This window comes from Cydia splendana, chromosome 9 (genome assembly GCF_910591565.1).
Source record: "Cydia splendana chromosome 9, ilCydSple1.2, whole genome shotgun sequence".
In the NCBI taxonomy this organism is placed as follows: domain Eukaryota; kingdom Metazoa; phylum Arthropoda; class Insecta; order Lepidoptera; family Tortricidae; genus Cydia; species Cydia splendana.
In genome coordinates, this window is record NC_085968.1 from 22,750,231 (window position 1) to 22,817,957 (window position 67,727).

The window sequence follows — 67,727 nt, forward strand, 5'->3', positions numbered from 1 at the left end:
ATTACTTTTACTTTGTAACTCTGTTCTCGTGTAAGTGACTTGTATGTCTTTTATGAGAATAAATATCTTTAAACCTAACCTAGCGCCATCTGTTTCGCTAGCTCGGTCGGAATCACCTGAGTTGATTCGGCTAGAAGGTCGAACCCTACTGTTCTGCCTTTGGGATAGCCAGGGGGGGTCACAAGCCTTCAGTAACAAATACATTATACCTACTTGGAAAAAATCGACCGATGCCGCCGTGACCCGGGTGGCCGAATAATGGCTCAGGCACCTGCCGGCCGGCGCGACGGCAGAGGACGAGGACGCTGGTTCGATTCCAGCCTTGGGCACTGGAGGCCTTGGTCACTTTTTCTTAGTATATATACTATATACACCGTGTTTTTATTGAATTCCGTTAACTTCGGGGTATAGTTTAGTACGTTTATAAGAACTAAATGGCATAGTTAATTTTCAAAAAAAAAAAATTTTTTTTGTTTTCTTTTTTGTTTTTTTTTTGTTTAAAAAGTAATTAAATGTAGCATATAGCGTTGTTGTAACACGGGCATTACATTTAACTCAACCAAACAATTGAAATCTGTGACATATCAATGTCATTTCGTACATCAATCGACCGAGATTGTACTTAAGTTTAGTAGCAAATGTATGAACTCATTCTAAACACTAATCAATAAGTAAGCCGGCCCTAAGGCAAGTGTACACGCTTGTAGAGGCCTTATAGGAAAAAAATAAATTATGGATTATCTCCGAAATGGACTTAATTAGAACATCGGTGTCTTTGAGAAAGTTACTTGATTTATGCTCAGGAATGCACCCTTGAAATTAACGGAAATCAAAAAAAACACGGTGTATATATATATATATATATATATATATATATGACATTTTATTTCAGTTTATAAAAATAATGCAAGTTTTAAATTAAGGAAAATGGAAAAATTAACCGCTCGGGCAAGACTCGAACTTGCGACCTTTTGGAACACCCACCGGTCCAATCACTCTTAACCAACTGAGCTACCGAAGCTTACCAGAAGTGTGCAATTTTTTCCATTCCTTCCTTTTGATTACATGCTTTAGGCAGGCGCATAGCGACATCTAGTGTAACAATGAAAATGAAGCAACAACGCAACGACATAACAAACCATTAGGTAGATGAGTTGGCGAGTTTTCTCGAACAGTAGGTAAATCTTATAGAGTCTGTGCGGAAAGAGAAGAGTCGTGGAATGTATAGAGCCCAATACATTCGACGACTCTTCTCTTTCCGAACAGACTTTACATGCATGTATTATGAGCTCAGCATATCTATATGTAACAAATAAGTATAATTTGACAAAATACTGAGGATCGGGCCAATGAACTTTTTGAAATAATTTCATAACTTTCTTTTCCTCTAAACTAGGTGTTTCTACGAAACTTTTTGTTTGTGGATCAAATAATGTGGGTTTAATGTTTACGTATAAATATATTTATATTAAGCACAGTAAGTATACGTTTGCTACTAGCCAACTAATAGGTACATCTGGTTGAACATGTCACTGACATGGTGCTGGTATATATACGTAAGGTATTGTAATATTATTGCACGCCTATGTACAGCCTGTATATACGTATATAGGTGAGCGCGAGCCGCCACCACTTACCTACATAGAGCCCGTCTGGCGTCTAAGATAACTTAATTTGCACCGTAGGTACCTAACTATACAGCTTTGCATAGTAATACCATATACAGGGTGTAATCGTTAAGTGTAGCCTGCGATAATTCTGTAAATATAACAGATATCAGAACACTTCAAATTGATATCGAAAGTGCGTTACCCAATGAGTAAAATTACATTAATAACTTTTTTTAATAATAGCAGAAATATCCCAAACATTAACTTCAAACCCTCCCATACATTTAGTACGACGACTCACCCCTCAAAGAACGTCGGTGTCGTAAGAGATAAAACTCCTTGAGATTTATTATTTGCGATAATAAACTGTAATAAAATAATAAAACTACCGTTTACGGAATAATAAATCTAACATTTATTTTTTAATCACACCGCAAATTTTAAGAAAAGGAATTTACAAACATTTAATACGGCCCGTCAATGTATCGCACAAGAAGGGCGTCACTTCGAGCAACTACTGTAAACAAAAAATATACTTCTTAAAAAAATGTATAATGTTAGATTTATTATTTCATAAATGATAGTTTTATTATTTTATTTCAGTTTATTATCGCAAATAATGAATCTCAAGCAGTTTTATCTCTTACGACACCGATGTTCAAGTTAATGTTTGGGATATTTCTGCTATTATTAAAAAAAAGTTATTAATGTAATTTTACTCATTGGGTAACGCACTTTTGATATCAATTTGAAGTTTTCTGATATCTGTTATATTTACAGAATTGTCGCCTGGCTACACTTAACGATTACACCTTGTATACAGAACAAAATGAGGAAGTGTCATCATAAACATAAACGTCATAAAAAAATTACATTAATGATGACATTGCCACACTCTGTCTTTGCAAATGCCACGCAGAGTCAGCTTGGTCCGACTCTATTATACAATTGCATTTAATCACACGATCATTTAGTTTAGGCATAGGTACACATACACAACCTCAACAAGTAACAAACGCATTATTGTCTACCATCATGCGATAAACGCGAGCGTTTAGGTAATAGTTAGGCTATAGGTTCAGAGTTTACAGCGAGGCTAGTAAAACAATTTTCGCGCAAAATATTTGCAATGTGTCCATATGAGCAACGCCTTTACTAATAACTGTCCATATATATAGGTACAATTTTGAAAAATGGACGTTACTACTCAGTAAGTTTTTTACTTGAGAGTAATTAAATGACATGTAACAATGCTGCCGATATGTTTGCTCCGTGTCCCACGGGCGGGGCTCCCGGGGCGGCGCGGGCGCCCCGCGGTCCCACGCGGCCCGACATCACTCATCCTCCGCATTATCCGACCACTGATAGCGATAGCATCTACACGCGATCTGATACCGCCGTGACTCGCCCGAACTAATGATACCCGAGCGAGCCGTGAGACGACGCCTATCTTGCTTCAATCACTCCAAATAACTGCTCAATTTACTGTTACCTTATTGTTTCCTCGGTTTACAACTGGGTTGAGTACCTAACTAGGTATTTATTTATATCGCGCGCTCCGGCGACCCGCGCCTCGCGTTTTCCGTACGCGTTTCACCTATCACATATCATCTATTCTAACCTATTATCTTAGTACATCTATTCTCTATACTATGTACAAATCATTATTCTAGCTATCGCTAAATATGTAGGTACTATCTAACTAAACGATATATTTACATAGGGTCGTGGAACTGCGCCTGCCTGCCGATACAATTAATTTAAATTCAGTTTGAATGTGATCGGCGGAGTGACGCCGCCAGTGAACGACCGCCTCAAGGTGAAATCAGCAAACCATCACATCGCTGAAACTGACACGTTCGGTAAACTTGCAACGATTTATTGCACCCCGCATTAGAACAGATAATCATCACGCGAGGAAACATCCGTTAAGACGGATGGGATATAAACATCGCATGCGCTGTCATAATGCGCTCATAACTCTCGTGCATCTAATTCAAAGGTAAATGACGCCTCACAGTTAAATGAATTCATAAAAACAGATATTTTCCACATCGCGGGTGACAGAAACGTATAATATGATCGTAGCGCGTTCCGATACGTTTAATATTTATAAGTGAGGGTAGCAACACAAAAACCCTCATTATCTGGCAATTTACGGGCGCAGTGCGCGCCGCCACCTGCGCCTGCGCCGCCGCGCCGCCGTGACATCCATACTCGTCGGCCGCGCCCGCGCCCGCGCCCGCCTATGATGGTCGACCTTATTGCGGGATCAAGATACGATTAATCATCCGGTCCTACTGACTGATGTAAAGATGGAACGAATGCTCTATCTTGCCTATTCAATCAGCAAGCCTCATCAGAAATCTTCAAGATTTCGCTATATATTATTTTAGGTTAAGCCCAGTTTATTTCTCTAAGATTCCCACGTTACAGACTGAGCCTATGGGGATCACTGTACTGCCTCTCTTGGAATGCTAATTTCTTGAAATAAATATATGTACTTATTTTGAATTTGAATTTTTTATTATGCAAATAACTATCATCAAGAGCTTGATCTATCTGCTCAAGATTTCTGGACACAAGTAGGTACCTACTTGATGTAATCCTAAACTACTATGCAAGAGGTGCTTTACTGACGGGCTGATTTCGCAAAAGTCGTTTCTTTTTAATTCAAAGTGATACCTGATATCTTTACATCAGGTATCTTTGTATCTTTATACAACCCGAGCCAGGCGGACGCAGTTTACGCGACACTTGATAAGACTGCGTCAAATTCTCTTAACAGACGCGGCGAGGCGTGACACAAACACAAAATATTATCTTGCCACGTGACTTGGAAACCTGCATCCAGCATCCTATTGTCCATTATACACTACACTAGAAACACACAGTCAATGTTCAGAGTTGTGTCTGTTGTGCGAAGCAATTCAGGTTTAGGAGAGATTTCCCCAAAACTATCCGCCGTTGCAGCGTTCAGGTGTGCCATCCACTGGTGCCGTGGAGTTAGGTGGGCGTCGGGCGGTGGGCTCGCTGTCAGGCGAGGAGCACACTTGCACAGGTCCCGTGAAGACTGCTAGGTGGGCTCACCAGGCGAGGGCGCTAGTGCGCGGCGGGCCCGGCGGACTCTCAGAACCAGTACAGGTCCTTAGATGTGTCCTGCACCTGCGCTTCCAGACCTGCAACAACAATAATCGTTAGGACGATGTTACAACATTAGAAAAAAACATGTATTAGGGTGACAAAAGTTGCAGACGTGAAAGAGGTAACCTGTAGGTTATAAAATGTACCTATAGGTTAGGCTATTGCCTTTTTAAGTTCCTATAGACCGCACGTCGCGAGGCAATAAGGACCGAACCAAAACTGCAAAAGATACGTAATAGGTATACCTACCTGGTTAAATGCATTTTTATAAGGAGGGTTGCATTCATTTATAAATAAGCGAACGCCGATATATTACTTAATAAGAGCTACCGCCAGGGCATTAGGTATAAATTATAACAGTCCTTTAAAATCAAGGTATAGGTATAAAGGCTGGAACTTATTTACCTATACTTAGTGAAATTTAAGGTAGAAATAGTTATTTGTTTTACAAGGGGGCAAAGTTGTTGTTTAACCGCTGGTGTTAATATTGATACCCGAGCAAGCGAACGATTCCAAAATTGAACCACGAGCGTAGCGACTGGTTCGAAAAATGGAATCTTGAGCGTTGCGAGGGTTTCAGAGCACGAGGGTTAAACAAAATTTGCCCCCGAGTGAAACACAAATTTTTTCACCACACCAACCCGAAGCAAATATTAAATGAAAAATATCAAACAAAATCAAACCAAATCAAATCCAAATGAATGTTATTAAATATTTATCATCCAAAATCATCATTTAAAAGTCAATTCTACCACCAAACATAAGAAAACAACTCAAAATTTGCATTTGATTACTTTGCCTCACATGTGAATAAAATGCAACTTTGCTATCAGTTTTTGAAGTGCAAAGTAAGTCTTTCCGAGCTGGTGTGGTGAAAAACTAATTAATACGTCCTTACGTATTATGTCTACCTACACACCTAATAAATTAGTGTAGCAATTTGAATTATTTTTTTACCCACATACCTACCTACCTAATGGAAAAAAAAATATTAAGCGTTTTTACTAATAGGTTATACCCTGTATAGGTAAGTACTTATTAATAGTGCCTATTCGTTGTATTACCTACCCGCGTAACACTATAACTTTATGTGCGAGGTAAATAAAATAAAGTAGTACCTAAAGTATTAGGTATTCATAATTTATATGTTTTTGATGCTTGGGATATGAAGTGCGAAGCAATCATTCTCAGCAATTCGCAGCGACGGGAGTGACGTCTGATGGTATCTCCGCATGATTTATATCGCCATCTCGGACATAGAACAATCACTCTACTTAGCTGATGCTCGTCGAGATTTATTAGAGCGCGCGGAGGCGACGGGAGGGGGGAGGGGCTGATTGTTATAAATGATGTCGTGGTGATGGCGATGGCGATAGCATCTCCGCCGTCCTGTCGTGCCGCGCCGTGCCGTGCCGGCAGCACGAAACAACTATCAGCCTTATTTATTTGCGTAAGTTTGACCAAGCATTTTGAAGTCAGCTTTAATCTCTTTAAAAAAAATTATTCCGTTTATAAAATCAGCTTGTCTAAAAATCATGTCCATAATGAATACTATAATAATACATAATTAAAAGCCTAGATGTGCTACATACGTACAATATGTAATTCTATAAAGCATGTAGACTAATGTAGAGCCGGCAGCGACGGGAGAAGCCGCTTGATGATAGTTAATTGCGGCGCGCGGGCACGCGGCGGCGATAATTGACAGGAGCTCGTGATTTAGTGGCGGGGGAGGGAGGGGGCGGATCGAAGTCCGAGCGGTCAGCGCGCGCCGATTGGTCGGCGGCCCCGCCCCCGCCCGCGCGCCATCGCGGCACCGCCACCACCGCCGACCTCTGCGCGCCTGGTAACCGCGAGTCGCTCACATGCTGGACAATCATACTGTACTTCAAATACCGCATGGGATAAAAGCATGGTCCTTCCATAAATGGGCGGTTTTATTTGTAAGAAAAAAAATACAATTTCCCCAAAAATTCACAGTAAGCTGGCAGTGGTGCGATAAATCAAAACCAAACCAAATTATCATCAGAACATCGTTTACAATTTTCAGATAAAAGAGAACGATAATTATTGTTTCTGTAAACATTATATCAGCGCTGTCGCGATCAAAGATGGCGGGTGACGGCCGTAAATCGCGCGATATTCAAATTAAACAATTTGCTGCGTTTGACGCGCCGCGGCCGCGGGGTGGGGGGCGCGGTGCACCGGCAGGGAGGGGAGACGCAAGATTTACGGGGCACGCCGTGATGGAAACACCTCTTTCAGTCGCGAGAAGCGGTCGAAAGGTTTCAGCCCAAATATTTAAAAGAATTACAACAAACAACAATCGACATCAAACGACCCTGAACAGATGTATAACCAATTAAGATAATTTACTTAGGTATCGGCCTATAAAACACGCTCGAAATAATGCTTCTATTCTTTCTTTGACTTCACAGCACAAACGAACAGCTACCTACCTAAAGTTCAAGTTATCATTATTTTAATAACAAAAATTGCGGTGAGACACAGACATATTAAATATATTAAGAACGGGTCACTCACGTATTTTAAGTCGAAAAACGTTTTCTAAGTATTTAGGACACAATTTTGTCAAACGTTGTTTGTAACCTGTATGATTGTCAATTGTTTGTAAAACACAACAAACATGGCAATAATTACTTAAATTTATTAAGGTATTAAGGTATTTAAATTTATTAAAGTGAAACTTGTATTCCATCGATCAGCCCAAATTTTTTGACTGTCCATCAGCATATCGTAGGTATTACCTACATAATTACAGCATTAGTAATATTCTACTTTATTTCTAGTACTTATTAGAGTTCACAGTCTTTCAAATGAGCATACGAATTCCCCACAACAGTTGGCTGTTCGCAACTCGCAAGCGTGTATATAATAATACATATATAGATATCTCAAAAACCCCAGTGTAACATGACATGAAACATGACCGTGAGATCCGTAACAACCTATGCGTATTATTATTTAAATTGTACAACGGGACATAATTCCGTATTTTTTAAGTTTTAAGATTTAGGGGAGCGAGGGGCTTGATTGTAACAGTTTTTAGAAAAAGGCCTGTATTGTCTAAAATATGTATAATTGTATAATTTTGAGTAAAAGGGTTTGTAAAGTATTTATCTAAGCACATGTTTACGCATCTTTTACACCAGACACTTTTCGAAAAAATGGGAGTTGTTACAACTTACCCTATATTTGGGGCTAGTTGTAACAGGCTCGGGGCAAGTAGTGACAATTAAAAGAATGGCAACATCTATAAGAAAAAAAAGTTTTTATTGTTTCACAGTCTTGTATTATTCATTGTGATTCCATCTTATGATGATTATAATCTTTGACTATAAATAATCAACAGGATACAACAGGATAGTAATAATCAACAGGAAAGAGAAATATGGCACAAGTCGAAATTTTTGGCTGCTTTTCTGCTGACTCTTTTTTCCAAAACTTCATTTGCTGGCGACTCATATACATCCTGAATTTTTAATCATCTCTCAGATTTCTTGTAGTTTCTCATTCTAAAAAAATACAGTACAATACAATACAATAACTTAATTAACTTAGCATATATTTCTGGGCAATGCTAGAGTAAAGTAGTATTTAAAAAATGCATAAAAAACCGCAAGTAATTTGTAATTCACTATACGACGAGTCATAATAATATTATGTGTACATACAAATACATGCACATTTAGAATTAGATATTAGAGAGCAAAAAAAATACACGCACACTAATATGTTACAACGTGCCCCTGCTTTGTGTTACTACTTGCCCCGTGGGCCCATTATGTCTACTTAATTAAATATGTCAAAAACTATAAGCTATAGAAGTATTAAAAAAAGCAATAGAAATCCAATTAAATGTACATTGTAGCAATGAAAACACAATGAACAATTAATTTAAGTTCAATTTTCAAAATCAACATTTTCGTAAGTATTTTTTTTACAATACCTGGTCGAAACAGAGCTCATGTGCACGTCCAGTCGTCCACTCGCTTCGATGTCTGGCAGGGCAATGGCGGTGTTTACGTTATTACTACTTATTACTCGAGTTATAAGAAAGTCATTCAGCAAAAAAAACAACGGGTTGCACTCCGGGAGTGCCGACAGAAGTGAAAACTCAATGACTAATAGTCCAAAATGTCTGCAGCACTATGTATAATTGACCCATCCTCCTTTCTATTGAAAAACTTTAGTTCCGAAATTGCTGGCCAGTGAGCTTAAATTTGTAGCGTTAATTGTTTAAAATTCGAATAGAAATTGTAAAGTTACCTTGCAGACCTCGCATCTAAATATATTTGGTCATGATATTTTGAGTTTTATTCACCAGTACTAGAGTTCACTTTTATTAGGGATTTCACCAAGATGTAGCTTTATTGAATTATATTTGAGAGATATAAAGTTAGAATGTAACTGTGAGATCCTCGTATTTCAGCCCGTACAAGATTAGAACATTGAGCTTTATTGCTTAATATAAAAGTCCAGTTTTAAATAATTGACCTGATTATGATACGTTATGACTAAAGTTCTTTGGTGAATAACATTGTCCGTGACACATGACGTCAGCGTTACGTTACGCGTTACGCTGTATCGAGTTTATCATTTTTTCCCCACCTCAAAAAGTGCTCAGCGCCGCTAAAGAAGTTTTCACTTCAAAAAATTAAAATGTTTGTAATTTCCCGTCAAAATTGAGCGTTACTACTTTCCCCTGTTACATTAAGCCCCACGCTCCCTACCTGCGACGTTTGAGGACGGTGTTGTCGCCGTGGTCTCGGAGAAGACTGCCTAAAGTTGACATCAACATCTTCTAGCCGCGCGAGTTTTTCGTGGTCTTGTTTATCAGTTTGAACGTTTTTCGCACTAGGGATGTTACTCTGTTGACACACAACACTAACGATATTCGATTTATCGACTATCGATATTCGTTTCCGCTTACATTTTCTCCTAATGTGATAATTATTGCAAAGAAAATGGATATAGAGCCAGAAGCTGCAAGTGATGGATTCAATTAACCTACTTGGTACTTATTAGATATTACTTACACCTGCTCTTATTAGCTACTATCTTTGTATACCAAATTAAAAGCAATAAAAATACTTACTTTACGAGGTATTATGTTTTTGTTATTTTCATTCTACTCTATAAAACCTTTTCTACATAATATAAGGGGCCCGATTCGGATTTTGAAATAGACATCTTTTAGACATCACCAAGATACGATAACGATATGTTTAAGATCTAACCTGTCAAATTTGACATTTGCGCGATTCTGGAGATACTGTTGAACGATTTCCACAGGATATGACTTAGAGATCCAATTCACATCTAATAGATATTGTAACGTAGACATTTTCTTAAATTTTAAATTAATATTTTTGGGTTGAATTCCTTTTCTTATTTCGATGATTTTAACAATATCCCAAACTAACTCGATTGGTTGCACTTATTTGCATAATCTGTTGCATTCAGATGCACCTCTTTATGCTTATCTGTTGTCGGGGTTGTCATACGAGTAAAAATAATTAAAACTTGAGATATTTAGGTTGTCACTCCAGGAAAACTTTGTATGATTTAGATATGTTTTTTTAGGTAAGTGATAATTTAGATGTTAAATAAAACATAGGAATTACAGACTCCAAAAAGGGGGCTCTGAAATGAAACTTTATTAGATTTATTGGTAAAATATATTTCTTAGGCTCAGGAGTGAATTGTTAAATAAATCAGTCAGAATTTTCGTAGGATTTGTGTCTTCAAGGGATTGGCACCCTACTTTTGTTTTGGCCTTTTGTATTCAACATATGAGGAGGTCATTTTGAGATGACATGCACTTTTGATGTGTGGACCCCTCCGGGGACGCACGCTCGCATGAGTACTATTTGTGGTGAGACCACACATTCGCCATGTTGGTCGAAATGCTGGAAGCAGCTCGAGTCCTTCGGTGTGCTCCACTGAGTAAGTACAAATGGAATTTAGGTGTGATCAACTCCACAATGGCGCGAAACGTTGTGGGTTCGTCCTTAACCAGGTTTTTGGTTCTTTACAGAGTTGACTCCTGCTCGAGGGTTGGGAGTGCTCCGCCAGAAGTCCTAACAGCTTCCAGTGGGGTGAGCTAAATTTCCAATTGTTTCATATTTTCTTTAGCGGCCATTAAGGCGTCGGCTAATGTATCCATTTCTCGGTTTACAGGAGCCGGGAGCTTGTGAACTTTCCTTTGAAGAGCTTGTGAAGTTTTTTGGAAGAGCTTTCGATTTCTTTTGGAATTCATTTGAACATGTTTAGAAGTGGTAATATGAGGCTGTGGGATCTGTACCACGCCATCTGCAGCGGCCGGCTCCAACCAGGTTAGCGGCTAGCTTCCCGGGGAAAGGCGAGTTCGCTCCCCGCTGCTGCAGTTCCAGCAGCAGTTTTTTGAGGTCGGTCTGTTGCATAACTTTTGAGTGGCATTCGCCACCAACTACAAATTTAAAATGGTTAATTATGATTTAATTTTATTCAGTTTGAAGTTTTGAAAGTTCTGGTGCATAAAACTTAGGTATTTCGAAATTTAGTTTTTAGTTTTTAATTAAAGGGGTGTAATCCCTTATAACTAGAACCTGTGAAGCGACCCAGCTTACCACTGAGCATTTAACAGTAAATGATTAGATTAATAAAGTTTGTCAGATATAAATTTGTTTAATTGTCTCTCCTCCTGGCTTTCCTACAGCAAGGTTTCCGTTTAGTCTATTTAATTTAATTTTGATTAAATTTTATTTTGTTAACATGGCTGTTTCCATTTTCCACAAGCCGGAGCTTTTCATTTATTATTTAACCCCCTTACCAAACAGCCGTGTTACAATATCTTACTCTATCTAACGTAAAAGTGACATTGGTTGCCCGAATTGCGCTGCAAAAGAGAACTAGTTGATATCTAAACTATAACGTATCTAGAATGGATCTAGTACGTGTCGTCTCTTGTGAATATCTTGAAGTTCGAATACGGCAGTAGGTCTAGCAAGCTATACCTAATCGAATAATTTTTCGCAACTTTTCAGTTAAATGCCTACAATCCGAAAAAAAGTTTCACTTGCATCCTATAACCACACCATTAATTTTGTTATTTAACTAAGTTATACTGCACAAAATATTTTTTTCACGTTACAGTCGATTTAATGCTAAGTAGGTACTTATATAAAGTGTTGGTCTGATTACAAAGAATTAAAGTACAAACGTAGCATATTAACATTATTTGATATCGACCGAACAAAACGCTGATATCTACCGAATACAACTAGTCTACGGAAGGACGGAGGTAGGTAAATATATTTCAAAACCTCATTAAATATTTCATATTTATATCTTCTTTTGCGTAGGCTTAGGAATATCGAATTAAAAGTGATTAAGTTTCGGTAAGGCGGCAGGTAATTGACCGAAGCGAAGCGAAGGTCTACGTTTTGACTCGGGCGTTTTGCTTTTGCATGTCCGGATGTTCTCCTTTACGGGTCGCAATTCTTAACCGATTCTCGTGAAATTTTGTAACCGAATTCTATGATTCGATAAAAAAATTTTGTCGAGCCGGTTTCTGGAATTTTTTTAAAATGGAAAGGTTGTGATAGCTTGCGCTTAAACAAATAGTCGTATCGGTATCATAAGAGTGTATTCTTTTTGAGACATGTTTACAGATTAAATGGCCAAAAATTCAGAAATTTTATTTTGCTGGTTTTGGAGGTATTGAGATATTTAGTTTTTACTTGAGAATGAGTAGCTAAATTTCGTCACCTTAAGTCACCGTAAGAACCATCATGGCGTATTTTGCAAAAGTTCGCTTTTTTTGTTTGCACAGAAGGTCTGGGTTCGATCCCCAGTAATTATATGCTGGGATATAACTTTTTGTATTTTTTTTACACTTTTCGTATTGTTTTTTTTTTTTACTATATTTTCATCGTGCCCAATAAGATATGCTCGCGAGGTCTATAGCTCACAGAGCCACTAGTTAATAGGTAATTATTACCGTTTACAACATAGGAACTTGGCATATCTATACTCCAGTCATTTCACGGTCCACTAATGTAGTGGAATGGAAATAATTCATAATAGCTAAATTATCTTGTGTATTGGATACATAATGACTCGAAAATACGTACGGAATCCTACAAAATACATATCCTTGTGTTCAGAAGCTTAAATATGATGTTACTGTATAATTGCCTAAATCATAGAGTAGTTAGGTAACTGCTATATATCATAAGCGGAGCCTCGTAGAAATTTTGACCTTATAAATTACTACGCAACGGCGGGCCACCGTTTACGAGTTATTTACGAAAAACAAAAAAAAAGTGACCTGTGAACTGATTGTAATTAACATTCTTCCTTTAATATCGCTTTAAATATTGATCCTAGAGAAAAGTGTTCAAGATGTTTTTTCGAGGAAATTTTATGTAGATATTTTATTCTTATAAACCTATTTCGCTATGGGACACCGTTTACGAGCTATTTACAAAAAACTAAAAATGGATTTTAAAATTGATTGTAATTAACTTATCCGCTGCTTTGTCTTTTTAAATACCTATTGATCCGCGAAAAGTGTTCTACATGTTTCTTGTACAAAATTTTATGTTTATTATTTATGTAAATACATACTTTTCAAATTATTAACGAATAAATAAAAACAAGGAAACTTAGAATTTATTATAATTAACTTTCCCTCTTTATTATCTTTTTAAATATTGATCCCTGCAAAAACTGTAGTGAATCTTTTTTGTACAAACTTTTGTGTAGATTATTATCGTTTAACAACATTTTTTGATATTGGCCACCGTTTATGAGTTATTTACGAAAAACTAAAAAAGGGACCTTAGAAGTGATTATAATTAAATTTCCCGCGTTAATATCTCTTTGAATATTGATCCTAGCGAAAAATTGTACTGAATCTTTGTTGTAGGCAATTTTATGCAGATTACTTATGTAATACCTAGAACATTTTTTGCTATGCGCCACCGTTTAAGAGTTATTTACGAAAAACTAAAAAAGGGACCTTTAATGTCAAATATCTCACTTCCGGTCAAGATTTCGATCAAGCAACTGGCAAATTCGGATTCAGCGGGGTTTAATTAGGTTAAAAAACCCGGTTGCCAAAAAGTAATATGCTTTGCCAGCAGAAATCGATTTTATGAAAAATATGAGAAAATATTATGGCGTGGCGGTCGGCCCGTTATTATGCCCCAATAATAATGCGGTACTACTTAATGCGGTATTATTGATATGCAACGTAAGCGCGGCCTCTATAAGGTCCCTTTTGATATAATTATATGACTGTGTGTATACTGTCACATTTTTATTATTTGTTTTTAGCAACTTTAAAAATCACATTCATAACCACAATAAATTTGAAAATATTTTGTTTGGGATATCAGGGGTAACACTTACAATTGCACATTATGGCTTAAATCTAGCACGAGGTTCAAAACAAGTGTAGAGTCAGACCGTGAAAAGTCTGCAGCATTTTGATAGCCCACGCCGTGCAAGTGTCATTTTAAACGTCAAACTGCTATGAAATTATGACGTATAAATAACACTTACACTGCGTGGGCTATCAAATCCGCTGCAGATTTTTCTTGGTGCGACTCTACACAGCATGTTTCACAATTAAGCGGAAATATTACAAACTAATTAACACCATATATTATAGCTACAGTGAAAAATATCAGAGAAGAAATAACTATCTAAACATTACAATATAACGAGTAACGAAACTTTACTTTATAAAGATTATTAAACGAAGATTATTGAAGAGGACGCCAGCCAAACACTTCTTAAACCTAGTAATGTGAGGGTCAAAAATATCAATGCCCCTTAGCGCAATGATCCGTCTTATGAATGATACTGGTATGTATGTTATGTATAGCTATTACCAACTCCGTATAAGATGAATAAAGTCCAGGAAAAAAATGTGCCTCGGAAATCAAGAAAAAGTCATTCTCGGATAGATGGCGCACATACCTTTGGCCTATGGTCGGCTAGATGGCGTTGACGACACCGTTTTATAATTAACAATTTTAACACATAGGAATCAGTGAATGAACATGGGTCAAAATGATATAAAAATAATAAAATCATTTATCCATATATATAAATTTTTTCGATAGTTTTATACGTTTTCATTTTGAGTTTTAGTCTTGTGTCGATAGATGGCAGTAAATTTACTGTGACTACAAAATTTACTATGACAGGACCCCTCTATACTATCTATTCTCTTTGCTATTACGTATGTTTTTCGGTTCACATCGAGCCAACTCATGTCTCCGTCCCCGCGGGTCGGTATGTGGCGTCGCACAATAGGGCCGCGCGGTATTTGTCAATAAAGCACCCCCCCCTCTCCCTACACGCCGCCACCCCGCGCCAGAATGCGGCCGCCCTTTGATGCCCCCTCCCCTCTCCGGCAACCCTTCTGTTGTCCAGCGCGAGAAACATTCCATTAACCGGGCCGCTAATACATTCGCAACTTGCATCAAATACCACCCTATTCCGTCTAGATACGCTTTATTTCTCTATGAAGGCTTGATGATTTGAGAAGTCCCCTTTGAAGTCACGTCTGACGCGAAGGGACGCTGCGACAATAATTGCGAGAGGATCCTGACCAGACGAACAGAGAGTGAAGTGGTCGAGATATCGATTAAAAAGCATAAGTTATAGCCAAGACAAATGCTTCCGAGGGAGAGGGAGGCACGTAGTGGCGGAAGCACGTTATCAATCAAGCGGATGGCGCAGACCCTCGGAGGGGCGAGGGAGGAATTTAATTTAGCAGGCGGGGCGGGGCGGGGCGGGGGCGCAAATTAATTTTAATCGGCGTCATTAGACCGCCCTTTCAACTCGCCGGCGGTTTTTGCCCCGCAATTACCTACTCGGGGTCTAAAAATGGCGCAGCACTCGAGGTTTTTGCCCCCTCCGTCCTTCAATCATCACAATAAAGCTGCCGCGCGCGGAATCTCTTTGATAATTAAAATAGAAGAGCGTTGTCTGGCGTGGGACGTGACGCGGGACATCACGGCCCGGGAGGTTTTCTGACGAAAGGATTTCTCCCGATATTCAGGAATTTTGATAATGTAGGTTTCATAAACCGAGACGTCAGGATTGTCGATAAGTCCGTGACAATACCTATATCTAAGACAGCCTACCTTCAGCCTCAGCCTCAGCTTAGATTCAGTAAACCTAATCCAGATACTTCATTGATCCTATCAGTTTCTGCACGTCGCTTACCAGCCAATTGATAGAATTTTAGTTTTACAAAAATCAAGAATTTGCCTCGTACTTTTCAAACTTTGCCGTTATTTATATCATTCACGTGAATTAAAAAAAAATGTGCGGACCGCGGGAATAACTACGATAAGTCCTGATGAATAACAACTTACACCTACAGGCTACAAACATACATACAACATAATACACTTTATTCACTAGTAATACGGCGGAAAATTCTATCCACATCGTTAAGTACAATGAGGAGGAAAACTGACAACCGCCAGGCGTCACCTTCATTATTGTCGGCTGTCACTATCAAATCACATACATTTTTTCAAATAAATTGTAAACATTCTCCCTTTTCTCCAAAATACTCCAATATTATGCGACAAATTGTGGAAATATAGGATCTTCCTTTTTTCCCAAGGACCCGATATGCATAAATCGGTAAGAAAAAGCTTTAGGTATCAAAAACTAAGGCAAATGACAAAGACCGTTTTTATACTAGGCTGCAATTTAACGAAGATAAATATTTTGGAAAGAGTAAATACACAGGTAAGCTAAGTTTTACTGAAGTAGTACATAATTTAGACCATTTATGGCTTGGCCACACATGCTGTACTAAATACGCATCACGACTTTGTGTACCTATCTGATGTGTCGTAGGGCGGGCGTATATGAAACGGCTTCTTGTACATCCAGGTGATCCAGGTATACACCAAAGCTTTGTTTTCGATCGAACACTTATTACACTTGTAATATAAGAGAAAAAACTGCACGTGAACCTTCGAAAATTTGAATAAACGGTAAAATGGTACACAAGATAACCTCAAATATATTAAGTGATTATCTTTGTATCAAATCAGCCTTTTTTTGACCAACTGTAGCAATTCCCCTTCGAAGCTCGGTTTGCAGTTCCCGTACAGTCATAAATGAATACATTTTTCTTGATAAATCGCAAGTTTTAGTAAAAAAACAACGGGTTGCACTCCGGGAGTGCCGACAGAAGTGAAAACTCAATGACTGGTCCAAAATGTCTGCAGCACTATTACCTGGTTTGTTAGTGCACGACACCTTGCACTTTGTGACTATGCGCTGAAACTTGGCACAGTTGATTGTTAGCTGGTCTGGGCAGAAACAGACCGGTAGACATCGAGAACCACGTCTCATTTAGTGGGGGGAGGGGGGGAAGTTCGACGCCGCCGCGCTTCACTTGGAGCAACATTTCTCTAAAACTATACCTATTAGAGCATGTGATATATCATTTTCGGATAAATTAAGGATGAGGAATCTTAACGATATTAAAGAGAGAAAATAAATTCTAAGGTCCTCTTTTTAAATATTGACCCTAGCGAAAAAGTTTGAATAACCTTTTTTGTAGGAAATTTTGTGTAAATTATTCATGTAATAAAACATTTTTTGCTATTGGCCATCGTTTACGAGTTATTTACGAATTACTAAAAAAGGGGACCTAAGTATTTATTTTCTCCCTTCAATATTTTTTTTTAATATTGATGGTAGCGAAAAAAAGTAGCACTTATTTTATAAGAAATCTGAAACAGATTATTTACGTAAAAGATATTTTCTTGCTGTGGGCTACCGTTTACGAGTTATTTACGAAAAACAAGAAAAATAAACGATTGTAGAACAAATTATAAGTAACTTTCCCACATTCATAATATTTTGTATTGAGATCACTCTGACCCACGCTTAATATTATTTTTTATCTCCCATTTATCAACAGTTTTGTACAATAAACTATATATTTTATTAAACGTAATAAGTGTAGCTTTACGACTGTATTTTTTGTTTTCAGATTCCTGCTACACTTTTAAAAAAAATTGGTAATTATGAAAAAATCAAAACTACGTTTTTTAGTCTTTTCTACTTTATGCTTTTTTTTTTGTTAGAAAGTGCATTGTTTTTGGTCCAAAACTAGATTCCTCATCCTTAATTTATCCAAAAATGATATATTACATGCCCTAATAGGTATAGTTTTAGAGAAATGTTGCTCCAAGTGAAGCGCGGCGGCGTCGAACTCCCCCCCCCCCCCCCCCCCCCCACTAAATGAGAGGTGGCTCTCGACGGCTCCCGGTCTGTTTCTGCTCAAGACCAGCTAACAATCAACTGTGCCAAGTTTCAGCGCATAGTCTCAAAGTGCAAGGTCCCCATACAACGGTGTGCAGTAACAAACCAGCTATATGTATAATTGACCCATCCTCCTTTCTATTGAAACACTTTAGTTCCAAAATTGCTGGTCAGTGAGCTTGTTTAAGATTCGAAATTCAAATTTGTAGCGTTAATTGTTTAAAATTCGAATAGAAATTGTAAAGTAGTAGTAGTAAAACACTTTATTGTACAAAAATCAAAACAAAACAGGAAAAATAACATTCGTCATTATTACAAAGGCGAACTTATCCCTTCAAGGGATCTCTTCCAGTTAACCTTTGAGCAATTGAGGGAGAATTGGAGACGGTAGACATCCGTACTGTGCCAACAGCGTAAATAAAAGAAAAAGAAAAGAATAATAATAATAAAAACGAAAAGTTTCTTAGTTACTTATAATGTTAGCAGCTTACCTACAACAAATATATACATATATACACAACTAAATGCATACTAATATATATTCTATAATACATATTACCTACATATACAGGGTGAAATTTAAATCACTGGCCATATTCATTCCCGGCACTAGGTTACACTTAAGGAATCTATTTAGCGAAAAAAAAGAGTACATTTTTTTTTAATTTTAATTTTTCAATTTTTAAATATTTTCCACGAGTCGTGGTCACCCTATTACCACAAATGTAAACAAACCTAATAGTAGGTTTTAACAACAACATCAGCAAAACCCTTATCTGACCTTCACTAAACCTTATAATCGTTGCAATAGGGTCCACCCAGTTAGTGTTGGCGATGGTAGGCAAGTTTATCAATTTCGAGGGTAGTCTAAACTAAACCATTCCGCGCTAGCGGTAAACATAACGGTTAGCATAAATGATTAGTCACTCGTCACTCGCCAACCTTAAAATAATAATCGCGCGCGTACTAAGGTTAAAAAAAATGTTTTCGAACCGGGAATATTACGAAGTGGTACGGTGTTATTTATTAAGTGGTGAGTGTTTACGTGGTGCACAAAGATTATACGAAATGGAATCCGTTCCACGCCTTCGCAGACAAGGATTGAATCCAAGAGTACCATCTCGTGGGACTTTCGTTAATTGCGTCGATTTTTAATCAAATGTACGTAAGTTGATTCAATTTTTTAAATACGCCTGAATGCAAAGATTCCTGACCTAGTTTTTACTCATTGTTTTAAAGCCACGGACGTTTTGTTAATAATCATTAGTCAGAAATAACATTTTAGATTAAAAATGGGTTGCCTTTGCATTTTGATGGTTCTAAGCCCGTTAAAGTATGAAAGGAAAAATTAGCAACTTATGTAGGTAATCTCGCTGCAATAGGGTTCATAATTGGTGACGCGATTGCAAACAGCGGGAGGGGCGGGGTGTCAATGACCTTAACTGATAAGAGAGAAGCGGGTGTAGTGGGTAGTTGTCGGTTCACCATAACGTACGAGGTTTTTAGGACAACTTGATGATGAGTTATTTCGAAAAAAATGTACTGAGCGGTATTAAAAGAAAAAACACGTGTTTAATATTTTTTCGAGTTCTTTCGGTTGTTTCAATTTGGCCAGTGAATTAAATTTCACCCTGTATACAAAAACTACAATACCGCACACATCCTTTAAATTACCTTGCAGACCTCGCATCTAAATATATTTGGTCATGATATTTTGAGTTTTATTCACCAGTACCTACTAGAGTTCACTTTTATTAGCGATTTCATCAAGATGTAGCTTTATTGAATTATATTTGAGTGATATAAAGTTAGAATGTAACTGTGAGATCCTCGTATTTCAACCCGTACAAGATTAGAACCTTTTTCATGTAATGTCATTCAGTTTTTCTTTATTGGTTTAAATGCTATCTTAATGAGTGGCCATCTAAACCTTACGGTCACGTGATCGCCTTACGCTGTCTCGAGTTTATAATGTTTTCCCCACCTCAAAAAGTGCCCAGCGCCGCTAAAGAAGTTTTCACTTCAAAAATTCGCAAACATACACTTGTCACAAATCGTAAACAACGACGGGTTGCTGGGGCGACATCTGTCCTAACCTTTCAGTGTCCCTCCTCATTGTACTCTATAATATTGTACGCGTCGCGAATTTAAATAGGTAAATGAATGTGGCGCGCGCGAAGAACGCCGATTGACTGCTCATTCGTACTCTAATTAAATCGCAAACGCTAATAAAACGTCAAATATGTATTTTATAGTTTACCCTTGAATTGCCGACAGACATTTCATCGAATGTTATTTCGAAGACAACGTTTCAAATATTTTCATTTCATCGCAAAGTTATTGCGTCGAAGAATCGATACTAGTAAATTTAAATCGGAGACTTTTAATTGGTACTTGAGTTATTTTGTATATAGTTTATATATATCGTGGTATTTCTTTACGGGTTTTCTTATTTCATTTTGGATTGTATTTAATAAAATTTATTACGCGTAAACTTATTTCAATTTGTAATATTTCGTTATCGAAACTAAACGCAATCACGTCAGTCGGCATTATAGCTATGTGCTCTAATTTTGAAGATATAATTTTACAAGGCCGCCATTTTCATTTTGGGCAAATTATATATAGGTTTGTAACAATAATTTTACTTACTAAGCCGTTCATTTCTATGTAGGGTCGCAGTTCTAACCTAACCTAAACCTACTTTGAAAGCCGTTCATTTCTGTGTGGGATCGCAGTTCTAACTTAACCTAAACCTACTTTGAAAGCCGTTTGTTGCTGTGTGGGGTCGCAGTTCTAACCTAACCTAAACCTACTTTGAAAGCCGTTCGTGTCTGTGTGGGGTCGCAATTCTAACCTAACCTAAACCTACTTTAAAAGCCGTTCGTTTCTGTGTGGGGTCGCAGTTCTAACCTAACCTAAACCTACTTTGAAAGCCGTTCGTTTCTGTGTGGGGTCGCAGTTCTAACCTAACCTAAACCGACTTTGATAGCCGTTTGTTTCTGTGTGGGGTCGCAGTTCTAACCTAATCTAAACCGACTTTGATAGCCGTTCGTTTCTGTGTGGGGTCGTAGTTCTAACCTAACCTAAACCTACTTTCATAGCCGTTCGTTTCTGTGTGGGATCGCAGTTCTAACCTAACCTAAACCTACTTTGAAAGCCGTTTGTTTCTGTGTGGGGTCGCAGTTCTAACCTAACCTAAACCTACTTTGAAAGCCGTTCGTGTCTATGTGGGGTCGCAATTCTAACCTAACCTAAACCTACTTTAAAAGCCGTTCGTTTCTGTGTGCGGTCGCAGTTCTAACCTAACCTAAACCTACTTTGAAAGCCGTTCGTTTCTGTGTGGGGTCGCAGTTCTAACCTAACCTAAACCGACTTTGTTAGCCGTTCGTTTCTGTGTGGGGTCGCAGTTCTAACCTAACCTAAACCGACTTTGATAGCCGTTCGTTTCTGTGTGAGATCGCAGTTCTAACCTAACCTAAATCTAAAATTCTTACAACAGAAAAATTTATAAATGTGTAGTATGACATATAAAAATGTATTAAAGTAAAAAGTCGAACAAATGAATTGCAATGTTTAGTAGTTGTACCAATATGAAACAACATAACGCCAAACAATATTACTAGTACTAACGTTTCCATGAATCGTTGTCGATGAAATAATATTCTATGAAAAGTTTGTCGGAAAAACAAGGGTACACCGTATTTTATACCAGTCTGGCTAATTGCGGAAGATTGATAGGTTCGTCACCAACAATTTATTATTGAAACCGACCGAAGTCCGTCGGGAACGTAAAGATAAGACTTGCGACTAAAACGTTTTGACGGGTCGTTACATAGACTTATTTAGAATAAACTTTCTACTAGAGAACCACTGCAAAAGTACCTCAAGAACTGACTAAAATGAGTGGTACCTAAGCCTTTAAATCGTTGTTATAGTTCAGTGGAGCGAGCTCCCCTCTAGCCCCGCTGCAGTGAGACGACATTTGGAAGATTTTGGGTCACTTCTGAGTTCTGGACAAGATTATTTATTTAAACTTTATTGCACAAACACAGGAAAAATGTACAAATGGCGTCAACCATTGGGTCAAACAGAGACAAATGTTGGGTGCAGGAGATTCATAACTTATAAAGAGAAATGTAACCGAGAAGATTAGCTCAGGACCGAGACAAAAGTGACGAAACGTTACCCGGTCCCGAGGGCCTCGGAACGCAAGCTCGACGTTGACCAATGTATGACAATCGGCTTCAGTGTCAACGCGCGTTATACTCAGCACCAGCAGTGGATGAGTTGGTACTGACCGGGCACCGCGGGGTAGGAGTAGGGCGAGCAGGCGGCATGCGCGGCGTGCGGCGCGTGCGGCGCGTGGTGCTCCAGCGAGTGCTGCCACTCCACGGGCTTGTACTGCGCGTGCAGGGGGGAGCGGCCGAGGAGCAGCGGGGGGTAGCCGGCGGCCGCCATGTTGTGCGCCTGCGCGGCCTGCGCCGCCGCCGCCGCGTGGTACTCCGCCGCGTGCCGGTGCGCCGCGTGACCGTACCTGGGGAAATAGATAAAAGTTGACCATCTTCAAGTGTGGAAGCAAGCTCAGTGTTAAGTTCAGCAGGCGTACGATGGAAGCCATTATCAATGAGTTACAATATAATCGTCACTTATTAACACCGCGCGGTTGAAATAAATAGACACATATTTAAGGTAATAAAGGTGCATGGGATAATAGAAATTACATAAATACTTTATTTTTCCCGGGGCAACACAAATTTTTCTCTTACTCCCCTCCCCTCCTCTGGCCTTATAGTACCTATTAGTCCATCATACTGATCACATAAGTACTGGGAGCGTAACTTAAAGTGATAATCGTTTATAGACAGACGCCAATGGAAAAGTAAAAATGTATCGGAATGGTGACCGAAGCACATTCACATGATTAATTTTAAGTCTCGATCGGCGTCTTCTATCAACGATTATCACTTGGCTAGTTGGTTTATGGTTAGCCCCTGATCTTCGTAAATCGTGTCCATGCAGAGGTCGGTTCTGGTTTAACATTTTGTTATGGTTTGAACTGGTTTCGATACGACCGCAGAGCATAGAATACCTACTAGATACCTACGAGAGAGGCCACGCTGCCGGTCAGGTGGCCGCGTCGTACCTAGTTGTTAGCTGAATAAGCATACACTGCCAAGTTCATGCACCGTCAGGTGTTACCGAGTGTGAATGAAATGAAGAATAAGACAGAGAGAATATTCCATTTTTATACAAAATGCCGAGTAGTGCAATGGTTACCTGCAAACATTGTAGTGATTCGATTCATTTCCACTCCAGTGGAATCACTTTTCGCATGTAAAATACGATAAATACTACATATTTATTTCTAATAAAACAATGAATTCAACGTAATATTCCTACCCATCCCAAGGAAAGGATATAAAAAAATGTATTCTAATTGTCCTAGTCTCTGATTTGATATACCTACTTAGTTTCATGTAATAGGTATGTGGAGCTCGAATGGAATGTTAACGTCAGCTGTGTGGAATGTCATCATCATCAGATGCATATCTCGGTGGAACCAAGCATTTCAAACCGCGGCGCCATCTCGTTTTATATCGACAATGTCAATTAGCTAGGTAGTTACCTACGCCAATCATGAAATTTTTATATTTTGATGCATTGCTCGGTAATAATAAGAATTTATATAGAGCGTGCATATACGTTGATTTATTTGGTATCTATTGTTAAATTACTTTATTTCTTTAGACGATTATAAATCGTTCTAAAATTCCTTTTCACACTTTCACACATTCATATTGATTTTAGTATTCACTCATTATTTAAACTAAAACGGACTTCATAGCGTGCACTTACAATAATTATAAGTAAGTTTCACAACATCATTGGGTATGAATTCACAATTAAACGAACATTCGAACATAATATTTTTGAAAGATTTTCACTTCAAATTTAAGTGTATGGCGATCAGCAAAATATTATCAGTGCGTGCCGATTAGCTCTCCTGTCAGTTAGAGCACGCACTGATCCCGACGAGAGGAGGGTCTTGTCGAGAGGTATCGCCGTAAATTAAGAATATCATATATGTGTGTAGGTACCTATGTATTTATCTTTAAATCAGTCTAAATTTACCCTTCAAAAAACCGGCCAAGTGCGAGTCGGACTCGCGTTTCTAGGGTTCCGTACATAAGTCTGACTCACGCTTGACTGCACATTTCTAATAGGTTTTCCTGTCATCTATATAGGTAAAGAACTATTTTGTGTATTTTTTTCAAAATTTTAGACCCAGTAGTTTTGGAGATAAAGGGGGGGGATGGTAATTTTTTGGCTATTTTCTTAAATAACTTCGAACCTATGTATTTTAAAATTATAAAAAAACATGTCCATCTTTGGGTCACAAATTTACATATGTGTACCAAATTTCAACTTAATTGGTCCAGTAGTTTCCGAGAAAATAGGCTATGACAGACGGACAGACAGACAGACGCACGAGTGATCCTATAAGGGTTCCGTTTTTTTCCTTTTGAGGTACGGAACCCTAAAAAGACTTTAATTCATCTAAATTCCCGTAAAAGTGGTGACGCCGAGTGGGGATGGGGATCGACGTAAGGAACGCGCACCTACTGTCTACACGAACAGCTCCAGTGAAGAAGCCTCGGAAGTGAGTGACTGCGATACTCCATTACGACGGACTAACAAATAATAGATCTCGCCACCCTTCCACCAACATTATTACCAAGAAACATTATGGGAAACTCGTCAAACATCGAGCCTTCCATGAGAACAGTTTTTGTATCAATTTTATTTTTTAGGTGTATATATATATATATATTATATTATATAGATTGGCTGATTTTGATATAGTTACACCAAAGAGCAGACGAAACGCATGATATAAGCAAATACTGTCACCCATGGAAATCTACAGCACCGATGGGTTGCAAAACTGTCGCAAGTGCGTTGCCGCCATTTAAAGTGGGAGTACGCTCTTTTCTTGAGAGTTTGAGGTTGTATCGGTCCGGAAATACCGCGGGCGAGAGCTTAACGCATTCCATAGTTTAACTGTGTGAGGCAGGAAGTTTCTGGAGAGGAGAAACGCGCAGCTGAGTACTGGCATTCCTCTAAGATGAAGATGTAAATGTTGATCTAGACCTAGAGTATTTAAACTAAGAATAAGCATGACGTACCCAGAGTAGTGCTGATGCCACGGGTCGTAGTCGTAAAGGTCGACGCCGCAGGCCGCGCCGGCCGCCGCGTTGAAAAAGGACGCAGGAAGGTTTCGGGACACCATCGGGACAGTCTCTGTAAAACAAACACCATTATTAGCCAATTATTAGTTACTTGCTTATACTTGTTATGTGGCCAGATGGATCAATGGAAATGATGCGTTTCACATTTTCACACCTATTTACTCAGTCTAAAAAATTGCAGAATCGTTGAATTAGCCGGATACGATATAAAATACAATAAGTTTTTGCCAAAAATTTCATTTTTGGTACTTCTAAAAACCCCTAACACAATTAGGTTGCGTTGTTTCATCACAGAGTTCCTATGGCCACCTCCTGTCTCCATCATCAGATCAGTTCGACAGTACCATATTATTGTATTGTCATCAGAACTTCATATAGCTGCCAATTTTCACGCTACGATCCTTGGAAGATGGTTAAATTAGTTACCTTAGATTCCATTACAAGTTAGTTACATACTTACAGGTCGACCTAATAAAAGCTTGTTAAAAACCAACTGTTGTTGGATGATTAAAAGTCACTTCTATTAACTGAAAACTATATTTTCACTAAAAGCTTAAATTAATTACAAAGCGATGTTAACCGTTCCCACGGTTGTAGAGAAAGAAGAGATCGAGTAAGTCGGTGAATGGATACAGGATTTACAGGAATAAAACCATTCGGCCGTGTAAATAAATATGCATGGTTGCGTTCAGAAACACCTATAGGTAACTTTCATCAACATCGATGATAACCAAAGTTGAGAACTTAAAACTGAATGCGACTAAGGATGATTTGTTATATATTTAGGTGCCGGAGGTGGACGGTAATTAATTAATACACATCACTACACTTCCAAACACTGGAATATATTTTATTTCAATTAAACTATCGCTACTACATGTTACTAGCTAAACAGATCTGACGGAAGAGAGTGAGTCAAAGAACGAACATCTTAACGAGTATAGAGCAAGTTTATAGTTCAGGTTCAGCTACTTAAACCTGCAGTTAGAACTAATGTAGAATTAATTTAGATAGTTTATTAGTAACACGCATATCCCTGTTCCCTAATCGAGGAATGCCACCCACCTGGGAGGAAAACGAGGACTACGTTTGTATGGAGGAATGACCACTCCTGTTGGCTCTTAATCGTTCACACCTACCCATGTGTAACATGTAAATATAGATAGGTAGAAGTAGGTAGTCTAGATAGTTTACATCCAATTGGACAGTCATCCTTTCTCAGCACCCATCATGTTGACTACATTTTGAGTTATTTTTTGTTATCATCAGCGAATTTTTTGTCACAATTTGCCGCCCCTAATATCTTGCCGCCCTAGGCCCGGGCCTACTGGGCCTTAGGGTAAATCCGCCACTTCGAAGAAAAGTCTTTTGCGTTAACGATTTATTTAAAATAAAATAAATAACCTACTTGCAACAGTTTTTGTCAGAGTCATTTTACAATTTGTGTTAAAATTAAAAGGGATCTAACATACCATTTATTTTACAAAATAACCTCTTAAAAATCAAGACTAAACTCGGACTAGGCAGTCGCTCCCAAATGGTCCACAACAAAATAGTACTTACATTACAATGCAAGTGTGGAAAGTGTGTGTTATTATTTACGAGTCACGCTCTGTAGCTCTGACACCGTACATAGTTTGCCGAGCAAACTTTGCTCCATATATTCTTTAAATATAAGTATAACACATGAGTAATGAATGTAATGATTCGGGTCCATTCATATTGTAGGTTGTAGGTAGCAGTGGCGGCGCGTCCATAAAAGCCGATTCCCACCGGATTGCCTGTTTTTGGACGTTTGAGCAGAGTTGTAAAAGAAATATGTAAGCCAAATTAGCCCCAGCTTGCCTATGGATATGTTTGACGCGCCGCCACTGGTAGGTAGTTGAATAATTTCAGGCATAGGTCTTTGTAGTCTTGTCTACGCAGGTACCTCCATAGATGCGCTCTAGCTCCTTCCACATATCTTTAGCGGAATCAAATCGCACGATTTTTTGCAGAATGTCATCGAACATGGTTGTTGTGAACAAAATTAAAATTGCCTTAAGCACTACTAAAATTTTAAGCCATAGCCACCGTGTTTTATTATTGAGATGCAAATTTCCCTATTTAAACCATTCTCGTGTTTAATGCTCCATTTTCATTCGGTTACACTTTAAAATTAATAAGGTCTACCTACTGTCCTTAAAATTGTGTATGAAATTACAAGCAAATAATATCAGCCTTAATGAATTAAGTATAGGATCCATAATGTTCAAAACCAAAAAGTCGTATGCTTATTTTAAAGACTTATGAACTCTAAGTATGTACTAGGAATAAAGTAGAATTTTACTAATGCTGTAACGCTGTAACGCGACATGCTAAAGACAGCCCTAAAAATTTGGGGCGATAGAATAAAAGTTTCACTTTAAAAGTCTTTTTTTTTTATTTCCTGAGTACGAGGTCTTGGTTTCTTTTCATTACTCATGTCGTATACTTATTCAGTGTAGTGTAGGTATTATATACATATAGAAGAAAGAGGACAATATTGATTAACTCGAACGATGGCAGGCCCTTTATGAAGTCTGTCGGTCTGCGAGTCACGATTCCGGTAATGTTAATGTACCGTTAATGGAAACGCAATCAGCTGCCGTCGTCACCGTCCATTCTGCCCTTTTTGCTCCATAGTTCCAGTTCGAGATACCATCTTTACAGCGCAGATAGAGGAAACCACGATTTACGTCCGACATCAAAGATTATCTGAACCTTTTTCGCCTTATGGCAACGAAATAAGGCACAGACTTTACCTAATAAGATACGATCGATGGGTTACCTAGTACCTACAGGCATCGCTGATTCCTAATACTCGTAAAAGAGATTCTCGGAAGAGGTGTGGGGCGTGGGACCGGTGACTGGAGCTATTTGTCCTGAATTATTGCTAAACCTAACCATTAACCAGTTTTAAGATTTAGGGCTCATTTAGACGGCGCGCGAACTAGGATGCGATTTTAGTTACATTAAGGAATATAGAGGTTATATTATGTACCTACAACTACATCCAATTCAGCCGACCGATGAAATACAGCAATGGAATGAAACTCGTATCGAGTTCTCGGTTCTCGCACGGTCTAAATAAACCTTTAAAAAGGTAGGCGGTATAAATCGTCAGGTTGGTAATGTATGTTTAATATAACTGCTTGCTGTAATAATCACAAGTGTACAAGATTACAAGTATCAATTATTCCAATACCGCTTTTATCTTTACTGTTTGATAGCGATCACATCGTAAACTCATTGAACCAGTCCACTCGTAATGTAAATTAAGTTCATTTTTAAATCGTAAATCGTTATCAGAAGTTGAATGAGGAGAATTAGATTACTTTTCGCACTAGTTAACCAACAACTGAACAATAAACAATACCTGCTAGATAAGTGCAAACATTTACGGAGCAACTACCTTTTCAATGTGATAATTCTAGTAGGTATAATGACTCTTTAGCAAAATTATTACCCTATTCGTTACTCTTCAGTGCATGGCTAGGGGTTGTATACACTTAGGTACAGCTGCAGCGTCACAAACAGAAAACAACAAAACAAATAGAAATCAAACTGAGCGCCCCCTCACGCTTCCCGAGCTCGCTCAGGCGAGGAAGCTCACAATTATTTAAATGAAAATACCGATCTCTAAATCGAGTCGGGCCGTACTCTCAATTTAGCCATTACGAGGCATTCCTCATTACGAATTAAAACGCAGACGGAGCCGGGCCGTCTGAGCGGCTGCGGGCGCGGGACAAAGGCGAAATTAAACCAACTTTAGTTTAATAACGCTAAACAAAGGGCCGCGAAAAACGGCGGTGAGTCAAAGCGCGTTTGTTTTTGCGCGTCCGCCATCTTTAACGTGATTTGGCGATCTAATCGGTGTCCAGCGATTCGGGGCCGGGCTGTGTCGCGTCGACATCTGTCCTCGAACGAATATCATCATGGTCGCATTTACTGATGTGCCGTCGGAGTTTCGAAAATTGCGAAATTTCCAGTAAAGTGCCAATTGCTTCTGTCTGTAGATTTCAGCATTGAAAGGCACATGATGCAATAAGTACTTTTAATAAATCTCACAATCTATGTCACCAATTTGCTACAGGGTGATTTTAATTATGCCTGACTAACCAATACTCTGACTGAGGGGTGAATATGTAGGTAGTTTATACTGAACAAATATTACTATGGGGTCAACATCGAAATCGCGAAAAGAAATCAGTTGTTCCATAGAAAACATTTACACTGCACATGCTTCGCCGAAATGTGTGAGACAGCAGATTTTTTCGCGTTGTAGGAATTGGCCCTGTAGTAAAAGTTGTTCAGTATGATCTAGGTAGGTACCTATTCACCCCTTCTAAGGGGGCTTAGAGTATGATCACACATAACAAAATCACTCGGTAGATGTAAGTACCTACATAGTTACATACAACCTAACTGAAGCCTGTAGGTAGTTAGGTACACGTTGCCGAGCTTCGGCGCTCATCTCAACAGTGAACCACAATGAATCGTCGCTGCAAAGCGCAATGAAGCGCGACGCGGGCTAGTTGTAATGAAGGGGGTTTAATTAAGGCCCGGCTGATTTACCCACGCCACCCCCTTCTAACCGAGGAGGGGGGCGATCGCGGCCGGACTCCTTTCCACCACAAAACCGAAGCTATACTAAACTTCCTCCGCTATGTATTGAAGAACTAACTTTAATGGTATTTTGATTTAGGTATATCATGGAAATTCTAAGACAACTGTTTCATAAAAAGCAGTTTTCTAGTTCGAGTTCATTCCTATTTAAAAAGGGATCTTGCAATTGCTTGTCAATGACGGCATCCTGATGAGTAGTGCGTGACGCGCGCAGTTGGAGCGACGACAGTGGCTCATCTTTGTCGGCGGCAATGGTCCTGGTGATGTGTTCGTTGACGTCAGACGTCGCCCGAGTAGTGAGTGAACACGACGCAGTCGGCGCTGGCGTACTGCGTAGTTGTGGCTCACCTTTAGGCTTGTCGGCGGCGAGGGCCCTGGCGAAGTGCTCGTCGACGACGGCGGCGACGTCGCCCGAGTAGTGCGTGAACACGACGCAGTTGGCGCTGACGTACTGCGCGCGCGCTCGCCCGTGCGCCGCGCACTCGCCCTCCGACTCTGATGACCCGCCACCTAGAAACATTACTCTTTTCATATCTCATGCTCTGAAAGTGGGTCGTTGTTGTTCTAAAAGGTGCGCAGAAAGTGATACGTTTATGCTCTAGCGCAGAAAAGTGGTGTACTCCTCTGCGTCCCCGTTCCATGAACAACTGGGTGGAAACAAAATGGAAAAATAGTGTCTTTATTTCCTCGTCTGGAACAATTGGTAATTCTTTAATTTTACAAATCCCACGTAGATCCTTTTTTTTTATAAAAAATGATGTAAGTAATTTGTTAAAAACAAATTATTCTTGATTTCTTTCGTTGAATTCTATTTACTCGATTTCATAAAGCGGGAACCAAAAGGAATACACCAAAAATATTTTTTTAAACCTTACGCTTGCGTAAATGAGCAAAGGCAGAATCTTATACAGCCACAGTTAAACGTTTGTACGATATTAAATTGGTTTTTAAAGTTATTTAGAACTATATTCATTAAAATAAAATAAAATACAAGATAAAAATTTCTTATATTATTAATTAAATTGTTATTTAATATTAAAAATACTTTTATTATATTATTACGTGGTGCGGCGCACCATGGTCGCGGTGCGGTCCGGTAGTCCGTTGCGGCTTATAGAACGAAAAAGTATAAAATTAAAAAAGTACGAGGCAATCCCGCTGATTTTCATACTATAATGAACAAATTATTTTAAAATTGTTGTAGTTTGTTAAAAAATGTGTGTTTTCGTAAATATTGCAATCTAAATGATTTTCGCTAGGGGTGATTAATCTTCACGCATGTAAAGTCTCCGATTGCAAGTAAGTCCTAAGGAAAAAAATCATGGCCGTAGGTCTGTTATGTACTTCAATTACTGATTTTGCGAAATTGCCTTGTCTTGTTTGGTTTCCTCGCATTCGATATGAAAAGTAGAGTGTTTAACTCGGGTGAAAGGCACCGTTTCTGTCTCGGACTATTGGCGCTCTCACTGCGTTCGAGCGCCAAACTACCTCGACAGGAATGGGTGCCTTTCAACCCTTGGTTAACAATCTACTATTTTAATTTTGTAGGTTTTGCAAAGAACATCAATCAAATGTAGTTCCGCTTATACTGAAAAAACTAAAACTCACGTTTAAAACTTAAAAGGCTTTATAGATATGGACCTATAAATAGCAGTACATATTTAGCTGCAATAATAGGTCAACGCGTTTGAAGAAGCATAGTTCGTCAATCCTGCACGTGTCCACTGGGTGACGCTAAAGAAGTAACAGCATAAGTAATTGCGGACTAGATACCAGCGGGCAGCGTGGTGACAGGTGGGCGTTCAAGGCCGGTCAAACATTTGATAGAGTTCTCGGAATGCCACTTAAGAGTACCCACCGTCGGCGCTGGCGCGGCAGGGCACTCACAGCTCCTCCTGAGCCCGGGGACTGCGCGCCGGACGACGCCGAGCCGCTGCTGACGGAGTAGGTAGTTAGTTACGCACCGTCGGCGCTGGCGCGGCCGGGCGCGGACAGCTCCTCCTTGGCACGGAGATGTGCCGCGTGCGGCGGTGAGCCCGGGGACTGCGCGCCGGACGACGCCGACCCGCTGCTGACGCCGGCCGCCGCGCCGTAGCCCTCGCCGCCGTTGCCCGTCTGCACGTTAAACTGCAACAATACAATAAATTACTATAATAATTTGAAGCACCCCAATTGAGAAAGCATCTTATAAAGCTTAATAAGAATCATATTTTATTTGGGTCATCAGTATCATCATCATCATCATATCAGCCCTTTATCACCCACTGCTGAGCATAATAGGCCTCTCTTCTAGTTCGCCACTTGTCCCGGTCCTGAGCTAATCTCATCCAGAAGTGACCCGCAATTTTCCGGATGTCGCGTCTTTCATCTGAAAGCGTTACATTATGTTAACATTTTAGTCCACCTGTCATCACACTGCCTAGCAACATGTCCCGCCCAACTCCATTTTAGTTTAGACTGGATGAGGTACAGATAGCAGAGGTGCCCTATTAAAAAAATCCACCCTGTATAGATTGGTAATTATTTATCAAATAAGTCTCCTTGTTTACCAATTTATCGGTAGCAAAAGCAGGTCTCTCTTTCACCCTTTGGTGCCAACTAGTTATCGTAAAAGTATCCCAAATGAAATAGGCAATACATAATGTATAATAATACTACTTTAATTGTGATGGAAAAGTTTCGTCGCTCGCGCAGACTACGCTGCGCGGGCGCATTCCACGCGCGCCGCAAGCCGCAACAACCATCCAGCTGGTTATATAATACTTACGGGGATCACTGGCATTAAGTATCGCTAGACCGCTACTAATATACGTAATGCATCTTACAACGTCGTTAACATGGTACACATGTACTTACATACCATTGTACATTGTGCAGTTAGTTGTAGCCCTACAAGTATATATATTACTTATTTCATTTAGAGTTACAACTTTTCCGCGTTTTTCTTGTGCAAACCTCGCAAGGCCCATCAAACAAAAAAATGGCAGTTAAATTTGAGATCAATTGTGAAGAAGATACGGTTGAATTTCTTTTGTTTTGAAATATAATAAAACAAAAGAAATTCAACTCAGTTCCAATCCAGTAGGTACTTTTATTACTTAAATGACATTGAAGTAATAAAAGTACCTACTACGGGTAGGACCATGACCAGGCTCCAATTTCACCACGGTGACAGGTGCGACAATTGTAAAACATCACTGTTGCTGACGTCACAGGCATCCATGGGCTACGGTTACGGCTTACCATCGGGCCGGCCGTATTCCTGTTTGCCACCATCATTGTTTTATTAAAAAAAACTTTATAATATCGGAAAAAAACAGATATTTATCTTGCTAAGTTTATGACAATTGTCACAAGAAACACTACAATTGTCACGAAATTCCGACATGTAACTCATTACCTGTCAAGAATTACCTACAATTCTTCTAAATCTTGACAATTGTCAGAAACTTCGCAAAAGAAATATCTGTTTTTTTCAGATATAATAAAGTTTTTTTTAATAAAACAATGATGGTGGCAAACAGGAATACGGCCCGCCCGATGGTAAGTGGTAACCGTAGCCCATGGATGCCTGTGACGTCGGCAACAGTGATTTTACAATTGTCGCACCTGTCACCGTGGTGAAATTGGGGCCAGTTGGCCACCATGACCATGACCATGACTTTTCCAGCAAACTGTAGGTAGGTACTAACGACACATCGGTATCAGCATTCACTTATTATTAACTCAAGTAGGTATAATTATAAATGCTGGAAATTTTAATTGAATGCACGTTACAGCGCAGCAGTGAATGTGCGACCGGCGCAGGCGCGGGCGCGGATAGTGCACCGCGCATGCGTCACCGCCGTCACCGCATTCCGCGCCCAAAAAACTCGCCCGACGACACATGCACCGAGCGCTGGCCGGAGTCGGCGGCGGAGGGGGCCACAGTCCACAAGACGACTTCATACTTTGGCCATATTTACGCACGAAAACATCGAGTCTTTTGTTTCCACAAGTTAAGAGGGGCCAGGAAATTACAATAAAACAATAGTACATTGTAGGAGAGGACGGAAAACCGCTAAAAGATGGACGAGTGCGAATAATACGAGTCCATCTTTAGCGTTTCCGGCCGAGGTTTTACATAGTGCTTTTCACGACTACTGCGAGGAAATAAGAAAACATTTGCATAACTATAAGTACTACCCCGCGATTTCTCTGGCAGCAAATTACTAACCACTGCCTGTGCTGTCTCTTGAATTTCGGTAGGCGTCGGCGTAAGAATATCATTTTCTTCACTAGAAGAACTCATTTTTATAGCGAGCGTAGATACGTGTTTCTTGTATTTTTAGTCAAACACAATTTACACTATCCAATTCAGTAAGTATTTTCAGATCCCGCCTTTTTTTACTTTTTTTTTATCACTTTTAAGAGGCGTTTTTCTCTTATTTGCTTCAAACCGACTCTAAACTTAGAAGCGTTTTTGCTAAAAAAACACAAACAGCTGCAAAAGTAAAAAACGCCTTAAGCGTGAACTAAATGGATAATTGTTAAAAAAAATGAACTGAATGGATTTGACATTTCTTTTTTTTTAAACAAGAAATTGGTCCTATAAATATCCTAATTTTATTTTTGAAGGAAAAAGTTGCCCCAAAAAAGACCTTTTAATGATTTTTATGTTTTAAATGATACTCATTGCTGTAGCGAACCGTCACCAATGACAGATGATGATAACAATGAAACATTGTAGTAGTGGTGGTTCAGGTGCTACAGCTATTGCCTACTTTCCAGCTTGGTTTTAGACCATCTATTGCCACATTTCCGAATAGTGGCGTGAAAAAGAAATGGCGCGCCGCGCGATAATATACTGCTATTGTATACGGGGCAACGATAACCTACAACTGAAATTAAACATTTTCATGATTTTATCTATCGAGCCAACTTTAACCTTTTAGGTTTTGGTTGGAGTCTGCCCTTGCAAATGTATGCTAGTTTCCGTATGAATTCAATATCAAAACTACAACTTTTAGCGTGAGCCCTCTCTTAACTTTCGGGAACAGAAAAGACAAATCCCCCGAAAAACAATTTCATGTAAAATGATGCCAAGACGAGAGCATAATTATTATAACTCGCACTGTCAAAAAGTTATCAGAACGCATGAAAGTAAAGCCAAGCTTCTAACTCTACACGCCCTGACTCTACAAGCCCTAGTTAGAGATATATACTTATAGTTGAATCATCGAGAGCGTGGAATTGCATATGTAGTAGTATTGTTTGTTTACAGGCATTCTATATTTGAATTTTCTATTTTCTTGTACTATCAGCATACAACCACTACAAATGCAATTCCATCTTCTCGATAATTCAACTATAATAAGAGTTGGGTTTGGGTAGTGTATACGTAATATATTTACCTATGCTAAGTGAATTCAGCCGTTTAATGCCAGGTTTTTCATCATGACAGGTGCGTATCCGCTCATAGCAGGCTCATATGTCATATTAGGTTTTTCGGTGCAAAACTATATTTCAAAATGCTATAAGGCTCCATTCATTTATTACGTAAGACGATTTAGGTGGGAGAGGGGACGAACATGTCTTATTTTTTCTTACAAGGGAGTTGCAGGGATCACAAAGATGCGATTTTTTTTAAATTTCTATGAAATTATGACGTTTAAAATACCTAATACTTCCATACTATACAGTCTATACACGATTATTTTTAATCGGTGATCAGGAGTAGAAAAATATTAATATCTAGCCCAAATTAAACTTATTAGGCTAGGTCTCACGCAATTATCTCATTGTTTAATTAAATAAAAGTTAAAACATAATTAAAACTAATAACCACTAAATACATACATGGTTATCCTACATGAAGTAACTACGATACGTCAAGTGCCATCGATATGGCGGGAAATTTGACGGATCTATGCATAGACCTGTATAATAGGGACAAGACATATTGTTCTATACGTACAATTGCTTATACAAATAGCACCCATTTTGACGGCACACACTTGCTTATACAAATTTGACGGATCTATGCATAGACCTGTATATAATAGAGACAAGACATATTGTTCTATACGTACAATTGCTTATACAAATAGCACCCATTTTGACGGCACACACATAAATATAGTAAAAACGAGATAGATATAATAAACGTTCTAAAAATTATTGTTTTGAAAAATAAACACTAAAACAGACCAAGCATGTATTATTTTTTGGCACGTATTTAACCGGTCAACTAATTAATCGAAATTAGGTAGTTTAAAAAAATTGATATGGGTACTAAAATTAATAGATTGGCAACAAAAACGGAGCCTTAAAATCTATCAATATTAGTTGTATTTTAATGCCGTTACAGCTTCTGATTATTTTTAGGCAGGTACCAAGTATTTATTTGGCAACTGAATTATTATATTGGAGACTATTTATGAAGCACATTTTAAAAAGAAAACGGCTATCTATTAATTCAAAAATGAAGTTCTTTTAAAATATTTTGTTTGGTCACTACACGGTCAACCAAACACGCTCCTCCTCGCTTCGCTCGTCGTCGCACCTATCTTTTGACTCTGGCAGAACACAGTGGTAACTATTAAAATTAGTAATTAAAAATTGAAAGATCGAATTGTATAATGGCCATTAGGTGTTTTGAGATTAGGAATTTCGACTATAAGTATATTGACCATTGCGCATTGGTAAATTAATTTGGGGGGTAAGGGGGAGAACGGCGTTAACATCTCAGCCGGCCCCAAATGTCAACCTCACCTGCCCGCGCTGGTTGTTCGAGAGGACTATCAGCGGCGGTGGCTCTGGCCACCGTGGTACCCCCTGCTAGAAAATAGACGAGGCAATGGCGACCGAGCAGTGGTGGTATAACCATACGCCCTACCGGGCAACCGGTAGGAAGGGGTCGCAGTGGCCTTGGGATTCAAATGGTCCCAAAAAGAGACTGGTGCGGAAAGGAATGGGACACTACCGCAACTAATTTTATCCCAAGTATATCATCATGAGGTCTTCACAAGTCAGTTATTTGTCATGCCACCCGGCTGACGCCCGGCGCCAGGTAGGTTCCGGGTCTCCTGGTGTGAAATTAGCTACCGGCTGCAAGGCAGTGGGTCACCAGGCTACTTGCAGAAATTGGGCTACTGCTGACAAGAAAATCAACACCAAGCACCAAGCGTTAATGATAGGCACGTGGAACTTACGCAGCCTGAAAAAACCTGGGAAACTGGAGGTGGTGATGGAGGCGGAAATGGTACGATACAATATAGATGTACTGGGGCTAAGTGAAACGCACCTGAAACAAAGTGGACATTCGAAGACAGGCAACGGAATGACCTTGATAAATGCGGGAAGCGAAGACAACAGCTTTAGTGGAGTAGGGTTTCTGGTCGCCAAACACCTAGCAAATAAAGTATTAGTACGAGTGATAGGATAGTTCGTCTAAAATTAGGGGCGTGGCCTCATCCGATAAATCTCATACGTAAGTGTATGCACCCACATCTGCCTCTACGGAGGATGAAATCGGAGAGTTCTACAGCACGCTGAATCAAATGTATCAGGATATACCGTCGAAAGAAATCTCAGTACTGCTCGGCGACTTCAATGCGAAGATTGGAGCTACTCAATCGGATGACCATCTCAGGGAAAATGTAGGCAGGTTTGGTTTGGTCAAGCGGAACGAGCGTGGACAAATGTTGCTGGACTTCTGCGCAGAAAACAACTTGACAGTGATGAATACATGGTTCCAGCAGCACCCTCGGAGACTCTACACATAGACGTCTCCAAATGGTAAACACAGGAACCAAATCGACTACATTTTGATTGGCAAGAGATGGAGGTCATCGATTCCTTCCTCTAAAACGCGACCTGGGGCTGATTGTGGTAGTGATCATCAACTCCTAGCAGCAACTATAAAAGTGCGTCTAAAAGCTGCCTCCACAAAACCGCTTAAGAAGCCTACTATCTTGCCGATTCAGGCTGAAGAAGAGTTTCGGAAGGAAGCACAATTACGCCTAAAAGAGTTGGAAATGGATCCCTTTGACTCGGCACACGCAACCTGGGAAACTTTAAAAACCGCTACTCTAGCGACGGCCTCAGATGTGGCGGACAAATTTAGGAAGGTGGGTCCAAAAGCGGATTGGTTAAAGAAGGATACCTGGTCGTTCATTGAGGAAAGAAGGAAGCTTAGGGAACAGGGCCTCAACTCAGATTCGCAGAGACAGCGGTACCGTGAATTGCATGGGACAGTCCAGAGGCTATGCAAAAGAGACAGAAATGCAGCCATTGATATTGTGTGTCAAGGCGTCGAAAAATCTGCAAACCTCGCTCACACCAAGGACATGTTCGCAAAAGTGAAAATTCTGGCTAGAGAGTTTAAACCTAAAAGCTGGTCGATAAAGGATGAGCAAGGGACGCCACTGATGGATAAAAATCTTGTACTTGCGAGATGACGTCGATACTGCCAACAGCTTTATAGCGAGAACAACGACTACATTGAAGAAAGGATGGATCTCGGTACAAGAGAACCGGACATCCTCCTACACGAAGTCGAAGCCGCTGTTTTACGCCTTAAAGACAAAGCTTGTGGTGGGGATGGGATATCTGCACAAATGCTCAAATGGCTAGGCCCAGAAGGGATACAAGTTCTTCACCTTATATGCCAAAAAGTTTGGAGGACTGGTCAATGGCCCGAGGACTGGATGGAATCCGTTGTCGTCCCACTACACAAGAAAGGCTCGACCAGGAAATGCGAGAACTACCGCACCATTTCTCTCACATCACATGCGAGTAAGGTTATACTTCATGTCCTCAACAGAAGACTGGAAAGATTCATCGGTGGGCAGATCGCAAAGGAGCAGGCAGGCTTTGTTAGAGGTAGGGGCACAAGAGAGCAGATATTGAACTTGAGGCAGTTGATCGAAAAGGCCAGGGAGTTCAATGTGCCTATGGCTCTATGCTTCATAGACTATGCCAAAGCCTTTGATTGTATTAGCTGGGTGAAAATGTTTGAAGTTATGAGAGATATGGGTATACCGGACCACCTAATCTTCCTCATACAAAACCTTTATCTGGACGGCACTTCGAGGGTGCGAATTGAGGACACCGAATCGGACCGCTTTCAGACCAAGCGTGGAGTCAGACAGGGGTGTATTCTCTCGCCACAGCTGTTTAATCTCGTAGGCGAGCACATCATGAGAAGGGTCTTGGGAGATTGGGATGGGTGCATACGGATAGGCGGACTCCTTATTAATAATCTACGCTTTGCAGATGATACGACCATTATAGGCACAAACGAATCCAAACTTGCTGTGCTTCTGCGAAGGGTACAAAAAGTGAGCGCAGAATACGGTCTCCATATTAATAGATCCAAGACCAAGCTGATGTTTGTGCAAACGACAGGCCCGTTAATCCGAACTGGAGAACTGTCAGACCTGGACACCGTACAGGATTTCATCTACCTCGGTTCACTGATCACCGCGGACGGCGATTGTGAGCGAGAGGTGATCAGAAGAGCTCAGATCGCTAAATCCGCAGTTAAGCGGTTAGAGAAGATCTGGAGGAACAGAGGAATCAGCAAAGCAACCAAAACCAAGTTAATGCGCACCCTGGTCTTCTCTATATTCCTGTATGGTTCGGAAACCTGGACCCTGAAAGCCAGTACTCTGAGTAGAATTGACGCATTTGAGATGTGGTGTTGGCGCAAGATGTTGGGTATTCCTTGGACGGCGCGCCGCACTAATGCGTCAATCCTGACGGAATTGAAAATCCAGTGCCGTTTATCAGCCATTTGCCTCCAGCGGATCCTTAATTATTTTGGACACGTGGCCAGACGGGAGCCGGACAACTTTGAAAAGCGCATTATGGTTGGCATGGTGGATGGAAGACGGGGTAGTGGACATCCACCAACCCGCTGGGTGGACACTGTAAAAAAGGCCTGCCAGGGATCTACACAGGCGCCTATTATTAGGAAGGCGGAAAATCGTGCAGAATGGAGAGCCTTGGTGCACAAAATAACGACCTCATGTGGTCGCGACCCTCAGTCATGAGGAATCGAGGAAGAAGAAGAAGAAATTAATTTGAGGTGTTTTGTGTAAATAGTGACTAATATTCATTAAATTTAACTGCTTTCGTATTAAAATATTACTACCTGAAACGACATGCTCAATATGATTAGGTACTTTTAGATGTGAACAACTAAATGACAATCAAATTTTATGATCACTTTTCAATATTAGTCGCCAACTTATTATTTTAGACGCCAACTTATCACTTCAAGTTTCCTATTAATTATTTGGGTGGCTTGATTTTGCTGCCAGTTTTTTAATAATATGATGCTTATATTTGAGGCTAATACAAATTTATTGGTGCTAAAATATTAATGCACAGCCAAATTATATTATTATATGCCCAATGAAAGTTCCTGTTTAATATTTTAGCTGCCCGGTTAATATAGTTTTTTTCTTTTAGATTCGATTCTTACGTAATGTAGGGGCAAGGGGGGAGGGCTATTCTTACTTTTTCTTACATATATAGGGGTGGGATGGGATCAAAAACTGACAAATATCGTCCCTCTTCTTCCTCGCGTTATTCCAGCATTTTGCGACGGCTCATGGGAGCCTGGGGTCCGCTTGACAACTAATCCCAAGAATTGACGTAGGCACTAGTTTTTACGAAAGCGACTGGCATCTGACCTTCCAACCCAGAGGAGAAACTAGGCCTTATTGGGATTAGTCAGGTTTCTTCACGATGTTTTACTTCACCAAAAAGCAACTGGTAAATATTAAATGATATTTCGTAATACATAAGTTCCGAAAAACTCATTGGAACGACCCGGGGTTTGAACCCGCGACCTCCGGATTAAAAGTCGCACGCTCTTACCGCTAGGCTACGGCCACCAGAGCTTGCAAATGTCGTTAAAAAAAACTGACAAATATCGTCTTACGTAATAAATGAATGGCGCCTAAGAGGTTCCTATACTTCCTATGTTGCACATTCAATTTTTTAAGGTCGACTGGGCTTTTGCAAATATACATAACACGACAGGCCCTTTAAACTTGGCCTCTATAGTTGAAATTTTGGAACCTCTATAATTGCAATTAAGATTTTAGTGATTTTCATAATTTTGCCTCTGTAATTGACCACATCGCAACTAAGACCTCTATAACTGACACTGCTAAAAGAATCCGTTATTTTTGCTCTTCTTTTTACCTCTATTATTGAAACGAGTCTTATTTATTACCTCTGTAATTTAAATAATGTACCTAGTTGTAGACAGCAAAAACAATATTTTAATAGCATTGATCATTTTATTTATATCTTCATTATGATTTATGATACCCAATTTATCACATCAGCCTGTAGTAGGTGAAATAGTTTTGATTAAATCAAAAACAAATTTGGCTTTTACATTCTAATAAAACTTTCTTCTACAATTCAAGGGAATTTTTTAAACCCAAATGATAAGAAAATAAAGTAGTAATTAATGTAGTGTAAAACTGCAAGTATAGACAGAAGCAATATATAGGCCAGAAACCCAGAACGTAAGCGTGTAAATCTACTTTCAATGGTTATTTGCACCTCCATAAAAGAAATTTGTCAGAACGCAGCCTGTATTAAGCGGGCCACTCACACACCTCTATAATTGACACACCGATTTTTTGACATGACCTGCTTAAATGAAAAAACCTGGTTAATTGACAAAAAATGGCCGGTCCCTTGAGATTTTACTATAGTACCTACGTCCTACTAAATATTAGGATTGGAAACACAAAATACCTGTGGCAATGGAAAGGTAATTCGTACGTTTATAAACGTACTTTAAATTGAAACCAATATTAATTAGGTAGTAAAATTACGCTAAGAGCCAAAATCATTTAAGTTGCGATTTGTGAAAAAGGTATGATTTTTCGATGGCGAATGTATGAGAATTGTAGGGGGTAATTCAAAGGGCTGGTGGGGGTAAGGGCACACTTTTCAGCAAAGCAACATCGAGTTTTTGAAGCGTAGGAACACCAGTACGGCTACCACCAGTTTTGACATTGACATAACGCTCATGTTTACGTAACTTACTTTCTATGCATCTCGCTCGTACTCGCATATGCGAGCAATAGTGGAAGCGAGATGTACAGAAAGTAAATTACGTAGACGTGAGCGTTATGTCAATGTTAAAACTGATGGTAGAGGCTCTGCACTGTCACCACACCACAAGAAGTCAGAAGTCAAACTGCGATTTAATTGTGATCTGCGGTAAATGTGATTCAGAGATCCTGGTCTAAGTGTGGGCGTGGTGGAAGGGATAGTAGTAGTACCTACAGTAGGTACATGATGAGGTACTGACCCGGTCATACTGGAAGTGCGGCGCGTGGTGGAAGGAGCGGGCGCCGCGGCCGTACAGGTAGGGGTAGTAGGCGCCGTACATGAGGTCTGGGCACGTCACCGCCATGCCCGCCCCATGCCGCGCCGCGCGCCCCGCGCCGCCGGCCCGAGCCTGCAACAACAACACAAACATCGTAGGTACAGGTAGGTACTTACATACAGCTCGTATATTGAAGGTCACGCCATGAAGATAGACGACTAATTACACGTTTTTATCATAGATTACATTTTTGATACACGGTTTTATCGGTCACTGCACTTTTCTTTCAACATGCAACTAATACTCACCGAGACAATTCTAACAAATCCAAACACAGGTTAATAGTTCATATGACGACCTCCTGTGTCCATCATCAGATCAGCTCGATGCTGCTGGTACATACAAATATTGCAAGTTAAAAGCTTGTAAAAATAGATAATAGATGTTGATGATGAGTCGGGCCTTCGATCTAGCTGAGTATGCTTTTGGATCTTTGCAATGATTGGTTCTTTTCTTCTTTCCTTACCTTCTTTACTATTAGTTGCTATTAGCAGATTCTGTTCGTCAATGCCGCAGTTCTAACCTAACCTAACTTTACTAATAGCAATTCCATTTTTAACCCCCGAAAGCAAAAAGAGAGGTGTTATATGTTTGACACCAATGTCTTTCGGTCTGTCTGTCTGTGGCATCGTAGCTCTCCAACGGATGGACCGATTTCAACGCGGTTTTTTTACGTTATAATCTTTTATAGAAAAAAACCGACTTCTCAGAATAGTTTGAAATGCCATATAAATTATTGGCTGGTATTTAACTGATCACCAGGTATAGTAATCAACTTCGTAACCTTTTTCTGGTAGCATATTTCATTTCTGTAAGGGTCGCAGTTCTAACCTAAACTTACCCACTTTTCTAGTATAGCATTTCGTTTCTCTAAGGGTCGCAGTTCTATCCTAACCTAACCCACAAAATGGAATCGAATCGATTTCCTCGTCATTATGAAACCATTCATTTTATTAAACGAATTTGTCATGCGATATTAGGCCATGCACCAAACGAAGGAAAAACGGGGGAAATTATGTGTATAAGCGTATTTTGGCATAGTTGTAGGGAATGGGGTATTAAACAACATACTAAAAGTACCGGAGGGTGGGGGTGAAGCTAACGGGTAGGGCGGGATTTAAAGGTCCCTTTTTATAGTTTTTCGTAAATAATTCGTAAACGGTAACAAAAAATCTCGCTCGTATATGAGTTTTTCGGAACTTATGTACGAAATATCATTTGATATTTACCACTTGCTTTTCGGTGAAGGAAAACATCGTGAGGAAACCTGCATACATCCGCGAAGAAATTCAAAGGTGTATGTGAAGTCCCCAATCCGCATTGGGCCAGCGTGGGGACTATAGCCCAAGCCCTCTTGCGAGTGAGAGGAGGCCTGTGCCCAGCAGTGGGACGTATATAGGCTGAGTTATTATTATTATACGTAAATAATCTGTAAGTATAAAATTTCCTACAACAAAATAGATATAGGTACAGGTTGTCCCAAAAATACCACGTCAAGAGGAAGAGGATCATCTAAACCAGGGGTCTCCAAACTTTTTTACCTGAGGGCCATATTGCGCCTCAGAAACTTTCGCGCGGGCCACCGTCAGCGCCGGACCTGTCAAAAATATATGTATACATTTTTGACAGGTCAAATTAATATTTTTAGTTAACGTAGAATGGTGGTTATAAAAATGATGATTGGTCATTTGTTTTTTGTAGAATGATTGGAATGGAATTAATTTATTAGTGAGATTATATTTAAAAAAATCATTTTTAGGTAGTTACGCTATTGTTGTATTAAATTAAGTCTCTGTTGACCTTGATTGTATTGTTATACATGCACGGTTCGTTAACATCGGCGCTGGATTCCGACTAAAATAGCTTCACAAAGCCCTTCGGCCGCGTACGCAACCGGAGCTTCGTAACCAGTTGCGATCGAATACTTTTTCGGTCTTGTACGAAACCGATTGCGATCAAAAACTATTTTCTTCTCATACGTAACCAGTTACGATCGAACATTTTTTGTTTTTGTACGAAACCTCTCGACCGTTCGTAAAACCAGCAAAGACTTTCTTATTATAAATTTTAATGTACTAATAATGCACACGTTATACAGGTAATTAAGCCCGTTTAAGCTAACTCTGCACCGTGTTTGACGATGTTTCACATAAACTAACCTTTATACTAGATTAATTTTAGACATATGTAACTTTTTATATTTACATAACCAATTATGTTTACATTTACCTTGACCAAAAATCGGTAATAGTACGTTATTGTTGGGCGAGGCTCGGAAGTAGCTACTTGAGCGCCATTCATTTATTACGTAAGACGATTTAGGGGGGAAGGGGGTCGAAAAATCGCATTTTTTCTTACAAGGGGGAGGGAGGGGGTTTTCATAGTTCTTACGTAAGATAATAAAGATGCGATTTTTTTAATTTCTATGCAATGATGACGTTTAAAATAATACTTCCATAATATATGCTATCAAACACGGTGCAGAGTTAGCTTAAACGGGCTTAATTACCTGTATAACGTGTGCATTATTAGTACATTAAAGTTTATAATAAGAAAGTCTTTGCTGGTTTCATGAACGGTCGAGAGGTTTCGTACAAAAACAAAAAATGTTCGATCGTTACTGGTTACGTATGAGAAGAAAATAGTTTTTGATCGCAACCGGTTCCGTACAAGACCGAAAAAGTTTTCGATCGCAACTGGTTACGAAGCTCCAGTTGCGTACGCGGCCGAAGGGTCACAAAGAAGTGGAATCCCACCTCGAATAGTTCCAATTAAACAACTCAGCTATAATATTTTACATTGAAAGAAACGACACGAGCGCTAGTTATTTTTTCATTATTTTATTACAGCATTTCGTTCAACTTGTGACAGCCTGACAGCTACCTACACTTAAAAACTGATAGTTCAAATGGTGACGAATAGCCAATTAACTATGCCGACAATGAGTACGTGCAATTTAATTAAGTAGGTATAATTATACATTTTTGGCTGTGTTCCATCCGACATGACATGTTTCAACGACAGCTATCTACAAATTAGTGACGTGCCGACTTATGAAGGATCAAATTCATGAAAATGTCGTCATGTCGTCGTGGCTTGCGTACCTATGCTTGGTATTCTAACGCAGATTATAAGAGATTTGAGTCAAATTATTATTATGAGGCAATATAGGGGAAAGTGGGATAGATCTACGAACTTTATTAGTCTCTATTTAATTGATTTAAGCTCTGCAGGTTTCCTACGATAGCGGTGCCGTCATATAGCGGCCGTCTCCATACAAAATACTATATACTCCACCCATATTTAGCCCTATTATGTTGTATGAAGACGGCCGTTATATGACGGCACCGCTATCCTAGAAAACCAGAGCTTAGGTCAATTGACAGAGCTTTAATTAACAACATATTTATTAAGTGAGATCACTATTTTCATTATCACACATCGAATAAACAAACGACTTTTAAATCTGTATTTTGTACGTTTTTACCCCATGCCTTGTCCAAAACCAGATATAGGTACCAAATACGATAGCCAATTTTGCCCTTAGTAAAAATAGCAATGAAACTCGCCAGGTTCTTCAGGGTCCCAAGGTCCCAACTAGTAAAGCCTACATCTGCTCATTTATTGCACTTGAAATATTGTACCCAAGCATCGTTTATCAGTGTATTGTACAATGAAATTACACTTGTACAAAACGGACTACACGGTTTTATTTTATCCCGCCCCGTCCGGATTTGACCCGAACGTACCTACGAAAAACTAAAAAACCTGTGCTGACCTAAAAACTTGAAATTAATGTTTGTTGATCGCATGAAAATACAAATTGTATTTACCTCAACGTACGACAGATTGGTATAGTGACGAATTCCATGGAATTATGACATCTGGCACCGGTAAAAAACGTTTTTTTTTTTACTTACCTATTTAATATTTACCTATACGCCGGCAGCACGCACGTTAATCAACTTTTGTTGAGAAACTAGCCAAGATGGGAGAGCATTGACCAAAGCGTTTGTCATTTTTGTCAATCTGAAACTATCTAAGTAGCCAATACTGCCGTGTCCTGGTTTTACCCCGTGTCCCGGTTTTGGACTAATCTCCCCTACACATTGCAATTTTTTTTTATTTTATAAATAGATCATTTATTTACATACAATATATATACAGTGGTACTACTAAACGAAATTAATAACTAGCTTAAATCTAAAATGGGCCCTTGAGCCATTGTACCAAGGATGCTGGCGGCATTTCCTCGCTGTATCGCAATGCTGATACGTTGTGCGAGGTAGCCGCCATTGCAAATTGATCTAGAAGTAGACGCTAAACTCATTTAGTTTTGTGTTATGGGTAAATTAGCTAAGGGGTTGTGCACAAATCACGCGAGGTGTTTTCGGCTACTTTTTGACCCCCTCTCCCCCTTTGTGATATTTGGTGAGGTTTGTGGCTACCCCCCTCCCCCCACACAACCTCACGTGTATTTTTTTGAAACTTTTTAATTCGACCTAATTTTAATATAAATAGTATTGTAGGTATATAGAAAATTTTGTTTTTTTTTCTACTTTCGTTAAATAGATTCGCTATTTTGAAGTGCAGAGTGAAGATTTATGTTCAACGAAACCGAGAAAAAGTATTTACTCATGTGGTAGGTTTTTTTTTCTTAGTTTCGTTCACTATAGAAAAATACACGTGAGGTTTCCTTATACCCCCCTCCCCCAACGTGATCTATCGTGATTTTTTCGTGACCCCCCTCCCCCTATCGACCCTCGCACAAGCCCTAAGCAGCTAAAAGAGAGCAGCAGAAGTAGCTAAAAGGGTGAAGGGTTCAAAATGATCCTCACACGCTCTTGCTCTTTTACCTACTGAAGTTTTTAAACATTAACCCCCTTATTCATAAACGTTTACTAAAGTTGACAAGCCGATAATAATCGTTGGTCTCTTTCCGACGTATTGGTATGATGGAAAGGGACAAACGATTATTATCGGCTTGTCAACTTTAGTAAACGTTTATGAATAAGGGGGTTAGACCGCTTCCTGCGTACTTGTAGATATCTACTGCTAGATGATGCCAAGTTATTTACGTAGAAAACATTAATAACTCGTAGGTATCCGTCCAGGACAAATATCCGTGCTCTTCATAATATAATACACGCCCTCGCGGGTACCGCGCGGCGCGGCGCACAGACAGGTATTGTGCCTCAGAAGCTGGCCAAAATCCATTTTTTTTATTTACGCTGTACCCCTTCTCAACCATTGTTTCTTAAAACTAGGATAACCCCTCCACACAGTAAAAAAAAATACCACGTGCTAAGGCCATCCACCACCCGCGCAGGCTTAGTCGAAAGTTACCGTTCGCCGAAAGTGTCCGCGTGATTGTTCGATGCGCTCAAATTTCATAGTTTTCAAATATTTGTTATTCCTTGATCGGGAAGTTTTGTGTTGGTTTTTAATATGGATCATGAAGAACCAGGTATGTACTTTATTTAACACTAAATTTTACTTAATAATTAATTGATTTTCTTCATTAATACCCTTGAGAAGTGAGTACCGGGAAATTTTATATAAAAAGACAAGTTTTTCAAGAACATTGGAAGTTTTAATAAGTTTCCAAGCATTTCCAAGCAAACATTTGAATGGCATGTGATAGAATGGACTTTCCTTAATAATATAAAGTGAAAAATAGCCACCCCAATGCACCCCTCTATTTTTGGTGATTTTTTTCTCCGTAAGCACATTCGATACTCAGTACATGAGATTTTACTTATAGTTGTGTTTTTTTGTTTTAGGTTCTTCTGGAATGCGGATATTATCTAGAAATTATTTATTTGCTATAATTGAACGCTCAGATAGCTCAACTTTTAACGAAAAGTTGCAATTTATGGAGCACTAACTACTGAATCAATATACAGAAAATGACCACAATATTCCTGACATAAAGCATAAACTGTCTCAAATCAAGCATCAATTTAAACAAAAATGGTCAGCTGCTCGCAATACAAAAGCCAGATTCCTAGATAACAACGTCGAGTGGCTCAAAGGATGCATATCTCTACCGAAAGCAGGTAGGTGATACCCAAATTTCGTTAATTCTTTTGTTTCGATTTTCTACATAATTAACACGTGGTTATTTACTTAAAAAATTATTTCGTGTAAATTATGATGTTCCTAGTAACTTGTGTTATAAAACTATCATCTTTTTCTTACAGGAATAAGTCCTGGTCGACCTCAAAAAACTTTCTTAGAGTTGAGCGAAAGAAGCAAAAGACGTAAAACAGAAGAACTTAGATCGTTAAACACAGATGAATTAACATTTGCAACACAGATGAAATTACGGGAGACAGGCAAATTAGAAGCGTCAAAAGTCGTAAAAGACTTAACAAAAAGCCCTAGAAGAGCAAAGAAATATATAACGGCGCTGAAAAAAAATACTGTTACTTGTGAAGACGATCAGGAGAAATTAAACAACCTAACACATTTACGTGCCTTGTTTATTTTATTTTATTTATTTATTTAAAATTTAAATCAGGCAACAAGGCCCATATTACAAATACCTTACAGACTAACATACATATATATATATTATGTACACGGAAGCGGGATTAACACAGGCCCAATATGAAATAGTCCGAGAAACCAATCCAAGCTATTATCCATGCTATTCTATATTACAAAAGCGTAAGAAAGAATGCTATCCTGAAATTCATCGTGTCACTGAAACATGCGCTGAAGTAAGGGTTCAAAACCTAATGGATCACACGGCACAACGACTGATTTTATATCTTGGTGACGCAATGGAACAATTAAGTGAAATTGATAAACAGTCGCTAGTATTAATAAGCAAATGGGGCTGCGATGGGTCTCAACAGATGCAATACAAAATGAAATTCGAAAATGAAGCCGATTCTGACGCTAACATATTTCAAAGTTCAATGGTACCGCTTCAGTTGGTTTATGGGCCAGGACGAAAAATTCTGTGGCAAAACCCTACGCCATCTTCGCCACGTTATTGTCGGCCAATAAGAATAAGGTTCGCAAAAGAGTCGACAGATGTGACAAACGAAGAAATTGAGTATATAAAGTCTCAAATAAAAGAGCTCACTGAAAGCGAAGTTAATGGTTTTTCCATTAAACATAAGCTGCTTTTCACCATGGTCGATGGGAAAGTGTGTAATGCAGCTACAAATACCAGATCGACGATGAAATGCTACATATGCGGCCTCTCTTCAACTCAATTCAATGATTTGGATAAGGTGATGCCAAACAAAGAAGGAACTTTGGAATTCGGGTTATCTTTGTTGCATGCTCGCATAAGATTTTTTGAGAGCATTTTACATGTGGCCTATAGATTGCCCGTAAAAAAATGGAGGAAACGCTTGACTGCCGAGGAAAAGCAGCTAATAGAAAATAGAAAAAAAGAAATCCAAAACAAATTCCGGGAGCAGCTCGGTCTGTTGGTGGATATACCAAAAGCCAACTTCGGCAATACAAATGACGGCAACACGAGTAGACGCTTCTTTGAGAACTTTGAAGTATCGGCAGAAATTACTGGGATAGATTTAAATTTAATTTACCGATTAAAAGTGATTTTGGACACAATGTGCAGTGGTTTTAGAATAAATGTGGAAGCGTTTGAGATGTATTGCCAAAAAACGGCTGAGTTATACGTGAACTTGTATGAGTTCTACCCAATGACTCCGACCTTACACAAAGTGCTACGTCATGGGTCCCAGGTGGTAGCGGAAGCCATTCTTCCCATTGGACAACTTTCCGAAGAAGCGGCAGAAGCCCGCAACAAACATATAAGGATGTTCCGACTGAACTATACACGGAAGTTTTCCCGGGTAGCCTGCAACGTAGATGTTTTGAACAGACTGCTATTAACATCTGATCCTGTCCTGACAGGCATGAGAACCAGGAAAAATAAAAATAAACATCCACTTTCTGCTGATGTCCTGAATTTATTGTTAGAAAGTGACATTGCCAATGTAAGCTTTGAAGAAAATGACCAATAAAAGTTGAAATATAATACTTAATGTCTTTTTTTTACCTTCTTAACTCTAAAACCTAAATAACAAATGGTTAGGAGGCCATTGGGACAAAAAAATATTTTTGGCCAACTTTTAGGGTCAAATACCAGTCTGTGCGGCGCGGCACGGCACGGCAGCCCCATTCCGGTGTAACAACGTGTTACGGTGTGGATCCTGTTTTGATACGACCCTGAAGACAGCTCTCTCACGCTGGTTGGTGGATGGGAAATGAAGTGAAAGGCATACGTGAGATACCTATTACGCGACGCGCCAATCCCAAGACTATCACCAAGGTCGGATCGTATCAAAACCAGTTCAAATCCATAATAAAATGTTTAATAGAATCTAATTCCGGGAATCAAACCTGGTTTTATCTACAAAGCGAATTGAATAATAGGTACACAGTGAGACTACTAGCTAGGTACCTACCGGGATTTGTATTGACGTAGGGTAGACCGAGGTGAATCGGGTCATTTTTAGTATGACGGTAAATAAATACAATTTTTAAGGTGAAAGGTAAAGCCTGACCAGGAATATATGATCTTTGTCAAGAGGGCGCTATTATTCTCATTTATATGGCAACAGTTCAGTATAGTCTGTAATGTGGATTGGCAACTCGTTATTTTGACTTACATATACTTTTATTCACTCTAATCATAATCAGAATCCAAATATTCGATGTTCACATTTTTTTAATGTCGGCTTTTACCGTATAAAATTCATGTATTTTCTCACGCGTCACACATAGGCCAAAATTACCTTAGGTACCTACATAGGGTCTGCTACATTGTCAATGAACAAAATTGATCGTCTCCAAAGCCCATAGCGAAGAGAATAAAGTGTATAGAAACTTGCTTGTTAAACTTTTACTGTCAATAAAAATATTGTTATTATTATTTACTTCTTTATTTATTTTTCGTCTTAGGCTAGGTTTTTATAATATGAATATAAAAGGAAAATATAAAAACACTTACAAAACAATAAAAAATACTTATAAACACATTATAAAAAACCTAACCTAGGGTGCCACCAGCAGCGGGGCAAGGCCCAAGCTACCGGTGGTCAGGGCCGCAGAGAGAGGAACCGGCGGACTATCCGCGCCGTGTCCAAGATCACCGCCTTCTGCATTTGACCCTTGATCCAACCACCTAGCGAGAGTCTCTCAAGATGTTGGTCGAGACTCTTCGCTATTAGACCGTTCACTGAAACGACTATCGGGACAATGATCGTCGAATCAACATCCCACATGGCGGTTATCTCGTGAGCCATGTCTAGGTACTTACTGGACTTGTCCTTCTCGGCCTTCACGAGATTCTCATCATGGGGGATGGTGATGTCAACGAGCACGGCCCGACATTGCGATCGATCTATTATCACAATGTCAGGCTTATTGGCTACAATAGTCCTTATTATTATTGTTATTATAGAGTAAATTTTGTAGTCACTGTAAATTTATTGCCATCTATCGACACAAAATGAAAACTAAAAATGAAAATGTATGTCATGTACCTATCGGCCCTATTCGAACTTTAAGATACGTCAAATATTACGGCTAGATATATACGATATGGATTAAATATGTCAGTGTCAGTCAAAAGTGACGTTTCTTCAAACAAAAACACCACTTTTGACACTGACATATATCTAATCTATATCGTATCTAGCCGTAATATTTGACGGATCTTAAAGTTCGAATCGGGCCGTATATCTTATATACACAGCTTTGTTACTGTACTTAAGTATTTCCTCGCTTGTATAACATAACACTACATAACCAAATCGTAATAACCAGACTATAATGTGTCAGCTCTGAAAATACATGAATTTGGAAATGTTTCGTAGCGAAATAGTTTAATTTCCCGAACGGTTCTTTTCCAGCAGTTTATTATTTAAGTACATTATTTACAATTTTTCGCTCTTGATTGTGTATAGTTTTGGGCATTTTTTGTCATTTATTATTGCCGTGATTATTTTTACAACACAAACTTACCCAATCCTCTCGAGTAACAATTACAACTGCTGACAAATACTACAAGAAAATTTGCGGTTTGCGAACAAGACAATATCATACAAAAAAAAATCGTACTATGTAAACAGCAATTACACATGATTCGTATAGCGAAACATCTGGACATAGTCTAAGCATTTCTTTTCGTTAAAAAAATAGTTTAGGATCTGTGCATAGTGGCCTTTTAGAAAATATGGCATGTTACTTACGACAACTCTGACTTTGACATCTAATATAACTATCAAGGAGCGTTGGATCTATAGCGATGGATCAACGCCATGAATGTCCGTTAGGCTTTGGTTTTTAGCTTATTCTTCTAGCTGTCTCCGTCATTTCGCTTGCATCAGAAATTTAAGGGATTCCAAAACGTAGGGTGAAAAATCGTTTTTATGTAAAAATAAAAGTTCACCACATTTATTCCGCAGCTGCTCAATTGAACAATCATGAAGAGGACACTTAGATAACATGTTTTGGCAGCCTATTAACCTGTTGTTACTTTAAATCGTACCAAAGAGTCGGTGAAATAGTCTCAAATTCAGCTCGATAGGCTTGTCCGGACTGTATTTGCTATACAGTATTATATAAAAGCATCATATTAAAGTCCCTAAAATAAAAAAATGTCAAACCTTCTTAAATCAGATATAGCTTAAAAATACCCTCAGATCAAACTCTTAGAACATAGTAATACAAAATAATACACATGCCAAAGTTAGACCAGGTTTTATCTGTCCCTATACTTAACGATACGGTCTTTAGGTAGGTACCTACTTACGACACAGTGAACCTGAACAGTGTTTCTGCCCGATTCGAACTTTAAGATACGTCAATTAAAAGATCTAGAAACGAGATGGATTAGATGTGTCAGTGTCAAAAGTGACGTTTTTGTTTGAAGAAACGTCGCATTTGACACTGACACATCTAATCCATATCGTTTCTAGATCTATTAATTGACGTATCTTAAAGTTCGAATCGGGCAGTTTGTATCTGATTAGTATGTTGGTCACGTGACGTGTGTGTGTGTTGGTGCAGTGAGCTCCGCGGGGCGAGCCGGAGCCGGCGCGGCGCCCGGAATGCGCGCGCGCGGCTTTTTCTGCGCCCGCGCGGACCCGGCTGCGCACAGGCATATGCTGCCAGCCTCATAAACATGATATCTGACTACTGAGCATTTCTCGAACCCTATTGGGACACATAGTAACGGAATAAATTTGAAATTCATTAATTAATCGATTGATTTATGGCCTGTATGGTAGATGATTCGTATTTTTTTGCCCGTATATACCTACGAGAAAAGTCATTCATTCCTCCGAGAATCAATCAACCTAGCAAAATCCATTGTTGGCATTGGTACCTATTACCTACATAACTCCACAACTCACCTACTAAGACCTACTACCTAGACTACCAAGACTACCTACCTAAGACCTAGTGTATAAATTGTTTATGTTATGTACCTTATTTGACATGTAAAATATTATGTTTTATGAATAAATAATGAATGAATGAATGAATGAATGAACTCAATTCCACTATAATTTATATAATGGGCGTTTAGCAATTCAACGTTAAGGATTTGGAATAATTATGGGTACAAGTATTGGTTACAAGTTATAATATAAGTAATACTAGGTACATTTATACTTAATAAATAAATAAATTTTTGCCAAAAATTTCATTTTTGGTACAAGCTTTTATCACTGAATGTACTTATCTTACGACAGACAACTAATACTCATTGAGACAATTCTAAAAACCCCTAACACAATTAGGTTGCGTTGTTTCATCACAGAGTTCCTATGGCCACCTCCTGTCTCCATCATCAGATCAGTTCGATAGTACCATATTATTGTATTGTCATCAGAACTACTTACAGCTGCCAATTTTCATGACGCTACGATCCTTGGAAGATGGTTAAATTAGTTACCTTAGATTCCATTACATAGTTACATGTCGACCGTCGACCTAATAAAAGCTTGTTAAAAATAAGTTTTTGGTAAAAATTTCATTTTTGGTACAAGCTTTTATCGCTGACTGAACTTTTCTTACGACAGACAACTATATAATACTCTTCGAGCCAATTCTAAAAACCTCTAACACAATTAGGTTGCGTTGTTTCATCACAGAGTTCCTCCACCTCCTGTCTCCATCATCAGATCAGGTCGACAGTACCATATTATTGTATAGGGTATTTTCCTACTAGTCAAATCAGTTACTTTTTTAGAAATGTCAAAACGATTTGCTAATATGGAATTTATATGAAACATTTCATCGTGACGTCACGGTCAATTCACCTACTTTTTATATTTCTATCCGATTTATTAAATAGAACTTGTGTTAAAAATAACTCCTATCTGTGTTTTTCTAATAATTATCTGGTGCTTTATTTCATGCATGGTGTAAAATAATTTATTTTGAATACAGTATAATACCCTATTGTCATCAGAACTGTCAGAACTACATACAGCTGCTAATTTTCATGACGCTACGATTCTTGGAAGATGGTTAAATTAGTTACCTTAGATTCCATTACATAGTTAGTTACATACAGTACGGCTACCACCAGTTTTGACATTGACATAACGCTCACGTTTACGTAACTTACTTTCTATGCATCTCGCTCGTACTGACATATTAGTGCAAGCGAGATGTACAGAAAGTAAATTACTTAAACGTGAGCGTTATGTCAACGTCAAAACTGGTGGTAGCCGTACTGGTCGACTTAATAAAAGCTTGTTAATAAGGCGAAGTTAGGGACGGGTGGCGAAGTTAAGTAATTTTTATTGTTTTTACTTTACAGCTATTTTTACGCAGCTTTATTTATTGTGAATTCAATGGATATCATTACTTATTAATTATTATACTTATTGGTAAAATAGTTGTTTTTATATTTTACTTTATTAGATAGGTATAGGCAAAGTTGGGCACCAACGGTGAAGTTAGGATCACCTAGCTACAGCTACGGTAAGTAGGTAGATAGTTTTGCAAAACCTAATTTTCAATGAACAGCAACGAAGTTGATAACGGGGGGGGGTTGGGGAGGGAGAGGGAGAGGGAGGTACGTATTAGGTAGGTACCTCATTCAGACAAGTGCCGCTCAATCATAGGTACCTATTAATGGACACGAATTGCGGATGGCGCCGTATTACGAAGTAGGTAGGTACTTACCTACTATCCGGCCGCAGTAGAGGTTAATACAGCTTGACAGGTAGTTTGTGCAATATAATAGCAGTGATGAAGATTGTCATAGACTTTTTGAATCTACTTAAACAAGCAGTGAATAGTAAAATGAAAATTAGGGGAAAACTGTAACTTTAGATCAATTATTATATGGGATCTTTTTTATAATTCTTATGCATTACTTGACATTGTTTCAAAATTAACTGAAACCTTTACCTACTTAAATAATATTGGAAGTAAAAAAAGATCGTCTCATAGAAAAGTTTAGTTTTTCTGGATGACATAGGTTTAGATCTGTCTAGGCTGTTTAACGAAATAGGGTGGTTAAGAGGTAAACCTAGGTTAAGTAAGTCGGTCCTTAAAAAGAGACTAAAAACATACCATTTAGAAAATTAAACTTTGGGAAAATGTGATGACTTATTAGGCACATTGTGTGCAACTGTGCATGTTAGTTTTTATATTATAATAAGGATTACCTATTGTTTATGCTACCTACTAATTGTTTTGTTTACGTGCATGATTCGATTAGTTAAGTGAGCGCTTCATTCGTCAACAAACTGGTTACAGTTTGGCGATATTATAAATTTTGTTTGTGAGCATGTACCTTTTGTGTAAATAAATAAAAATAAAAAAATAAAAAGATGTTAGTACCAAGCTTTCATTGGAAATAATAGGCAAAATACTAAGTTACAATAATATTACACAATTGTATTTTTTTTTTCGTAGGTTTATTAATATAGTTATTACGTTTTTATAAGAATTTCTGCGAGGTACCTAGTAAAAAACCCGATTTTCATGATATTTTTTTTACTTCAAATACAGGGTGTCCAGTGGCAAATTTCCGATTTCAAATCCAAATAATTTTCGAACGCGTAGTGCCAAAAGGAGACGCAGAGGTTTTTTTAGTTTCGTGAGTGTTGCGGATTAATTAGTGACAATGGATCTCTGGCCAGCATCAGAGCAGCGTGCACGTGCTATTGAGGCGTATCTAAAAACGGCTTTTTATTTAGTACTGCAAGACCCTGACTTTGATTTTAATTTTTTCTTCTAAAACTGTTACGGATTTAATCTGTCAGCTGACCGTAGTCATTTTTCTGGACCAAAAATTCAGAACAATAAATTAAAATCAGAATGGGGCTCCTAGGCGTAAGTTGCCATATTAATTTTAATATACGCCATACAATACAATACAATACTCTTTATTGCACACCTCACATACACGTAGTTTACAATAAATGTACAATAACATAAACAAAGACAATAGAGATAACAACAGGAGGTCTTATCGCTTAAGAGCGATCTCTTCCAGACAACCTTTGGGTATCGGAGACATAAGAATTAGAATATACGGTAGGTGGCGCAAAGAAAAAATATGAAAAGTCGAATTGAATATAACTAAACAACACAAAACATTAATATAGATAAACATACTTAAATACGTATAACCATAAACATACATAGACATACATACATACATACATACATAAAAATTATATATTAAATAAAGAAATTACAGTGTCAATATTATAAAAATAAAAACTAAGGTAGGGAAAGATATTATTCCTTAAGGTTATACTGCGATGCACCGTCAGCTAATCTTATTGGAAGCTCGGTAGAAAATATGAGTTTCAAAAAATTTTTTCCGCATTCATCAACTTTTTATATAGGTAAGTAATTAAGTATACAATTTTGGTTTATATATTTTAGTTTTTTTTATCAAATTATGAAATCGGAAATCTGCCACTGGCCACCCTGTATTATTTAAGTAAAGGCTACAGCTAATTTTGAAACAATGTCAAGTAATGCAGAAGAATTATAAGAAAATATCAAATATAATTGATCTAGTCATAGTCTTCCCCTAATTTTCATTTTCCTATTGACTGCTATTATATTGCACACATATTCACCGCACCGCAACGGTCATATTCGCAAGGCGGCTGGCAAGAGCTGGATCAGTGTTGCCGCAAATCGTGCTCAATGCCGTGCAATAGGAGAGGCCTATGTCCAGCAGTGGACGAGAGTAGGTTGATGATGATGGTGATACCTATTATGTTTCATATACATATAAGCAAATAGATGAATTAATGAATCATAATTGTGTTCATCGACGTTTATTAGACAATGATTTGTGATACTGATAATTATGTTTAATTAGTGAAACTATTGGAATGTTAGTAATTATTTTTAATAGAGTATTAGGTATAACGAGTCTGATACTGCAAGTAAAATGGCCTACCGCGGTAATGTTTTTAATGAAAGATGCCAAATTAACTTTTTATCTAGGTAGGTACTTAATACCTATCTATTGTTGTTAGGTAGGCACACTGTCGGCCTTCCATATTTACCTACTACCTACTTACGAGGCTTCATCACACCTTAATAGTTAGCATGAGTTGCGTTCTCGCGCGCGACTCTACATCTAGGTATATACATATATTGTCTAATAAGAACTTAATTTGTATGTTTATCATTTCCATTTCACCAATTAGGTACCTACCTATAGAATGTCTGAGTAATCTTCAGGTCTACGATAGCCTTATCATCATCATCATCATCTCCTAGCCGTTTTCAGCTACAGCGACAGCTTTTCTACCGCTGTGAGAGCGTCGCTGGTGCGCTCTCATATATGTGACTGTCAACCGGACTACTGATGTGGTAACAGAACCTAGGTATTCAAAACGTCGATACGTAATACTGATGACAGTGAACGTGAATTCTTGCGTCTACGGCGTAGACTCTACACTAGTTTTCCCTACGTAATTCTATAGTCACATACCTATATTAATATTCCAAATGCACTATTATCCTTTCAAACACACCTGGGCATCGGCACCAACAATTCAGAAAGCACTTCGTTCAAAATAACACTGTATTCCAACACTTAATCCACACTGAGCGCGATCGGAGACACAAGTCACACACAACACTCGCGGAGACGAACACGTCACACGTCCACACGTCGGCCGCTGCGGCGCGGCGCGCAACACTGCGCCGCGCGCGCGCAGCTCGCCCCGCCCCCGCGCGCCATTGGCTGCGCTTGCACACCCCCCGCGCCGCGCCCGCCCCGCCCCTATCACCCTTTGGGAACACGTGGCGCGAGGCGCGAGGGGCGGAGCCTCGCAGGATTGGTTGCCCTACCTAGACTAGACTCTGATTACATTGCAGCTTGCAGCAACAGTATTTTATAATATTGCGTAGATATCGCAGGACCCAGGCACCTGGCAATAGCGAGTTTCAGTTCACGAAGGAACGACTCACTTTTTTTAAGTTGCTTGTGAAAAATGTAACTTTGTAATAAGGTAGTAAACATACCTAAGTGGTTTACCGGGCACTAGCCTTTTCGACCAGTTTATGACAATGTAGATAAGGTAATAGGTATTTGATCGGATCGTCGGTTTAAGATATGCCTTAAAGGTATTTATAATTTGACGGTTTATTTTCGGATATTGCGAATTGATATTGCGAATTGGGAAAGGTAGTAAAACGGAACTAAAAAATTATAGGCCTATTTCGCTGGTCCCATGTAGTCTCAAAGGTGTTCGAGTTCGGGGTTTGTGATCGCCTTATGCGTTTTTTGAGAAAAAGGGACAGCCTCTGCAGACAACAATATGCCTACCAGGCCGGTAGGTCGACGACGGGTGCGGCTCGCCATTTGCTACGTACCGTTTTATGTCACTTAGAAGGCAGGAGGCGGGTGGCTGCCGTATTTTTTGACTTATCGCGCGCTTTTGACCTGGTAGACCACGGACTTATCGCAAACAAACTCGAGCATTATGGTGTCCGCGGTATACGTACCACTCGCGATTACTACTTACTTCCTTCTTAGCGAATCAATATCAGGCTGTGGAGGTGAATAGTGAGAGGTCAGTACCTAGCTGAGCCGATCGGTGATAGATCAGTTCCCCAGGGGTCTAACGTAGGCAAGAACCTGTTTGTTCTACTTCTACTTATGAACGATCTCCCCTATGACTCACCTACGGTTGATTTTGTCATGTATGCCGACGATATTTGCGCTATAGTAAACGCGAATAATAGGGCACAACTGTGCGAGAACGTCCAGTCTGTCACCTGTAGACTTTTAGAGTGGTTTCGGGCAAATGGAATGATCCTAAATCTAGATAAGACAAAGCTGTTAGAGTTCGATCTTAAACAACCTGTAGCTACTTCTACCGATAATATAGGTAAACAGCCTATGCAGGTAAATGCAGAAAATGTGCCCCTGCCGACAACTAATGACGCATGTTTTGTTGGTTTCATCTTTGACCGAGGCCTTCAATGGCAATGTCAAATCGATAAGGTGTGCGCCAAATTAAATTCTGCACATTTCGTAATTTCTCGCCTTGTGCCCAACCTGTCACGCCCAAACATTGTCAAGGCCTACTACGCGTACTAGGGAATGCAAATCGGTTATAACCGTAACCGAAATATTCGGTTATAACCGAATATTTTGACACAATTTCATAACCGAATATTGGAAACTCGAATAACCGGTTACGGTTATTTATTTATGACTTAAATTGTATGTTTTTATCATCTATAATGACTACAAAATCCTGCCTTTTTTGGCTGTGACGCCTGTGACTATAATTTTTGTCATGCGTGGACTTTAATAACTAAAATATACCAAATTTACTTCCCTTATTTATGAAATATTTAATGAATATTGTATCACGTCCAAGGTCATATTTTACTTTTACTGTATTTGGTGTGTTTTATTAAAAAACGAAGTCTTTTACTCACATTCCCTAATACTGTAGGCACTAAAATAAAGATTTTTGTATTTTTTTTATTACTTCATTGTAAATTTATAATTTTTCGTCGAAAATAACCGTAACCGATTATAACCGATATTCGGTTATTTTTCGGGCATAACCGTAACCGAAACCGGTTATGAAGTTTGGCCGGTTATTGCATTCCCTAACGCGTAATATGTCCATCCAGTCCTGTCATACGGACTAGAGCTGTGGGGCCTCGCTGCAGACAGAGACCGGCCATATGTCATCCAGAAAAAGATTATTAGGACAATGGCGAGAGTTGCCCCAGATACACCTGCCCGCCAACTTTTCATTAATTTCCGCATTTTAACACTCCCCTCCCTGTTTATTCTCGAGGTGGCAAAGTACGTCCGAGCGAACTTGTCTTCGTTCCCCAAGAAACAGTGGAACAGCAAAAGATTCCGGGACATTCGCCAGCATGACTTGGACCAGCCCACTCATCGCCTTAGGAAGACTGGCAATAGTATACACGTAGTTGGCACTAAAATTTACAATAACATCCCATGTGACATTAAAAACATGAACACCATTTCGGGTTTTAACTCGTGATTAAAATGTTTATTGGTTCGGAAGGCCTATTACTCCCTAAATGAGTTTATTAACGAGAGCAATGAGACCTGACATTTATTTATTTTTTACTTATTAGGTACCTATATAAAAATATGAACATTCCATCTTTTATTATGCAAATTGACATGTAAATTTTATAGTTACTTCTATATTATCCTTAGTTCATTAAGTGAATTGTATATATAAATGACAATGTATGACCATTACTGAATAAATGATATGATATGATATGATATGAATGAGTTCAATGTGTCAATATTTTAAATGTTTTTCGTTGTTTTTTTTCTGTCCCCATAAAATTTTACGAAGTGGAGTTTTTTGGCCAAGCGCTGTCCCATTTTTTACCCGACTGCGTCAGAAGGAGGGTATATTAATGTTTTTGACCAAGGTGTTGAGTTTGTAAAGTTAGGGCTTAGAGTTAGGGCGTGTATAGGTTAGAAGCGTGGCTCTAGGCACCTTACCTATTAGATACATGAGATCAGATAACTTGTTGACAGTGCGAACCATAAGCCTACTTACACCTACGCTACATGTAGGTATATATGCTGGTTGGTAGCCTATTGCCTATTGGATGTCCTAAATGGGGTCTGGAGAAGAGAAGGCACTGAACAGGTAATAAAATATATACTAACCTGAAGAATTTTTAACTTATTGGCCATCTCTCCTATAGGTAATGGTAGGTACCTACCGATGGTCATCACTCCCGTCCCGTAGGTAGGTATAGGTACCTAATACACCTCGGGCGAGATGGCCAATTGTTTTTTTTTTTTGAACATGTTTTCAAACTTAATTTATCAGAAATTTACTTATTTCCTTTAAATGTAAATGTAATTTTTTTTAAGTTAATTAAACAATTAATATTTGTTTGATAACATATTAGGGGTCATCCATTAATTACGTCACACGTTTAGGGGGAGGGAGGGGGTCAAGAAAATGTGACATGTTGTGACATGGGGGAGGGGGGAGTCACAAACATTGTGATGTCACTTTAACTTCATCAGTAACCGAAAATTAATTTATATTTTTTTATTCGCTGTACATTTAAATAATGAGATTTTGGATGTAACTTTCGTTGTGTTATAAAATTACTAATATTTATATATCAAAAATATTTTTTTATTTAAAAAATAATGCCGAGTTAATATTGTCGATTTCGTTGAAAACAAAATTGCCTAAAATGTGACGTCACACCAGGGGGGGAGGGGTTTGCAAAATGTGACCAAGTGTGACAAGGAGGGGGGGAGGGGTAAAAAAACCTAGAAATTCGTGTGACGTAATTAATGGATGATCCCTTACCTACCTATAAGTACCTAAATCTCATTCAGACAGACGGACGGACAGCGGATCGAGTCTTAGTAATAGGGTCCCGTTTTTACCCTTTGGGTACGGAACCCTATAAAACTGTGACCATGCAACTACCCCGGACTATGCAAATGAAACTTTTTTTTATGTTAGGTAGGTTAGGTAAGGTATAATAAGTCCACTATTGACAAGCATATCCTGAGTTTTTTTATATTCTTGTATAAATAATCCAAACCCAAAGGTATAGGGTAATTCCGGTGAGCAGTCGGGTTAAGAATCTCGGATTAGTTTTAGATTCCAACCTTTCCTGGTCTGGTCAGCTCTCGGAGACAAGTCGGAAGGTCACAGGTACACTTAGAACTCTATATAAATTTAAAAACTTTCTGCCTGTAAGCACGAAAAAATGTTAGTGCAGTCCTTAGTGTTACCAATAATTGATTACGGGGATGTGTGCACCACTAACGTCACTCAGGAATCACTCAATAAACTAGACCGTCTACTCAATAACTGTATTAGATTTATATTTGGACTTCGTAAATACGATCATGTCTCCTTTTACCGCCGGCAGCTCAACTGGCTCTCCATCCGTCGTCGTAGGTCCTTCCGGATCCTTTGTGTCCTATTGTCGATCCTGTTTGAGCCTTCTGCTCCTGGATATCTCAAAAGTAATTTCGTCTTCGATACTCCTCGTCCAGGATGTGAGCTGCGTACCTCCCGCGGTCTCAAACTGACCATACCTTCTCACCGTACTGGTTTTATGACTAATTCTTTCGCCGTCCAGGCTAGTCGTCTTTGGAATTCACTCCCTCTATATATTAGACAAGCTCCTTAGTACCTAAGTTTTCTTTTAAGCGGTTGTTGCGTAAGCATTTGCTAAAACAAGAGTTCGAATAATATCCATCATTATTATATTTATAGTATGTATTGTATAAATATGTAGTAGTTTATATATATTTTATTTATTTATGTAGTTTATATGTATAGTTTGCTTTTTTTTTTATTCACTGAATAGGTATATTTCTCTCTCTGCACCAATTGTAGATGTCTGTTTGGCCCTATGGTTGACTGGTAGAGAATGCCATTTGGCATTAAGTCCGCCATTTGTACATTTTTGTATATACCTACTTTGTGCAATAAAGTTTAAAATAAATAAATATAGGGGTTCAAAAAAACGACGAAGCGCTTCTAGAGAAGTGACCTAAGGTATACCTATACCACCCAATATAGGCACAGAATAACTAATAGTAGGGGAGATGTGGGTATAATGATCCCCTTAAGGGAGAAACTTTACTGTGTTCACAGTTGGAGAAAAAAACACAAGATTTAGATCTTTATGAATAGTCCATTTACTTAACTAAGTAACTGCATACTTATTTCTCGTGTTTTTTATATATTTAAATAGTTAAGTTATGTTTTCTAAAGGTTTAGTAAAGGATCATTTTATACATATAGGTACCTACCTATGTATAAAACGATCCCTAGGGTAGAGTTAAAATAATCACAGATGATTCCTTTGTAATATCAAGGTTTCTTCGTCTTAATCATTTAAGTCAGTCGATTCCAGCGTTTCTTCATTTTCAGAAGATGAGTGCAATTTTTTTTTCTATTGTGGTCTTATTTTAACGCCGTCAGGGGCACAGATTTTGCTTGCTATTTTAAAAGGCAATCCATAATTTAATCGCATTAAGATTTCTTCCTAAGGTCATTTTTTCGGAAGTAAGTGGCTTTGCCCACATAAATGCCTGCGAAGCCGTTGGTCCTGGGTTCGAATCCCAGTAAGGGCATTTATTTGTGTGATGAACACTAATATTTGTTCCTGAGTCACGGGTGTTTTCTATGTATATAAGTATGTATTTATCTATATAAGTATGTATATCGTCGCCTAGCACCCATATTACAAGCTTTGCTTATATTAGTTTGGGGCTAGGTTAATCTTATGTCCCCAATATTTATTTATTTATTTATTAAATTCGCGACATGATATGTTATGGCCTGTACAGGAAATGCTCATAGTAAATTACTTAGGGGGTAAAATGGTACCAGGGATCATTTTACGCCTACGAATAGGGATCATTTTACCTCAAACACCAAATTTGAAAACATCGATAAAAACATAACTTTCAAAAAACTTGCGTCAGTATAGCAGCATCGTTGAAGTATAGCTAAACATCATTAAGATCCGACAGTGAAACACAATTTGAATAAAACGTAACATGCTAAAAGTAATGGAATTCGGAAAATAGGCACACCGTAAGATTAGACATATATTTTTTAATTATTTCCTAATAAAATCTCGCTGCATGCTGGTACCGGCATGACACTTTAAGAGGCAACTGGCGGGGCCACGGGGCATACGTTTATTGCATATTTAGATAGATGGCACCAGTAGTTGCTCAGATACGATGGGGATTCATTTTACTCCGAGGGATCATTATACCCACATCTCCCCTATTAACCGGTATTGTGACCCGATTATCTTATAGCAATAGAACATAACTTAAACTTTCGCATTCAAGATGAAACAAAAGGTACCTTATGGTGGTTGGCGCTTACGCTATTATTAACGCCGCTCCAATGCCGCACCAGCCGCCATAAGGTACCTTTTGCCGTGGAACGTCACATATCTTTACTATTTCATATCTAGTGAATCTCTAATTCATTTCCCGAATCGCGCCGTAATTCTCGACTGGTTTCTGTTCTGAATCGGCAAGGCCATCTATTGAAATAAATTGACTACCGTGAATATAGCCAACTTTGCCACCAGGGGAAACTTTGCCTTTGAAAACGACAATTTTAAGCAAATTCGTTAATGTAGAAAAATTTAAAATACTTACGGCCACCCTGCTATTTTTAGCAGAAAATAGTTTAAATTTGTGACAAAACTATACACCAAACATGTACACAACTTGAATTGGGAATTTTCAGCGAGTTGTCAAATATAGGGTATATTTCGGCGGGCAAAAAATTGTTAAAAAATTAATGCATGTAGAAAAAAATTGAGAACCCTTTGACAAATATTTCCGGGTTTCAGTTATAAAACATGAAGCATAGATTATGTCCATTGAGGTTTAATGTAAAAAGGTCTAAATACACAAAAGTTTTGGCGGTGGGCAATGTAATCCGGTACTTTACAGACCTATGGATGCCAACATTGCCCACCACCAAAAACGGCTTAGGGTTGTCACTTTTGACAAATTTACCCAACTTCGCAAGTAAAAGAAGGTTATGTTTGTACACTAAAGTAAGTTTATAAATATATACTGTATTTGATTGGTCTTATTATCCTTTATTTAGATGTTTTATCCCTTCTACGCATGAAAAATTCAGCAAAACTCATATTTTAGGCCATTAAACTATTGTAACAGGTTTTCTCTAAGGGGCTGTCCATAAATTACGTCATCGATTTTTGACGATTTTTGACCCCCCCCCCCCCCCTATAATCATCCAAAAATCATGCTTCAAATGACCCCATTTCCTCCTACTTCATGCTACCGTCATCCGATGTCCAGAACCCCGCCCCCCTAATTTGAAATGACGTAATTTATGAATAGCCCCTAAAGTGACAACCCTAGCCTTTGTAAAATGCTTTGATGAGTCTTGTATGGAAAAGGGCAAAAACGGGTAGGCAACATTGCCCACCCGATTTATTCAAAAGTTTACATACTTATCGATAAGTTATTAACAGGGAATGGTAGGATTACCCAAAAACTTTTTGTGATTCTTAGACATCATCATCATAAGAGCTGTATTTCAGCACCAAATTGACGTGGGCAATGTTGGCCACAACCCCGGATATCTTTGCCCGCCCTCTAAAACGCCAAAAAAGTGGGTAAAAACAGGATTTAAATTTTTTTTCTTCAAGTAAACTGATGCGGTTGATTACAATGGACGTGCTGAGCAAAAAAAGTCATACAATATCTTTTTTTTTTTTTGAGAAATCGTGTTTTTTCGAAAAAGCGGGCAAAGTTGGCTATATTGACGGTACCTACAAATCCAACAATATACAATGCGTGTGTTCGCATAATTTTATGTTTGAAGTCAGAGAACTCCAATAGATGGTGTTATCAAAACCGTAGATAAATAATAAATACTCGTAACGTCATGCTTTGTGCATTAAATATATCTCCCTCTATTGAGTGAAAATAAAACAAAATACACAGGTAATCTGTGTTGCGGTTTTAAAGTGCCATCTGTTATGCCGGCTACATACGTAACGATAAATCGTTGCGATAAAACTGTGCAGTCCGACTGTGCGATAAATCGAACGTTCCTAGTGCCTCCACACGCCTCCGATATCGGAGCCGATCGTCAGTTCTCCGCAAAGCTCATCAGAAACAACATGTCATCCACAATGGCACTGCTTTGGAGTTAGATTTATGATTTCTCTATTATACAGATGTATAATGTAGGTAAAGCCATACGATTAAATAAAATTATAGTATGAGCGTAGGAAAACATGAAAAATCCCGTAAGTACATAAGTAAATAAGTTTTTGCCAAAAATTTCATTTTTGGTACAAGCTTTTATTGCTGACTGTACTTTTCTTACAACAGACAACTAATACTCATCAAGACAATTATAAAAACCCCTAACACTATTAGGTTGCGTTGTTTCATCACAGAGTTCCTATGGCCACCTCCTGTCTCCATCCTCAGATCAGCTCAATGGTGCCATAATATTGGATTGTCATCCGATTTATACATGCAAATTACAAATACAATGCAAATACAAAAAAAAATCAGCTCAATCGGAAACCGGGAAGTGGATCAAATTTAACTTGCTAGATTTGATTACAGACCGACAAACAGACAGACAACAGTCAGGTGAAACTAAATAAAAGCTTGTAAAAACAGCGACTACGAACAGAGAACCCTACTATCGGGTCACTGGCACTAAATGCAGTACCGTCTTGACCATAAGGGCACACGGGGCCCGTGCACACACGGCCCCGTTCCTCAGGGGGCCCCGAAGGATAGACAGTAACAGTATATATATTTGATTACACATAATAAATGTTAGTTTAATTCACTTTCTTTACTTTCCAAATTCTAAAGTTTATTTTTTTCATTAATGTACTTACTTGAATAATAGGTAACCCACGTGCGCACACAAGCGAGCGACGTGAAGTACTGCCGAAATGAACGGTCGCCATCCACACGCAACGATAAAACTGTGCAGTTCGCTTCGACAACGATTTTTCTGATATAATTTGCAACTGCCACCGATCAACGATTTATCGTAACGATTTGTCATACACACGGTTCGATTTATCTGCACAGTCGGACTGCACAGTTTTATCGCAACGATTTATCGTTACGTATGTAGCCGGCATTACACCTTTGATAAATTAAAAATGATTGCTTGTCAAATGAAGTCGCCATGTTAGAATTACACCTATACTCACACAAACAAGCAATGGGGCAAAATTTTACCAATATTCAAAGGCTTTTTTCTTAATAATATTAATCAAAATCTAGTATTTTTTTACGTTACG

At 38.8% G+C, this 67,727-nt stretch overlaps 1 protein-coding gene across 1 annotated transcript; it reads right to left on the bottom strand.

The window, feature by feature from the left end:
• Nucleotides 1-4,688: 4,688 nt before the first annotated feature.
• LOC134793839 (protein vestigial) lies at nt 4,689-58,628 on the bottom strand. Its single transcript, XM_063765558.1, has 7 exons — nt 58,363-58,628; nt 42,303-42,452; nt 31,939-32,101; nt 30,323-30,484; nt 25,265-25,379; nt 22,376-22,611; nt 4,689-4,789 (listed from the first exon to the last, which is right to left on the bottom strand). The coding sequence occupies exons 2-7, from the start codon at nt 42,405-42,407 to the stop codon at nt 4,740-4,742; spliced, it is 831 nt and encodes a 276-aa protein (XP_063621628.1). The 5' UTR covers nt 42,408-42,452; nt 58,363-58,628; the 3' UTR covers nt 4,689-4,739.
• Between the last annotated feature and the right edge of the window lie 9,099 nt (nt 58,629-67,727).

Bases quoted from the DNA above. Each gene is read 5' to 3' on its own strand.
- LOC134793839 (XM_063765558.1), bottom strand. From the start codon at position 42,407: ATGGCGGTGACGTGCCCAGACCTCATGTACGGCGCCTACTACCCCTAC. The intron at 32,102-42,302 runs GTCAGTACCTCA...GTATTGTTGCAG, and splicing joins CGCACTTCCAGTATGACCGG to TTTAACGTGCAGACGGGCAA. The intron at 4,790-22,375 runs GTCAGTACCAAC...TTGTTGTTGCAG, and splicing joins CTCCTACCCCGCGGTGCCCG to GTCTGGAAGCGCAGGTGCAG.